Source organism: Astatotilapia calliptera, chromosome 23 (assembly GCF_900246225.1).
Source record: "Astatotilapia calliptera chromosome 23, fAstCal1.2, whole genome shotgun sequence".
Classification (NCBI taxonomy): Eukaryota; Metazoa; Chordata; class Actinopteri; order Cichliformes; family Cichlidae; genus Astatotilapia; species Astatotilapia calliptera.
Window position 1 is genome coordinate 40,969,382 of NC_039323.1, and position 72,089 is coordinate 41,041,470.

Consider the following 72,089-nt stretch of genomic DNA (forward strand, 5'->3'; position numbering starts at 1 on the left):
GGAGATCTTTAGACCTACTTAAACATCATTTAATCTCCTTGCATCCTGATATTATTATTATTATTTTATTTTTTATTTATTCTATTTATTCATTTATGTATTTATTGGGGGGGTGGGGGGGGGGATAAAAATTCCTCTGTTCTAACATTCGTCTGCATGTTCCAATTTAATCAACCTCTCTTCACCATGATGGGAATCAGAGCACTGGGACTGAAATACCTGCTAATTTAGTGTTAAACCTAGTTCAATAACTACACCAGCTTTAGTGTTGCCATCAGATACCAGTGTTTGGATACTGATACCAGCAGCACATATACACACTGAAACACTCAAAGTAAAGGACTGTGTTGTTATTGTTGTAAATCTTGTAGGTAGAGGCTCTTAGGTAGTTATTCCCATTCAGTCAGAGGTGTCATCATCTGTATGTGTCAGGTGTTCTGTCTGTCAGAAAACTCTTCAGTATTTGTTCTTCAAAGAGCTCCAAGCCAGCAGTAATCGGTCTAGGCCCTTTGGTCACGTCTACATCGGTATCCACACCAGATTTTGGGGTTTCATCATCTTAAAATGCAAATGAAGAAAAAGTTGTGTTTGACTCATTATTTAAGTTCATAGGATTTTGAGGTGAAATTTCTGTGTCAAAATGAAGACCCGATCAAATTTATGGGACATTAAACAGGTTTCCATACTTTTGTTGTGATACTATAATAAATGTATTTAATAAAATGCACTTTGAAATAATATCCTCTAAATGCTAAATAAAAATCCTTTTAATCTGTTTGAATCTACTCAGACAATAAAGACAGGAAGACAACAGGAACCCCTCATATTCTAGTCTCAGTGCATTTGCATATCTGATAAACATGATGTGGTTTCTGTGATTAGGTCGATTTTGCTAAAGCTTAATATCTGAAATGTCTCCATTGATTTGTGTCTAGTTTGACACAGAATTAATTCACTGTAACCATTCACCACATTCAGGGAAATTCACTGACTGAAGATATCTTTACCAGCTGGTGCTGCAGACGACCACCTTGTGCCCAAACCAGCAACCAACTCACAAGTCAAGGTGAGTCTGCTGTCAGTAAAGCAAAAACTAAGATAATTTTGAGAAGTGTGGCAAACAAAATTGTGGTTGTTTCTAATGTAACACTAACAGTCGAAAGAGTAGGGTAAGTCTATGCAGTATTATTTTCATTATTTTACACATATTTTTCTGTGAGTATTGTTTTATTGTACCTGTAATCTAAAAGCTTTTAGAAAAATAACCACAAAGTTCATTTTCCAGATTAGATTACTACAAATGGTTTTTATCTTGGTCTTAAGCTTTTTAAGTAGGTTTTATATGATTGTTGAATTACATCAACGAAACCAAAACAGTACAGAGGAGAGACTCCTTTAAATATTCTCTCTTTTCCTTCCCCAGGGAATCATGAGGGTTCAGAGTGCCTGTTTGCTGTTGCTGCTGCTCTGTGCTGCTGTGCTCTCGCAAACTTACAATGATTTCAAAAAGAAACACATCCTTCCAGAAAACGGCTCTCGTAAATGTGATGATATGATGAAAAACGTTAATGGCATTAATCAGTGCAAGCGAATTAATACGTTTATCAACCAGAAAGCAGAAAAGGTTAAGGCTTTGTGTAAAGGTAAAAAAAATGAATACATCACCCACAAATTTGATGTTATTGACTGTAAGATGAAAAGTGTGAAGCCTTGTAAATACAAGTCTCTAGCACTCAAAGGAAAGAAGAAAAAGGTAAAATGTGAAAATTACCTACCAGTACATCTTGAGCAGGGCATATATGACAATTTTGATTATGACAGTGAAAATTAAAGATTGTTGTGCTTTTTTCAGTTTTCTTTGTAATGCTGTACGATCTTTACCTCCCAGTATAAAGCGCATTGACACAACTGCTGTTGTGATCTGGCGCTGTTTAAATAAATCTGAATGGAACCGAACAAAGAATTTTACCTGTGCCACAAACCCTTTAATGTTGCCATTGCTATATTTTGATTATTTGTCTTCGATTGTTTCATTGTTTATTCATGCATTTTTCTGGACTTTTTTGTGTAACCTTTATGGGTTACACGTGTTAAAAATGTATTTGCAAGTGATGAAATTTGCTAATGAGTATTTTTGAGTTTTATCTGCATATTTCTGAAAAATAAACCACATTCACATTTTGCTTTAAAGCACAAAATGAGCGAGTACTTCTCTGAGGACCGTCTCCAGACATCGGTTCTCTCTATGCATGTCTGCAGCTACCTGAAAGGCTTCTCTGATGTTGTTTTTTGATCATTCGAAATCCGCTTGTGTGATAAATAAAGAGGCAGAAAAACCTTCTTGTGTGTGTGTGTGTGTGTGTCTTGTAACCAGTTAAAAGGTTCACATACTTTTCGTGCGATTGTGCTAAAGAACAAAAAAATATACATACTGATCAAATAATATAAAATGAGTACTTGCTACATGCTATTCTTCCTTAAAGTGCTTTCTGTATTCTGAAAAAGAGAGACGTGATTTTCATTAAGCTATCAAAACATGTCTTCACAACTGTTCAGTAAAAACTACATTTACCTTATGAAAGGCACATTTGAGATTTTATGCTGGCGCTCAATAGCACGACACGAGTGTTGAACTCAGCATTTCTGACCCATGTCAGGGGCTGCAGCGATGCATCAGGTTGTGATGAGCTACCAACAGAGATCTTGACAGAATGACTGTTTAGCATCATTGCTTCACTTTTTGTCAAGAATAAAGCCTTTAAGCTATGATTCTGGTATGACTCAGATCATGAGCAGGTAAACACAAGTATGTACAGCATACTTCCATGCTCCAAACAAAAAGGACACTCTATCATATTTAAGAGGAGCTGATTATACAGATTCCAAATTGTAAGTAATTGGAGTGGATGATAATTTAGCTCCACTCTCTAACTGAATGACTTTCCGGACTTTGAAGTCCACTGGAACACGTCAATCAGAGAAATAAACGCTGTGACAATCCTGCTACATAATGAAATAGAATTTATCATTAAATTACAGGATATTTGGAAATAAAAAGGGTTTTCCACTCTCTTTTATTGTTTCCTATATCCCCATTTTTATTTAATTAATATAATTTACTGTATTATTGCATGTGGTGATCAATTTTACCCATATTTACCATAGTAAGGCCTTACTTGAGGGTTGTTGGAAGTGCCCAAATTTTGTGGAAGTAGTTTAGCAGATGAAGTCATAGTGTGTAATAGTGTGTGGTGTCAGTGCAAACATGCAGTCTTTAGGAGTGAGTCAGCACATTTTCTCACACCATGCATCACCTGTGACCATCATTCTGATTTGATTAGCATTTTCTGTCATTGCATGTACCGTCACCATATTATTATATTATTACAGTATATTCTTTAATTGCCATGTAGTGTTTCTGACATTGTTTTCTTATTTGCTCTGAATCAGGTCTGTTTTGCCTCTGGGGTCTCTGAAATGTAAAACCTGCTGGTAAATATATTTGTCTTCACACCTACACAACACTTTTTTTAAAGTGTTAAATGGAACACGTGAATGTGTATATTTTTTTTATTTTTTCCGATCAGCTCTCGTAAACCTTCCTGCTAACCAAGCAGTCATTCTCATGCACCGATCACAAAATCCTAACTCAAATCAAAACGGCTCAGTCAGAACAGAACAAACACGTAAAGACGTGAATGACATGAGCTGCCTGTGTGAGATTTAAAATGAATGATGGCAATCATGGTTAGAAGGAACACATGGTAAACATTTTAAAAAGGCACAAAGCCTTATATCATATTAAATCAAATGCAATGCAATGACTTCTAAAATTTTCATATCAATACTAGGATCTATTTCGCTCTTAAAAAGTGTTAGTTGTACAGAGTTTTGTGTAAGGATGCATCACCCGGCTGCAGTGAGTCATTAGGTGCTTACTTGTGGTCATGAAAGGAAGAATGTGGTTAGACATGTCTTTGCTAAACTGGCGTAACGCACCACAAGTAAACCTTCTGTCCAGCCACAGTGTGATGCTGTGAGAGCACACTTCTTATGAGACATTTTGCATTCTCATGCAGTGTTTTCCACTCTAAGATTTTTACAGATGTTGATCAGAGGCCTCGAGTTAATTTACGTAAACAAGTTTCTGATGAATAAATCAAAGTCATCCGAACACGCGTCTTTGTGTCAGGAATCATTTTTAACTAAAAATGACATTTTATATAAACAGTGGATTAAAAATTTGATAAATATTTACCAGAAATTTTTTCTATCCCTGTTGGACGTCAGTTTCTGTGCAGAATGTAAGATCATATTACCTAAAACTACAAGGTGTCTCGAGATGGAAATGTTTGCACTGAAGCAGTTTATTTTTGTTCTACATTTTCAAAATCTAATGGTTAATTAATAAATTCCTACTCGGTGTTTTTGCATTTATTTGTCAGTTTTGTCCATTTTAGGTGTAATTTTGATGTATTTGGACTTTATTTGAGAGTTTGTTTCAGTTTCTATATTTGTCATCTGTTTTGGGTTCAGCTATTCATTTTCACAATTAAAGAGTTTCGTTCATTTGAATAAAATATATTTATTTTTTGATTTTGAGAACCTGTTTATATATATGGCCTACATTCTTCCCTGCAGCTTCCTGAGCAGCGGCGACCTCTGCAGCTTGTAAAGAGAAGTGAAAAAACAGGCCTAGCACAATTTCACTTGTGTAGGCAGGCGTATTCAGGGTGGGACATATACCATAGTTTACCTTAACAAATGTAACTTTTAGATGATGCAGACCCCTGTCACTGTAACACTGATGCACATCTCTGTAAAAGAATTCACCTCTGAATATTGAAGTTGCAGTTAATAACTTTACTAGTTTGCTGTATCATATCACAATAGAAAGAATCTCAAGAACTGTAATGTTTGTCATCTATAATGACTGTCAAATAAAGTCTATCAGAATCAAGGTGACAGTTTCTTTTCCATTTGTTGTGACTGTGTGTCAGTCATACTGACCTAAAAATAGATCAGCAACAAAACATTTCTAAACCACTGACACTGGATTGACTGGAAGACACAGCAGGTGCTCTGATTTGACCTTTTTGTAGTCAAGTAACACGAATCATGTAGGAATCTGACTTTGATTTTCACCTTTTGGCCGTAATAAACTGTAGAAAAATAAACATTAGATTATCATAGTTTTGTAAATTTAGGGTCTGTGTGATATTACATTGACCAACAGAGGGAGACAGATCACAGTCTGAGCTCATCCAAACACCACAAGGCAGGAAAGATTTTGTTGACGTCATACATCTGTTTGGAATATCAGCAGCATACCATGTAAGTAAATAATGAAAGGTAAATGCAAAAGTAAAAAAAAATAGATTTAGATTTTAATGGTGTTTGGCTGTACCAACATGCCTTTTCCTTTTAAGGGGAGTCCAGTCATCCTTTCATTACTATATATAAAGTAATGGAAAGAAAACCCCAGACCCTGCTCTCCTGTACAGGCTGGAAGGACAAGGAAGGACATCCAGGACATGGTGCTGCCAGGGGAATCACTCAAGGTCAGAGCAAATGTTATTTATTTTTTCAAGGATCGTGCACACAGTAAGTTAACCTCACAGTAGTAAAAGATGGCTTGTCCCAGATTTAAAGATTAGTTAATTTCCGCCTGCAAGTCCTTGGCAGAGAAAAATGCTATTGAAATACAGTTGAAATCTGGGACAGACACCCTCTTTTTCCTTGATATATTAGGGAGTTGAGTTGTAGGTTTGAAAGTGTTTTTTTTGTAATTTAGTTAGTTTAATGGGATTTTGTTTAGACTGGGGCCATTTTGTTTATGTTAGCTTTGGCTCTCCTTGAAGTTAATGTATGCTTTCAGTAAAACAGCTTTGCATTTAACCAGTTCAAACTAACTAAACTGTCTGTCACAGTTTACTAACCTGGTTAGTAATGGTGAAAAGCTGCCTGGAAAAGTCAGCTAGCAGGTTGTTAATGCATCAAGTCTAAAAACAGCACATTAATACATTTAGATCCCGAAGGCTGCTCCAAAAACGATCAGATTGTATTTTACATTTTTGTTCAGTTCAAATCATCTTGGTTTTTCTCAAAGAAATCTACTACATCATGTATATTATTTTTATGTCATGTGTAATTTCCATTGCAGGAAATTAATTTCCTAATTAATAAATTTTAATCAGAGTTAAATATAAGAAGGGACAGCAGTAAAAACTCCAAAGCAGCGATGTCATCAATACACTGCACTTCCAATTGTAGAACGATTGCACTGGGTTCTTGGGAAGTCTGGACTGCTGTGTGAATTTATGAAGTCTGGACTAGCGAGAACTTGCGTACATGAGTATTTAGAAACGGCCTAACAGTCTGCAGTCTATGAACTCACCTCGTGTAATGCCAGCTAACAATGTAAGCTCCTTAATTAACAGTAACAAAAATCACACAGCATAGTACATTGAAGGTACTGACTTTTCATCCCATCCCATTTTTCTTATGAAGTGGTGTTGTAAATGCATTCCTGCCCGTGCACTGCTGGCTCTGGGTCCATTGTGTAACTGACCTCACCCCCATTAACAGGACGCTTACATTACAGCCTCTTTTTGCATGTTTTGTTTGGGTTTCCAGAAATCAGAATCAGAGAAACTCTATTCATCCCAGATGGAAATTGAGTAAATAAAAAACTATAATTAAAAAAAGGGCTCCAGGTTGTACTCAAACCCGGGCTGGCAGCTAAACCTGCACCCAACGGTGCCAAATCATCAAAATTGGATAAGGATAGAGAGGGGATAGCATAATATTTGAAACTTGAAATGACTGCCGTGAAATCTATTTATTTCAACAGAGTAACTGTATTGTGATTACCACTTATTTAAACAGTAACTGTAACAGAATACAGTCATATTTTGTATTGTAAATACAAAACGCCGGTACATGTATTCCGTTACTCCCCAGTGAAGGTCAAAATTTGACAGCTTTCATGCTTTGTGCAAAAATGAACATTGCTGCGATTTCTTTTTTCCAGTGGAAATTTAGTGAGGTTTATTTTTTTTGTGTTTCATGAGGATAAATATGCACTCCAGAACTGTTCGTAGGTGTGCCTGCAATAAGAATAGTCATGCATGCTGTTTTGCTATTGAAATTCTGTTGTCACTCCCTTTTAATACAGATAGAGTTGTGGTCAGAAGTTTACATACACTTACTATAGGCATTTACCAAATATTGGTGGAGGTGCATGTATATATTTGAGGCTGTATGTAGACTTTTGAACCTGTGTGGATGAGTCCAAAATAAATTCCAACTTGTTCCCCCAAGTCTTGCTTTCTTAAAGTCATTAAAGGTGTATGCTGCACAATCATTCCACCCTGGAAAAAGAATCGTTCCAAGAAATCATCAAAAGCCCAAAATTACCATGGCATTCATGCCCATGACGAGAGGATAAAAACTTCTAACCAGAACTGTACATGTCAGTGAACTGCAGCATTGGAGAATTCTGGTAAGTTAATCTCAACATTTCTGAAATTCTTCAATATAAAATTATGAATATTATTTTTTAAAAGCCCCCCAAAATAGCACAGACAAGAGGGACAGAGCATTTTTTTCTTTAGATTTTAACATCATATAAGAATTTGTGAACCCCGAGATTGAGAAATAAAGAGACAACTTTTCTGCAACAAATCTTCTGCAGCATTAAATTGGATGAAAGAAGTTTATTCTGGTTTCTTACATGTGATCAACTCAAATCCTTACAATTCCTCTTCATGTTTGTCAGAAGACAGTCACGTGATTATCAACACATTTTAAGAAATTCTTTGAACAAGTAGTTAAGACAACACAACAGTTTCAAACTGGAATCAACTGCTGAGTCTTCTCCTAAGCGCTACCAGCTTTAAGGTGTACAGGTAGAAATTTATTCTTGGATTTGTCTTTTTCACATAGTATACTCTTCTTCTCATTAGGTTTTTCTTCTGTGTATGAACAAGGTTCCATTATATCTTTTGTCACACAGTCAAACCAATTATATGGTAAGTTAACAAATTGCTTTTTAGATACAGCTTTACACATGTCCTGAAATATTTTCTCGTCACTTTTGTCGATGAAAGTATTTTTTTCCTTGCACTTTCCTGGAGTTTTCTTTTCCAGTGCATTGACATCTTTCATCAAAGTGTCACAATCTTTTTTACCATTTGCCTTCACAAGCGTGTGTTTCACTATGAATTTGTCATAATTTTGTGAGAACACAGCAGTGGAGAGCAGCAGCAGCAGTAAACAGGTGCACTGAACCATCATGATTCCCTGGTGAAGAAAAGCAGCAAAAACATTTACATTAGTCTGTTTCATTTTAGTTTTAGTGGAGCAGTTGACAGTAGTTTATTTGATTTTACTTAATTCAATAATCATTAAAAACATGCAGCACATTGCTCTGAAAAATCTACTTTGTGGATCTTTGTCAACCAACAAGATTTTAAACAGAACAATATGTGACTTTTAAATACTTTTATATTCAAATATTATTTGTATTTGGTTAATGCTCTGTAATTACTCTGAATAAACATCCTGCTCTGGCTTTCATAGCTTTCCAAGTAATCCAAACTTTTCCACGTTAGGACACCTACCTTAATCTTTTGATTGACTGATGAGTGGTGGGTTAACTGGCAGTCAGTCGTCTGAAACACCAGTAGACGAAGATGTCTTCAGGAAGAGAAATTCTCTGAAGCTGGTAAATGGATACTGTGGATTCATTATATAGTGTCTGCATGAAAGGTCATCATCTGATAGCCTCTACATTTTGCATGAAAAATAAAGTTTATCTCAACAGAAATCATTAGAGGCAGCCCTGCATGTATGATATGTAGGTTATACAAAATTTGCCTACTCACATAATCTAGATCGGGATAGCATGGGACTAAGTCCATATCTGGACAGTGGAAGTCAGTTATATTCACAGACAGCTCTGCATTTAATGTACGAAGCTAATTTATTTGATACAAAAGGCAACTGAGCTATAACATTATGAATTACTCTTGCGATCCCAGTATATCTGTATTGTCCTGTCATTGTTTTAAACCTTTACGCATTTAGGGGATATTATTTAATCATTATGTACATTTTGGTGCTTGAATTTAATACAGTAACAGAAAACTGAATCCTATATTGGCCATGTGATCTGATATTCATTTGACAAAAATGTCAAAACATATAATTTGCTAAAGCAAACTAACTCATAAATGTCATGTGATCCAGGAATTTAAAGCATTTTTCTTTTATAGTCAGATCACATGGAGGTACAGTACAAAAGTTATGCTGTTCCTTACTCAGTGAACTGTTATGTAAATTAGACCTCACAAAACGGGCTAACTGCAACATCTTTGTTCATACACAAATTTCTCCACAGTACTTTTCTTTATTCAAATCAGAAGCAGACATCCGTATTATTAGCATATTCTGAGAACCATTTCCCTGTTGTAATCTCATATTAAACTTTACCTCTATGTTGTAGTGGGATCTCTGTGTCTTTTGCTGAAGTGTTTAGCAAGAATACAGCTCAACCATATCCAGGTGGGATTTAAAAAAGTTTATTTCAACAGAAATCAATAGAGGGTGTAAACTTTCTGTAAACTATATCACACTTCTTCACCTTGAAGTTGCACAGTTGCTTATACCCTGCAGAAATCTGTTTCGATGTCAGCAAAAGACAGCACACACACTGGACCTGGAGGATACTTTTACCTGGAGAAAGCAAAAACACAATTTTTAACAGGTGATATTTGATCCTATCTCCATATATATAATAAGTTATCTCCAGTTATTTTTCACAACTTAAGACTTGTAGAGCTCGGTGTAACAGCTGTATAATGACCAGTGTTGTTTAAGTTAGTTGAAAAAAGTAATTAGTTACTTATTACTGATTACTTCTCAAAAAAAGTAATCCCGTTACATCACTGATCACTTATTCTCAAAAGTAATTAGTTACTTATTACTTAGTTTCTATTTAAAAACATGATACACAACCTGAACACTTAAAAGCAATAGATCTTTCAGCCCAATTTTTTTCTGCAATATCCATCATATAAAATTGAATTGAATGAAAAAGTCTCTTTTTAAAAATTGTTATGTTAGTTTTAATCTTTTAACTTTATGGACATTGCATTAAGCATAAATTAAATTACATGCAGCAGTCTTTGACTTGAAGATATTTGTTTAACATTTAAACCTATTTTCTGCATATTCCAGCATTTTTTTTTTATACTCGCTCTTTCAGATAGATGCAAGTAAAACACAGCAAAAAATAAATAAAATCAAAGACTCGGTGGCACTGTCACTGTAAGTTCTGTCGCTCTTAAATCTATTCTCACCTGTTTAGGCAGGAGTGGCGCCAGTGGAGGTTTACCCGGTGCTGCAGCAGTCATGTCAGTGGAAAGATCCAGGGGTTTCTCTTTGAATTTCACATTACCGTGGCAGTGTGCTAGGTGCTTGCTCAGATTTGAAGTTTCATTTTTTGCCATGGAAAGAAGTTTTGAGTGTACAGCAGATGCTGTTTTTTTTTATGGAATAAAACTTGAAGTAATATAAGTACTTCCATGCTTTTAACGCTACATGGTCATACTCTCTCCCGCACTCCATATTATCCATTGTTGATCTGTTGCTGCCACGGGCATCGCACGTGTTTATGTCATTATCATGAGACACACTCAAAAACAAAATTATGACAGTTTAGTAAAGCAGTAATGCAGCATGCTTACGGGAAAGTAACAGTAATTCAATTACTTTTTTGCAAAAGTAATCCCTTACATTACTCGTTGTTTGAAAAAAGTAATCGGAACACGTTACTCTGATAATAACATCTGGAATGTAGAAATGGTCTACTATAACAGTTTTTTTTCACTCAGTATCAATAACAAATATGTTACACAACCATACAGCAGAACCTGTGATGTTTCTTATTTCAGTAACCCACATCAAGTATAATGCAACAGGACCAGTGGCAGACATCATGTCTTATCCAGCCTGTTTGTAATCTGCTTTAAAGAGGGAGGAGCTGACTACCGAGGCCTGGTAAGTTCAGTCCTCATAACTCCACAGACAATTTTTAATTTTCACATTTTTCATTTTAGCATTAAAAACTCAAGTGACATCAGTTCACAGTCAGTTTTTCAGATCATTTTGAAAAACAAAAAAGCTTTCTACAACTTTTTACACATGCTATTATAGTTCCTGTTATTGACACATTTACACGTATCCAAGAGGGATTAAATGTAAATGGCCTGTATTTGTATAGCGCTATTTCTAGTCCCTAAGGACCCAAAGCGCTTTACACAACCAGTCATCCACCCATTCACACACTGGTGATGGCAGCTACACTGTAGCCACAGCCACCCTGGGGCGCACTGACAGAGGCGAGGCTGCCAGACACTGGCGCCACCGGGCCCTCTGACCACCACCAGTAGGTAACGGGTGAAGTGTCTTGCCCAAGGTCACAACGACCGAGACTGTCCAAGCCGGGGCTCGAACCGGCAACCTTCCGATTACAAGGCGACCACCGAACTCTTGAGCCACGATCACAAACAACCGTCTCCTTTGATAATTTTGTGATTAGACTAGTTAGGAGGACTGATCTTGGGTGACTCTAGTGAATACACGTTTAGCTCACGAGGCATGCGTGGGTGCGAGGGCAAATTATCAGTTGTAACACTACAGACCCAAAAATGTTCATAGTTCAGACACTGAAACTAAAGATGTAGATGTAGATGGAGTATTAACAGGAAAACTGAGTCAAATGTGAAACATGGTGACTTTAAGAGTTTATGATTTCTCCACTAATATTAAAGAACTACTGTTGGGGTTCTGGGGGTGCTCTGCCTCTGGGCGGGGGCTCTGGCTGAGCCTTGGGGGCTTGGTTTCTGGTTGGTGTATCGCCGGGTTTTGGGTGGGTGCATGCACAGCCTTGGCACAGGGGTCTCTGGTGCATCGGCAGAACTAGGGGCCTCTTCAGCTGGTGGGGAGGTTTTTACATCCTTGCAGGGGTCTCTGCTCTCTAGGAGTTCACTCTGCAGGTGGGGGAGAGATATAGGAGAGTTGGAGAGTGACTCAGTTTACTCTGGACTGGGCAGAAGATTAAGCCAATCAGGACATCAAATTCACATTTCCAATCACCTTCAGAGAACTTAATATGCTGAAAGAAGAACATTTCAGCTTGGTGGGATTTGTTAATCATTTCTTCACTGAAACCAAAAAAGCAGGAATCTGCAGATTTGAAGACTTTAAGGTTATATTAATCTTTGATGGCCTGGATGAGTGTCAGCTTCCTCTGGACTTCCACAATACTGAGATCTTAACTGACCCTAGAAAGTCCACCTCAGTAGATGTGCTGCAGACGAACCTCAACAGGGGGAACTTACTTCCCTCTGCTCGCCTCTGGATAACCACACGACCTGCAGCAGCCAATGAGATACCTCAGTTGAATTCTGAGAAGTCAGGAACATTAATTATTGCCCTCGACAACCAGATATCTCTAATCAAACAGCATCTTGGTTCTCTCGGCTCATCTGTTCACCTGAGCCTCAGGTACCTTTGGTGTGATGTTTGATTCTGCCATGTCCCTAGAACAACACTGTCGCCAGTTAATTAGGAACTGCATTTTTCAGCTAAGAAACATCTCCAAACTGCAAACTTTGCTGTCTAAATCTGAGTTAGAAATGGTTATTCATGCTTTTATTTCATCTCGCTTAGATTATTATAACAGCCTTTTTCTTTGTTTGAGCAAAAGGAATCTTGACCGTCTCCAGTTAGTCCAGAATGCTGCTGCAAGGCTTTTAACTTAGACACGAAAAAGAGAGCACATTACACCAGTGTTACGTTCATCACTGGCTAGAATTCATTTTAAAATCTTGTTAATGACTTTTAAAGCTTTGAATTGTGATGCCCCTGCATACATTTCTGATCTTTTAGAACCCCACGCTCCCTCTCGCAGCCTGAGATCTTCTAATCAAAGGCTGTTGGTAGTCCCTCAAACATATTTTAAAACCAGAGGTGATAGATCTTTTAGAGCTGTGTTCATCCAATCTGTTGTTGGATGAACACAATTTAATCATGGCACCTTTTTCCACGTGATTTAACCAAGTACAATAAACCATTTTTGACCATGTCAAACCAACACAGTTTGTATTTGGTGGTTTAATGTAATCAGATTATGTTGGATCAACGTAGTATACTTGCATTGACTTGAAGTGATTTATTTAAGTATTTAGAGTGAAATTTGTTTTAATTAGTTCTACACAAGTTAAAAACTTCAGGAAAGCACAATGAAATCTTGATGTTTGAACAACTACTTTGCTACTCAAGGCGATTACTGCTAGTCGTGCTTAACCTAACACACATATTTATATATATATATATATATATATATATCCATCATCCTATTCATGTAGCCCCTTCCACCGGGGTTACTTGCATAGTAGCATTCCAACAACGCCCTGTTTTCATCTCTTGCCCACCGATGCCTTCTTATTCCAGTAGCCCACTTTTCGTCAGGGTGCCCTGGTTCCTCAACACCTGACGAGGACCTTGTTGATCTGGGCGATGTCCGAGCCGGCATGCCTTCATATTTATCTGTCTCGCTCATGTCTGCGGTAGGCTTGCTTAGCATAGGGGGTCTAGCCTTAGGACCCTTACTGGATACAGACGCCCCAGGCAGGAATCGAACTTGCGATCCTGTGTTCCAAAGGCGTGTAGTCTAAACACTACGCTATCCAGCTGCAAATGCCAAGGGCTCAGAGAAGAGCTCGAGAGGATGTGGAGGGTGAAGGTAACGGTGGTCCCCGTGGTAATCGGAGCACTAGGTGCGGTGACTCCCAAGCTAGGCGAGTGGCTCCAGCAGATCCCGGGAACAACATCGGAGATCTCTGTCCAGAAGAGCGCGGTCCTGGGAACAGCTAAGATACTGCGCAGGACCCTCAAGCTCCCAGGCCTCTGGTAGAGGACCCGAGCTTGAAGGATAAACCGCCTGCAGGGGCGTGCTGGGTGTTTTTGTTTTTATATATATATATATATATATATATATATATATATATATATATATATATATATATATATATATATATATATATATGTATAGAGAGAGAGAGAGAGAGAGAGAGAGAGAGAGAGAGAGAGAGAGAGAGAGAGAGAGAGAGAGAGAGAGAGAGAGAGATCCTAATTGGCCAACTGGACCAAAGATGCAAATGTGGTGGTGCCTGTCCAGGGGAGTGCCTCACCACTTGCCTTATGGTACCTTGAATAGGTTCCGCCACCCCACCTTGAATAATACGATGGAAGGATCCTAAACACGCCCGATCTCGTCTGATCTCGGAAGCTAAGCAGGGTCGGGCCTGGTCAGTACTTTGGATGGGAGACCGCCTGGGAATACCAGGTGCTGTAAGCTTTTGCACTTCCACACACAAACTGCAGAGGGCGCCGCTGCTCACTCAGTGGAGGCAGCTTCAGGAAAAGCTTCATGACAACGCTCCTCATTGCATTTCGCTTTTGTGCAAAACAAAAAAACAACAACAACAAAATATTTAGGAAATACACAAACTTATTTATTCTGTAAATGTACAAAATCTCTGTGGCTAGTCCGTCTGGCCTCAGTCCAGAGGAACTTGTTAACCTTGTAGTTTGCAGCGGGCGCAGTGTCAACCTGACACCCATGTGCAACCAGTTTGAACTCTTATTGGCTGCCGACTGCGGTCCCGAAGAGTACTGAATAAATGCGCATCAGTGTGCTACCCTGAGCAGGGAACACGATAGCATGGAGTTTCTAACACGGAGCAAGGTGAAGGTGACGCTACTATGCAGGACCGCCCCTGCTCAGCTTCAGAGATCAGATGAGAACAGGCTGGTATGGCCATAAGTGAGAGGCTTCCTCGACAACGGGGTTCATGTAGATACTGTAACCCATTTATTGGGATTTAAAAAACAATTCAGAGTGAAGGATATTGATTAGTTTCTACTTTTTTTTAATAGCTGCACATGACAGCACAGTTATAATGCATACTTAATGCTGTAATATTCACGTCATAAACAATTGTGAGTCTTTGCACAAAAACATCTACAGGTGCTCTGTGCATGTAGAGAGATATTGATGTAACGCTTGAAGAATTTGACATTACTACATGAGCGGAAGAGCTCTTTGCGCAAGACTCACTAACCATCCTATTGGAAAATGAGCTTAGAGAGTGCCTCACATCCGTTTCAACATTTAAACTGTCATTTGTGTGTTGAAGTGCAAAAGCTTACGGCACCTGGTATTCCCAGGCGGTCTCCCATCCAAGTACTGACCAGGCCCGACCCAGCTTGGCTTCCGAGATCAGACGAGATCGGGCGTGTTCAGGGTGGCGTGGCCGTAAGCGAGAGACTGCTTCACAAACAGCCTCTTTATACATGCTGTGATGACACAGTCATGCTTACGTTTTTTTAATGTCCTGTATATAAGTTGAATTGTCCAAAGCACAAAAATGTTGCACTTCCAAATGGTCCTAACACACTGTGTGCTCTGTGTCACTTTAACACTGTGCTGTGAGAAACGAACATGTGTTATTATGGTGACGTTACCGCGGGAAAAGCATTTTTGCAGCTCAGCGTTGAAGCTGCAGTTCGCAAAAAAGGTTTGCATGTTTTCCCTGTAACATGTGAAGCTTAGCACAATACTATATTTTAAAGTGCGTGACATTTGCCAAGTATAAAAGGTCTTTTATAGCCGGCTTCTCTCGCTTACGGCCATACCACCCTGAACACGCCCGATCTCGTCTGATCTCGGAAGCTAAGCAGGGTCGGGCCTGGTCAGTACTTGGATGGGAGACCGCCTGGGAATACCAGGTGCTGTAAGCTTTTGCACTTCCACACACAAACTGCAGAGGGCGCCGCTGCTCACTCAGTGGAGGCAGCTTCAGGAAAAGCTTCATGACAACGCTCCTCATTGCATTTCGCTTTTGTGCAAAACAAAAAAAACAACAACAACAAAATATTTAGGAAATACACAAACTTATTTATTCTGTAAATGTACAAAATCTCTGTGGCTAGTCCGTCTGGCCTCAGTCCAGAGGAACTTGTTAACCTTGTAGTGTGCAGCGGGCGCAGTGTCAGCCTGACACCCATGTGCAACCAGTTTGAACTCTTATTGGCTGCCGACTGCGGTCCCGAAGAGTACTGAATAAATGCGCATCAGTGTGCTACCCTGAGCAGGGAACACGATATCATGGAGTTTCTAACACGGAGCAAGGTGAAGGTGACGCGACTATGCAGGACCGCCCCTGCTCAGCTTCAGAGATCAGATGAGAACAGGCTGGTATGGCCATAAGTGAGAGGCTTCCTCGACAACGGGGGTCATGTAGATACTGTAACCCATTTATTGGGATTTAAAAAACAATTTAGAGTGAAGGATATTGATTAGTTTCTACTTTTTTTAATAGCTGCACATGACAACACAGTTATAATGCATACTTAATGCTGCAATATTCACGTCATAAACAATTGTGAGTCTTTGCACAAAAACATCTACAGGTGCTCTGTGCATGTACAGTGATATTGATGTAACGCTTGAAGAATTTGACATTACTACATGAGCGGAAGAGCTCTTTGCGCAAGACTCACTAACCATCCTATTGGAAAATGAGCTTAAAGAGTGCCTCACATCCGTTTCAACATTTAAACTGTCATTTGTGTGTTGAAGTGCAAAAGCTCACGGCACCTGGTATTCCCATCCAAGTACTGACCAGGCCCGACCCAGCTTGGCTTCCGAGATCAGACGAGATCGGGCGTGTTCAGGGTGGTGTGGTGGTTTACTCATTTGTGCCAGTGGGTGGCTGTAGCTCAGGAGGAAGAGCTCGGGACCACCAGTGTGTCTGCAACTGGCCTTGTGCTGGCGCATGTTTGGATTACCTCTGGCAAACCTGATCGGGGCCACCATAGGGCCGTCATTCTTTGCAGTATGTGGGCCATGTGTAAGCACATTGTGTGGGCGGGATCGGGGCCATACCAATTTTGCTATGTCGGTAGCAACAAAAACATGAAGTGAATGTTTTCTATGTGACTATCAGTCTCTCACATTGTTATAGAGGATTTTTCCTCCAGTTTTCTTTACCACTTTGGTCAGTTCCTTGAAGTTTGTGAGCACTGGTTTATGCACAGCTCTCTTAAGGTCTCATCACAGCGTTTCAGTCAGGTTGAGGTGTGGACTGACTGGGCTATTGAAACACTTTTCTTGCAGCCATTCTGTAATAGATTTGCTGCTGTGTTTGGGATCATTGTCCTCTTGTGTGAACTGTTTTAAACAAGCTTTGGGTGTCTGCCAGATGGCTTCACATTTGACACTAGAATAATTTGCTATAGAGTGGAGCTCATGGTCGAATCAATACTGCAAAGTGTTTAAACAATTCTGACATTTAAAATTAATTACTTACCATTTGGTCAGAAGTATCAAATGGTAGACATGTACAAGTTCAGAAACAAAGTGTTACATAACACATTTAATAACACTTTTATGTAGAGTGATAACATCTAGAATTATTGCAATAATACAAGGATTTCTTCTGCTCTCAGAACAGTTTCCATTGTTCACAGCTTTGGAACGAGGTGCATCAGCACTCTGCAGCACTCATAAGGTGTTAAGTTGTGGTTATCAAGAATTCTCTGGTAAACACATCATTGTTAATCCTTGAGTATCTCACAGAGAGCACACCTCTGGGTGAGAAATAATTTAAACTGTAACTCAGCAATATGTTTTTATGCTATTTATATTATATTATTAGATTTATATTATATTATATTAATTTATTTTACCTCAGCTGTGTGAATCAAATCCAGCTGAATATTCTCAGAACATATTCCACAATGAAAGAAGAACGTTTTTAAAGTAAATGTTGCCTTTTGTGTTAATAAGTCAAAGATGAGGATTTAGAGTAACACTGACATAAACGTTTTCTGTCGCTGAAGGTCAGTTTCTGTGTTAGATTGTAAACTAGCTTCTCTTGTCTCCCTATTGCTTATCCATTATTATCTACTTGATTTTTAAGTTTTAAAAGTTGTATATAATCATTTTCACACAGTCATACTCATCCAGTACACTCACAATGGACCAACCCAACATAGCACCCTAACACTGAGTTGGGGAGGGCATCTTTCTATGCCCCTATTTCACAACGTGCGTGGGAAGGGGTCTATAGGTGGTTTGTGGTGAGATGGATTCATCCTGGTTTTCTGCTTGTCTTCCTGTGTGTCACTAGTGGGTGGGTCACAGTGAGTGAAAAAATGGTGTGTGTGTGTGTGTGTGTGTGTGTGTGTGTTGGCTTAGGACTTTGGGATTGACGTAATGGCACAATGTATTGTGGGAGCGCAGCGCCATAAATCTGGGCCACTAATCAAAACAAACATACGGTTGCTAGAAACATGCTTAAAAGCAGCTCAAAAACAGCTGGACACTACTGCCCCCTACCTGATGTTGTCATTGGCCCGCTCCCTTGGTGGCTCAGGGTGGTCTGGACCTCCTCCTTGTAAGGGGGGCTCCTGGGTGCCTGTTCTCGACTTGTACCATGGGGCTCTAGGCCTCTGTCGACTCCCTAGCAGGGTTGACTACCTGTTGCCTCTGGTCCTCTGGGATTCCGTGGGTACTCCATCTAGGGCCTCGCTCCTTCTCCTGCTGGGATGGATGCGCAGATGTCACCAGGATGTGTGGCCTTGGACCTTTGATACTCTTGTGGACTGTGGATGGCACAGTTGTCCTGCTTCCATCTCTGTCTGCCTCCAGGCTTCTTGGGGGCATTGCTGCAGCTTCTTACCCTCATTATCAAGTGCGTTTGTAACAAACACACAGCCATTCTCACACTCACTCACTCTCTCTCTGTCGATATCTCTCTCTACTACTCACACACACACACACACACACACACACACACACACACACACACACACACACACACACACACTATAGGAAGACTGATTTATCATTTTGTCAATGGAGTGAAGACTAGGAGTAGCAGGGCAGCTGAACTCCTGCTGCCTCAGATCATTTTTTGAGCTCAGTCCCTATTTATATTCATAATTAACCAGTTTACTTAATTGATTTATTTTTGTTCATAATATTGGTTTCTGGATTTAAAAAAAAAAAAAAAACACATTTTGCCTTCATATATAAATGCATTCTTCCCTGTGTCATCAGCGCCCTCTGCAGTTTGTACAGGGAAGTGAAAAAACTTACAGCACCTGGTACTCTCATCAAAGTAATAACGAGGCTCAACCCTATGTGATGTGTTCAGTCATGTTTAGGTTGGTAGGGAGTTGTAAACAGGTTTATGGGAATTAATTTGATAATTTGTTAAATTGTTTAGCAAGGCAGTCAGAAGTGAAAAAGCTTACAGCAATATATTCCCAGGCAGTCTCCTATCCAAGTACTGGCCAAGCCTGCTTAGCTTCTGAGAACAGACATGTTCAGGGTGGTATGGCCATAAGCAACAGTCTACCACAAACACGGGTTATTTATACATGCTGTAACAACATTTACCACAACAGACTTATACTGTTCTCTGCAACTGTAACACCGTTCATCAGTTACGGTTTCATCAGCCTGATATGTTACAGATAATACACATTATCCTTTGGAGGCCACATTGGAAGGCCAATTATGTCACAGCCAGCCAATGGAGGCTGTCCCAATTCGAAGGCTTCTCCAAATGCGGCGGACAAATTCGTTATTCATTTCCGCGGATTTGAAAGATGGGTCGGGTGTATCCGTCGTGGCCCAACCTATCCCAGAATTCATACCGTGGCCCAGCCAATTCCAGCTTTCAACAATGGCAGCTATTTAGTTTTAATATTATTCTTTCTGGGTCACAAAATAAACTTTTAAGATATTTTCAGGCGAGAATGTTGCTGTGTAAATTTCAAATATCTGCTCGATTTATCAAGACATTAGCCTGTTTTGACAGACATTTCTGTCAGTGAAGTCTTTAAACAACAAATATTTCGCTGAAATAACAATCGTCTTAATAGATACTGTGCTCTTTGTCACTAAAATACTGTTCTGTAATGAATAAGTGGTTTTATTACTGACATTTGCTACTAAAGTTCAGCGTTAGACTGATAGAAAACAGTCTACTAAAAAGACTTTATCTAATAAAAGTTGTAAATATATAAACTAAATATTTTCCATATAATAAATAGTTTGGGGATGCAACATTCGTGGTCATTAGAGTATTGGACATCAAAGATCAGCAACAAAACTGATTCGACCGCATTATTATTATTTACATATGCCAGATGCTCCCTCTCGACACCTTTGTGGACAAAAATGCCTTTTTCCAATTCCACTGAAACCGTATTTTTTAATCTCTCTTCAATTGCAGTATAAAACCATACATTCTGTAATAAGATACGATAAGATAACCTTTATTAGTCCCACAAGTGGGAAATTTGTTTTGTCACAGCAGGAAGTGGACAGTGCAAAAGTTATACAGCAAAAATTAGAATACAATACGAATAATATACTGTACACAACTGTACAGAATAGAATAAAATAAAATACTATATACAGTAGAATTAAATAGAATAAAATATACAACAGGATAAAAATAGAATGCAAATTCTATATACACAACAGAGTAAAAATACAACTTTGTCAGAAAAGAGTATTGCACTTAGTCTTATTGCACATGTGTGGGTTTGTGTATGTTTGATCAGTTGGAGTCTTTGTTGTGGAGTCTGACAGCAGTGGGGAGGAAAGACCTGCGAAATCTCTCCGTCCCACACCGTGGGTGCCACAGCCTGCCACTGAAGGAGCTGCTCAGTGCTGTCAGAGTCTCCTGCGTGGGGTGGGAGATGTTGTCCAACAGGGATGAAAGCTTAGCCACCATTCTCCTGTCACTCACCACCTCCACTGGGTCCAGAGGGCATCCTAGAACAGAGCTGGCCCTTCTGATCAGCCTGTTCAGTCTCTTCCTGCCCCCGGCAGAGATGTTGACACCCCAGCAGACCACACGGTAACACAGAGTCATAGAAGGTCTTCAGGAGTAGGCTCATCACTCCAAAAGTCAGCATGTCAGCATTTCATTTTTAAGAAAAGTAGTGACATTTGACATTTTTACTGTATTCCAGCAGATTCCACCATTTTGCCATTGTAGGCCAATGCATGGGATTCCTGTATGATCTTCTTATGGCCTCTGACAGTGGACTCATCTCTGTGCTTGTCCTGCTAGACCTTAGTGCAGCGTTCAATACTGTTGACCATAATATCCTATTACAGCGATTAGAACATGCTGTAGGTATTACAGGTACTGCACTGCAGTGGTTTGTATCATATCTATCTAATAGACTCCAGTTTGTGCATGTAAATGGAGAGTCCTCTTCACACACTGAGGTTAATCATGGAGTTCCACAGGGTTCAGTGCTAGGACCAATTCTGTTTACATTATACATGCTTCCCTTAGGCAGTATCATTAGAAGACATAGCATACATTTACACTGCTATGCTGATGACACCCAGCTCCATCTGTCCATGAAGCCAGATAACACACACCAATGAGTTAAACTGCAGGAATGTCTTAAAGACATAAAGACCTGGATGGCCGCTAACTTTCTGCTTCTTAATTCAGATCAAACTGAGGTTATTGTACTCGGCCCTGAAAAGCTTAGAAATATGGTATCTAAGCAGATTCTTACTCTGGATGGCATTACCTTGGCCTCCAGTAACGCTGTGAGGAACCTTGGAGTCATTTTTGACCAGGACACGTCCTTCAACGCACATATTAAACAAATATGTAAGACTGCTTTCTTCCATTTGTGCAACATCTCTAAAGTTAGAAATATCCTGTCTCAGAGTGACGCTGAAAAACTAGTTCATGCATTTATTACTTCCAGGCTGGACGACTGTAATTCATTATTATCAGGATGTCCAAAAAAACTCCCTGAAAAGCCTTCAGCTAATCCAAAATGCTGCAGCAAGAGTCCTGACAGGGACTAGAAAGAGAGAGCATATTTCTCCTGTTTTGGCTTCCCTTCATTGGCTTCCTGTTAAATCCAGAATTGAATTCAAAATCCTGCTCCTCACATACAAGGTCTTAAATAATCAGGCCCCATCTTATCTTAATGACCTTGTAGTACCATATCACCCTATTAGAGCACTTCGCTCTCGCTCTGCAGGCCTACTTGTTGTTCCTAGAGTATTTAAAAGTAGAATGGGAGGCAGAGCCTTCAGTTTTCAGGCCCCTCTTCTGTGGAACCAGCTTGGATTCAGGAGACAGACACTATCTCTACTTTTAAGATTCAAACTTTCCTTTTTGCTAAAGCATATAGTTAGGGCTGGACCAGGTGACCCTGAATCCTCCCTTAGTTATGCTGCAATAGACGTAGGCTGCCGGGGGATTCCCATGATGCATTGAGTTTTTCCTTTCCAGTCACCTTTCTCGCTCACTATGTGTTAACAGACCTCTCTGCATTGAATCATATCTGTTATTAATCTCTGTCTCTCTTCCACAGCATGTCTTTTATCCTGTCTTCCTTCTCTCACCCCAACCAATCACAGCAGATGGCCCCGCCCCTCCCTGAGCCTGGTTCTGCCGGAGGTTTCTTCCTGTTAAAAGGGAGTTTTTACTTCCCACTGTTGCCAAAGTGCTTGCTCATAGGGGGTCATATGATTGTTGGGTTTTTCTCTGTATCTATGAAGCGCCTTGAGGCGACTTATGTTGTGATTTGGCGCTATATAAATAAAATTGAATTGAATTGAATTGAACTGTATTGTGGGGAGAATTAAAGAAAATGTCAATGCTAGAAGATCATTAAATCTCAGTCTGTGTAACATATGAAATAAAATGGTTTTGAAAGGGCTGAAAATTCATCAAATTTTAATTTCTTTTAGATTCCTACAACTGAAATAAGTTGATTGATAAAAGCCAATCAAGCACACCTTAACCACTCCCTCAGTGCCATCATTTGTTGTTTGCAAATACATAGGATTTAGAACAAGTGATGTTAAACAAGAACATATCATTTGCAAGGAGTCAAATGATGCGTAAAATGAACTTGATTAGTAATTGAAAGGAGCTTGTCTATTTTCACGTGAACATGCACATGCATAGTTCTTAAAATGTTTATTTAATAGTTTCAAGTCTTTTCACCTGTCCAATCAATTTTTGTCTCTTCTCTGTGTTTATTCAGCCTTTGTCTCAGTTTGTTGACCTTTGGTCTGTGTATAGTTTATTGATTCATATAGTCCTTCTGTCCGCATTTACTTTTTCTGTTTTATTTGGGATATTGTATTCCTGATTTGTTGTCTTGAGGTTTGCTTCCTCTTCTCATTAGTTGGATTCAGTTCAGCTGTGTGTTTTTCCCCATGTGTCTCCACTTCCTCTAATCACCCTCCTCTGTATATATTGTCTCAGTCTCATTCACACTTTGTCAGAGCAACCTGTTTAGTTCCCCAGTGTTAGTAGGGTCCCTGGTAGCTGCTCTGCCAAGCACATGCGTTTTACTACTGTTTGAGCTTGTGCCCCCCCCGTTAGTTTTTCCTCAGCTCATTAAAGGGCTTGCCTTCTGTTAACCACCATGTGCCACAATATTCTGGGTTCTCATGCAGAACTTATTGCATTTTAAGGCATGTTTAAATAATCTTTCAGTAAATCCAGTCCCAGTACTGAAACATGCTGTGCTGCCATTCTGTTATCAGGTCTCTGAGCTCTGCCATGGCTGACACACAGTCACTAGGAGACCTAGTGGGAGACTCTTCTTTGAGAACTAACTAAAATGGTAGACTCAACATCAGTTCAAATCTGCGCTCACTTGTGCTGAAAAAAGAAATGGGACAAAGGTGTCAACTTCGGCATGGAAAGAAATAAGATTTGTGGCATGATTCATGAGGTCTTAAGCTTAAAAGCTCCTGCAAGTCTTTTCCTGTATGTTTGTCTCACCCCACAATCTTGCTTCTGAATCACTGCCTGGTCTTGGATGAGAGACTAGACATTTTTTTGCCATTGGAGATGCTAACAGGGGCAAAAGCCCCCTGACAACACAGCTTCAGAGACACACAAACCCTCCACCACAAGACGGCGATTCTTGTGTATAAATTTCTGATCACAACTGTACATTGCTCGGAAAATAAAAGGGAACATTTATCAGTTTTACACAAAGCTACCATGGGGTTTTCAGTACAGCAATGTAATTCAGTTAAGAAGCATAACCCACTGTACCAATTTAACCTGCTATAATCCAACTCGAAGGTGGCAACGGCAAAAAGACTTCTCTTCAAAAGAATCAGGCAGACCTTCAATTTAATCCTAATTTTACTTTTGAAGCTCGCCCTAGCTAATTGGGCTAGGGCTAAATTTGGGTATTCCAGAGTGTCATCACAATTCTGCATAGCAGGATGCTCACTGTTTTTGAGTGCATTTTCAGACTCATCAGAGCTATTTGAGTTTATCGCAGCTAGAGCAAAGTTTATTGCTTAAAGTGAATCATAATTTGGCTGGCTGATATCCTCTCCCTCATTTTCCATGTTCAAATAATTATAAAAAGATAATGGTGAACTGGACTGACTGGGCCAGCCAGGGGAGGCACTGGCCTAAATGGTGGCTGAGCTCACGGCCACACAGGGGGAGTAAGCGGTGGTGTTTCCCCGATGAACGAATGAATAAAATGAACTTGAATGTTGAATTAATCAGTTCTGATCAGGTCTGAATCAGATGTTGTTGTACCTGAAAAGATTTTCAAAGGCCGCTGCAGCCCCTCATCAAAAGGACATAAATCTGGCCACGCCTCGCTCTGATACAACTGCCTTGCACTGAACTGGAGCATGTTTAAGCTGAAAAATAATTATAGCTACAAAAAAAATAAAGTTTTGAAAACTGATTCAAACCAGAAAGTTAAAACAAAACAAATTTAAATTTAAAAAAAAAAAAAAAAAAAAAAAACCTGCTATGGCCGGGTCTTGAAAAACAAAACTGATTCAAAAGCCTTAGTGATAATCAATCAATAGCAGTCAACAGATATTTAAACGTGTTGATATGATAAGTCAGCTTGAAACTGATTTTGGAGGAAAACCGCTCTGCATCACCACGCTAGATTATGCTTTCAGAGAACCAAAGTAAGCATCTTGCCCAGATCAGTAGTCTTTAGCCATTTACAAAATGACACTGGCACCGAGACCAACTTGTGAACTTCTTATTGAAGTAAAACATGTCAATACTTTCAGAGGAATATAACTGGCACCTTTTGTGGGGGGAGGCACTGAATGAGTATGTGCAGGAGATATGTTATGGATGCCAATCCGGTCACCCCAGCCAGTTACAGCACAGTTGCTTGTTTGAATTGCCTGTGTTTTTTCTTCAAGACTTACTATGAGGTGATGGAAAAGCTCCGGACGCCCCGATTCATCCCAGCCATCAGTCTGTTTGTGTGCTCATACAGCATCAGTGAGGCTGAAGCACAAATCAACAGCACTGCAGAGTGTCTTCTGTGTGACCTGAGATCAGTGCCGCACATTGTATGCACCATTGATGAGAATGTCGGATACCTGCTAAATACCAATCATCACACCCGCGGTGTTAAATCAGCGCTGCTCCACATGATTGGAAACTACTGGTCTGGGAGACGAGATTTAATGTACATGTGTTATAAAAACCTTACTGTGCACTACACAAAATTAAATTTAAAAACGTATGTTAACACTTTTTGTCATTTGTGTTTGGTCAAAGTGATTATGGAATACACGCTGAGAAAAATATATCACAACCCTGCACACCCAGGGGGTTTAGGAAGTGTAAAGAAACTCGATATTGCTGTCAGTGAGGCAACAGGCTCTTCATAAACCTGCAAGGATACATTTCCCCAGAAATGGAGTTTTGGTTAACGGGATTGACAAACAGTTTCAAGCTGATTTGGTTGACATGTGTGAATATTCTATGGATAATGATAATGTTAGGTATTTATTGACATGCATAGATGTGTTTTCGAAGTATGCATGGGTTAGGTGCCTGGAAAAACTCCAAACAGATTTAGGAAAGGAATTTTATAATAAACATTAAAAAAAACAAAAAAAAAAAACCTCACCTTAAAGGGGAAAATGTGGAAATACTTTAACATCAGAGAGCGGCCATTTGGCTTTTCTACCAAAAAAAACCCCCCGCCTTCCAGCCTTTTAGCGAATATCCTTAATCACCTGTGAACTGCTGATTTTGTTATGTAAATAAGGTGGGGCCATGCTGAGCCACAAGGAAACTTGTGTTTCAGTTTGCCATCTTAGGGAGAAATCAACACACATGGGTGTATTTCCTTTGTTGCTGAGATTCATTGATAAAAACAGTACAAAAAAAACAAAACAAAAGGGTTGTCTGAAGCAACTGTTCTTTTCTTGCCTTCTTCCCAGCCATATGAGAGTTAGCCAACTCTCTTGCAAGCTCCACCAGGAAGTCCACCCGTCTTTCCTTCGTCCCGGTGCATACTTGATACAGCACATGTGCATTCAGTGCTGCCATGTCAATCATGTTATAGAACACGGCAACTGGCCAGTGCTGTGTTCCTCTGCGGACAGTGTAATCCCGCACCATCTGGTCCATCACATCCACGCCACACTTTGTGGTGTTGTAAAGGGTGACAGTGTTTGGCTTCCTCTTTTGTGGTGTTATCAGTCTGAACCACGCTGTGCATGCTGCTAAGAATATAGACTGTCTTCTTCCGTTTGGCCACATACGCCATCAGCGTGGCAGCAGTGGTGGAAAACACCTAAGAAATAAGAAATTATTTCCATAACACTTTTACACAAAATGAAACACAAACATCCATCCATCTTCATCCGCTTTGTCCGAGGCCGGGTCGCGGGGGCAGCAGCCTAAGCAAAGAGGCCCAGACCTCCCTCTCCCCAGCCACCTCCTCCAGCTTATCCGGGGGAACACCAAGGCGTTCCCAGGCCAGCCGAGATATAATCTCTCCAGCGTGTCCTGGGTCTGCCCCGGGGCCTCCTCCCGGTGGGACATGCCTGGAACACCTCACCCAGGAGGCATCCTTGTCAGATGCCCGAACCACCTCAGCTGGCTCCTTTCGATGTGGAGCAGCAGCTGCTCTACTCTGAGCCCCTCCCGGATGGCCGAACTTCTCACCCTATCTCTAAGGGAGAGGCCAGCCACCCTTCGGAGGAAGCTCATTTCTGCCGCTTGTATCCGTGATCTCGTTCTTTCGGTCACTACCCACAGCTCGTGGCCATAGGTGAGGGTAGGGACGTAGATCGACCAGTAAATTGAGAGCTTAGCTTTTACACTAAGCTCCCTCTTCACCACGACGGACCGGTGCAGCGTCTGCATTACTGCAGCTGCAGCCCCAATCCATCTGTCGATCTCCGGCTCCCTTCTCCCATCACTCGCGAACAAGACCCCAAGATACTTGAGTTCCTCCACTTGGGGCAGGAACTCATCCCCGACCCGGAGTGGGCACTCCACCCTTTTCCAGCTGAGAACCATGGCCTCAGATTTGGAGGTGCTGATCCTCATTCCCGCTGCGTCACACTCGGCTGCGAACTGTTCCAGTGCAAGCTGGAGGCCCTCACCCGATGAAGCCAACAGAACCACATCATCCGCAAAAATCAGATGAGATTCTGAGGCCACCAAAGCGAAAGCCCTCCGCCACTTGGCTGTGCCTAGAAATCCTGTCCATAAAAATTATGAACAGAATTGGTGACAAAGGGCAGCCCTGGCGGAGCCCATCACCCACCAGGAACGAGTCCGACTTATTGCCGGCAACGTGAACCAAGCTCTTGCAACGGTTGTATAGGGATCGAATGGCCCGTAGCAATGGGCCAGACATCCCAAACTCCTGCAACACCTCCCACAGGACACCCCGAGGGACACGGTCGAATGCCTTCTCCAAGTCCACAAAACACATGTAGACTGGTTGGGCAAACTCCCATGCACCCTCAAGTATCCTTGAGAGGATAAAGAGCTGGTCCAGTGTTCCACAACCAGGACGAAAACCGCATTGTTCCTCCTGTATCCGAGGTTCAACTAGTGGACGGACTCTCCTTTCCAGCACCCTGGCATAGACTTTCCCAGGGAGGCTGAGGAGTGATTTTTTTTTTTTTTTTTTTTTTTTTTTTTCCCCCTGTAGTTGGAACACACCCTCCGGTCCTCCTCCTTAAAGATGGGGACCACCACCCCGGTCTGCCAGTCCACAGGTACTGCCCCTGATCTACACGCAACATTGCACAGGCGTGTCAACCAGGACAGCCCTACAACGTCCAGAGCCTTCAGGAACTCGGGGCGGACCTCATCAACACCAGGGGCTCTGCCACCAAGGAGTTGTTTAACTGCCTCAGTGAACTCGCCCCTGGAAATTGGTGGGTCATTCCCCTCATCCCCAGACTCTCCTTCCTCCTCGGAAGACGTGTCAGTGGGATTACGGAGGTCATCGAAGTATTCCTTCCACCGCCTGACAATTTTCTCAGTCGACGTCAGCAGCGCTCCGCCAGCACTATACACAGTGCAGGTAGAGCACCGCTTTCCCCTCCTGAGGCGCCTGACGGTTTGCCAGAATCTCTTCGAGGCGGTCCGAAAGTCTTTTTCCATGGCCTCTCCGAACTCCTCCCACACCCGAGTTTTTGCTTCAGCCACTGCCCGAGCCGCATTCCGCTTGGCCTGTCGATACCTGTCGGCTGCCTCCGGAGTCCCACAGGCTAACAAAGCCCGATAGGACTCCTTCTTCAGCCTGGTGGCTCCCTTCACCTCTGGTGTCCACCATTTGGTTCAGGGATTACCACCACGGCAGGCACCAACCACCTTGCGGCCGCAGCTCAATGCAGCAGCTTCGGCAATGGAGATGCTGAACATGGTCCATTCGGACTCAATGTCCCCAGTCTCCCTCAGAATGCTGTTGAAGCTCTGCCGGAGGTGTGCGTTGAAGATCTCGCGGACTGGGGCCTCTGCTAGACGTTCCCAGCACACCCTCACTACGCGTTTAGGTGCACCAGGTCTGTCCAGCGTCCTCCCCCGCCACCTGACCCAACTCACCACCAGGTGGTGATTAGTTGACAGCTCAGCCCCTCTCTTTACCAGAGTGTCCAGAACATATGGTCGCAGGTCTGGTGATACGATTACAAAAGGGATCATCGACCTACGGCCTAGAGCGTCCTGGTGCCACGTAAAGTAAAGTGTGCATGTTAGTCCCCATAGGGAAATAGTTCCTCTGCATTTAACCCATTCACCCAGTGAAGCAGTGGGCAGCCACCAGTGTAGCGCCCGGGGAGCAGTGTGTAGGGACGGTACCTTTGATTATTTTGATTTTATTGATTAGCATTCAAATTCAAATCTCAGTGAAAACAGTCGAAAAAAAAAACAAACAGTGAAAACAGAACAAAAATCTACCATAAAGAAAGAAAGCATGAGACAAGGCTAATCAAAAGGTATTGGCTGAAGCATTTGCTTATTACGCCAACCCTTTTCACAAAATATCTTTTTGTATGCAGCTCCTGTACACAGGGCTTGAAGAAAATAATAAAACAAAGCAAGAACCAAACAAACCAACAAAAAAAAAAAAAAAACAAAGAAAAAAAAACTTTCCACCTTAGATAAGTAACTACATCAAAGCAAAAGAATCAAGAGGTTGTTTTTTTTTTTTCTCCTTTTTGCTCTTTTCATTCTTGATTTATATATTTTTTCTAATACTCTATTTTTAAACATGTTTTTAAACAAGGAAAATGAACTACACCTTTTTAAATCACTGTCATAACTATTCCACAGGTTAACTCCTCTAACAGAAACACATCTCTGCTTTATGTTCGTCCTTATCGTTTTTTTTTTTTTTTTTTTTTTTTTTTTTTTTTTTTAAAGAAATCTGTTCCCCTTAAGTCATATTGACTCTCTCTGACTTTGAACAGCTTCTGAGTAGTGGGGCAAAGCAAGTTATTTTGTGCTTTATACATTATCTGTGCCATTTTATATTCAACTAAATCATAAAATTTCAGGGTATTCAGATTAACAAACAAAATGTTAGTTGGTTCTATATAGTTTAATTGGTTTATAATTCTTATAGCTCTTTTTTGTAACTTGAAAATATGAAGAGTGTTCGTTTTATATGCATTACCCCATATCTCCAGACAGTAAGTCGTATATGGAAGCAACAGAGTACAATAAAGTGTGTATAATGATTTTTTTGTTCAGGACATGCTTTGTTTTATAGAGAATAGCAATGGTTTTTGACATTTTTTGTTTTCACGTGGTTTATATGAGACTTCCAACTCAGCTTATCATCAATTATCACTCCAAGAAATTTATTTTCGTACACTCTTTCAATTTCAATTCCATTAACCCTGATTTTAGATACATTTTTCATTTGTCTAGTGCCAAAAATAATCAATTTTGTTTTCTTTATATTTAATGATAACTTATTTACATCAAACCAGTTTTTTAATATATTTAACTCCTTTTCCGCTGTAGTCAGAAGCTGTTCTAAGTTTTTACCTGAGCAGTACAGAGTGGTATCATCAGCAAACAATACACATTTTAACAGCTTGGAAACACTACATATGTCATTTATATATAATATAAATAATTTAGGGCCCAGCACAGAGCCCTGAGGAACACCACAAGTTACCTTCAACTGCTTAGATTTTACATTATTGAATTCGACATATTGATATCTTTCATCCAGATAACTTTTCATCCACTTGTATGCTATCCCTCTTATGCCATATCTCTCTAGTTTATTCATTAATATAGAATGATCAATTGTATCAAACGCCTTTAAGTCTATAAAAACACCAACAGTATATTCCTTATTATCTATTGCATTAGATATCCCTTCAACAAGTTCCATCACTGCCATTGAAGTGGACCTTTTCACTCTAAAGCCATATTGTTTATCACTTAGGAGATTATGCTTCTCAATATATTTATCAAGTCTATTAACAAATAACTTTTCTAAAATTTTTGAGAACTGTGGGAGTAGTGATATTGGCCTGTAATTGGTAAACTGACATCTCTCTCCGTTTTTATGGATTGGAATAACTTTTGCTATTTTCATTTGTGAGGGAAACACACCAGTTTGAAAGGACAGATTACAAATGTATGCGAAAGGTTGCACTATATATTCTATAATACTTTTAACTAATATCATGTCAATACCAAAACAGTCAGTGGACTTTTTATTTTTAAATGCCTTCACAATGTTAATTATTTCTCTATGAGTTGCAGCACCAATAAACATGGAGGACACATTCTGAGTAATATGTTTATTTAGGTCGTTATTATTTCTTGACTCTGGAATTTCTTTTGCTAAATTAAAGCCAATATTTACAAAGAAATCATTAAATTCATTTGCAATGTCTTTAGTTTTATCAAGCACAATATCTTTATCTTTTTTAAAATAATCTGGATAATTCTTATTTTTTGAGCCCTATTTGATTATACTGTTTAATATCCTCCATGTTTCTTGTGTGTTACTACTTTGCTCCAATAATTTGTGGTAATATTCTTTCTTACTTGTTCTTATAATATTTACTAATCTATTTTTATATAACTTGTACTTTATTTCAGCATCTTTTGTCCTCTGTTTTATGAATCTCTTATATAGATTATTTTTCTTTTTACATGCATCTTCTATCCCCTTTGTGATCCATGGCTTATTTGATCTGTGATGCTTTCTAGTGATTTTCATTAAAGGACAATGTTTTTCATATAGTGAAATTACAGTTGATAAGAATGCATCATATGCACTATTTGAATCTTCATTTGCAAAAACCTCATTCCAATTGTGTTCCTTTAAGTCCACCTGGAGGGCAGCAATGGCTCTTGTTGTTCTATGTCGTATCATATCAAATATTTGATTCTTTTGTGTAGTTTTAATCCCAAAATAATTTTGAAAAATTGCAAAAACAGGAAGATGATCGCTTATATCAGTTATAAGAAGTCCACCTACTATTTCATGGTCAATTTTATTTGTGAATATATTATCTATCAATGTAGCTGTATCAATTGTTATTCTACTTGGTTTTATAATTACAGGGAAAAGGGAGTTACTATACATTGTATTTATGAAATCCGTTGTTTTCTGATGTCCATTTGGGTTTAGCAAATCTATATTAAAATCACCACAAATTATTTGCACTTTTTTTATCATTTAGGTTGCTAAACATAGCAGCAAGTTTTTCATTGAATATCTCAAGGCATGAACCTGGTGTCCTATAGATGCAACTTATAATTATATTGTTAGCTTTTTCAACATGAATTTCAATAGTGACACATTCCAATATGTTATCTATGGTGCTTGACATACATTCAATCAGACTACATTTCAAAACTTTATCTACATATAAAGCAAAACCGCCTCCTTTTTTTATTCACCCTGTTCATTGTAAATAATTCGTATCCTTCCAGTCCCATTTCACTAACTTTCTCATTATCGAGCCATGTTTCTGATATTGCAATTATATTAAACTTTTTTAACTTACTTAAACATTCTGTAATTTTAGAAAATTTTTTATACAGGCTTCTACTATTGAAATGTATGACCGACAATGCATTTGCCATTTTAATATTCACATTGAATTGGTCATCTGTATAGTACTCACAAGTATTATTGGTGTTATTGTAGAAGTGGGTATCTGGGTCAATGTTACTTTCAGGGTCATGCATGTTGTGCTCTGCATAGTTAAACGTTTTGAAGTTCGTTTTCTCAGCGTGTGTGGCAAAATAACCACCTTGACAGTCCTTTTCATAATCAAAGTCTTCCTCTTCAATATCTCCGAATGGAAACCTATAATCTGTGTCCAAACTTGTCATTTATGTGTTTTTGTTGTTGTTGTTGTTTCCATTGTTTTTGAGCCATAAGGCCAGAAACACTTTCCATACCCATTGTTCATTATCCAATCGTCACTTTTCCAATAGATTCCATAGCAGATTCCTGATTATTTATATTGCTCTAAGTCTTTGAGTTCTCTTATCATCACAACTTTAGCTTCTTCGGGATTGCCATTTAGTCTTATCATTACTTTGCAGTTCCTCGTCCATGTCGCTTGTATCTTATTTTGTTTTCTCAGGCCTGTCTTGCAATTTCAGCAGTCTTTTTCGTTAAATGTTCATTTAAATACACACCAGTCCCTTTTAGCTTCTTACCCTGTTTCAGTAACTCAATCTTTGTTTTGCGACTCACAAACCGAAGAATGATTGCTGGCTTTGTTTTACTGTCTTTTCTGGGGAGCGTGTGGCATGCTGCAATATGATGGCTCTGAATACTTAAATTCTTCGTTTGAAGGAATTTTATCACTTGCTGTTCAAGCGTTTGCAGCTCCTCTACCGGGGTATCTTCACCGTCTTTACCTCCGCCAGCTGTTACTCTGGCGTAGGTTCGGTGTTGCGTCTCCAGACCACTTATGACTAAATCATCCATTCTTGTGTATTGTTCAAGGTCCTCGATTCGCCGTTCCAAGTCGTCTATTTTCTTGTCCTTGTCCTTTATGAGGTTTTTTAGTTGTTTTATTTCATCCATTCGGTCATGTAGCATACCTTGTTGTTTAGCCACTTTGCTCAGTTCATCAGACATGAAATTAAGCGATTTCCTAATCTCCTCCAACTCTTCAACTCCTGGGTTTGCTTTTTTAGGTGGCATTTTGAAAATGATGAGATTGGTATTTCCTTGTGATGGCCCGTTGAAGTCACTGTTGATTTACTTGTTGGTGCCTTGCTAGAGGAGCCTGGGCCCAGTGGCTGCTGGAGGATCCTACCTTGCTCAGGGGTACCTCAGGGTAGCCGTTCAGTGGAGTCGAACCCCCGACCTTCCGATCATGGGGCCACCACTCTACCTACTGAGCTATCCCTGCACTTATGGACACTCTTATACTCGAACAGGGTGTTCGTTATGGCCAAACTGATTAGCACAGAAGTCCAATAACAAAACACTGCTCGGGTTCAGATCAGGGAGTACCCGTTCCTCCCAATCACGCCCCTCCAGGTCTCGCTGTCGTTACCCACGTGAGCATTGAAGTCTCCCAGCAGGACAACAGTCTCCAGGTGGAGCACCTTCCAGCACCCCCCAAGGGACTCTAAGAAGGCTGGGTACTCCGAACTGCCACTCGGCGCATAAGCGCAGATGACAGTCAGGACCTGTTCCCCGACCGCAAGTCGCAGGGAACAAACCCCAACGTACCGGCAGCAAGCCAAGGGGATATTAGAATACCCACCCAAGCCCGCCGCCTCTCACCAGGGGCAACTCCAGACTGAGACAGAGTCCAGCCCCTCTCCAGGAGACTGGTTCCAGAGCCCAAGCCATGCGTAGAGGTGAGCCTGACTATATCTAGCCGGTACCTCTCAACCTCACACACCAAGTCAGGCTCCTTCCCCACCAGAGAGGTGACATTCCATGTCCCTATTGCCAGTCTTGGCAGCCGGGGGTCAGTCCGCCAGGGCTTCCGCTCCTGGCTGCCACCTGGCACACAATGCACCCGACCCCTATGGTGCCTCCTGCGGGTGGTGGGCCTGCGGGAGGATGGGCCCATGTCTCCTCTTCGGGCTGTGCCCGGCCGGGCCCCATGGAGTAAGGCCCGGCCACCAGACGCTCTCCCTCGGGCACCCTCCCCGGGCCTGGCTCCAGGGCGGGGCCCCAGTAACCCTATCCCGGACAGGGTAAACTGTTCCCTCAATGTTCTTTTCATAAGGGTCTTCTGAATTGCTCTTTGTCTGGTCCCTCACCCAGGACCAATTTGCCATGGGAGACCCTACCAGGGGACAAAAGCCCCCAGACAACATAGCCCCTGGGATCCCTGGGACACACAAACCCCTCCACCACGATAAGGTAGCGATTCAAGGAGGAGAACCACAAAAGACCTGCAACATACCTGAGTGGTGAATTCATTGCGATCTGTGTGTCCAGCGGATTGAGGAATTTCCCGGCGAATCTTGTTGACTGTGCCAAGGATGGTGGTTTTCCGTCAAAGATGTTTTTGCGCAAGTGAAAGCGATGTGAAGAAATTGTCCGTGGTAACATTTCTGCCCTTGTCTAGGATCAATCAGCCTCATCACTACATTTTCAGACAGTCTCTCCCCACTGGATTGGGGTCCTTGCCAAGATATGGGAGGACATTGCAAATGTACTTGGATTTTAGGTCACAAGCCACCCAGAACTTGATCCCAAACTTGTCAGGTTTACTTGCAATATACTGCAGGAAACGGCACAGAGTCTTTGATGGGAAAAGCTGTTCATCAACAGTGATATGATCTCACTCACTATGTATTAATAGACCTCTCTGCATTGAATCATATCTGTTATTAACCTCTGTCTCTCTTCCACAGCATGTCTTTTATCCTGTCTTCCTTCTCTCACCCCAACCGGTCGCAGCAGATGGCCCCGCCCCTCCCTGAGCCTGGTTCTGCCAGAGGTTTCTTCCTGTTAAAAGGGAGTTTTTTCCTTCCCACTGTCGCCAAAGTGCTTGCTCATAGAGGGTCATATGATTGGTGGGTTTTTCTCTGTATCTATGAAGCGCCTTGAGGCGACCTTTGTTGTGATTTGGCGCTATATAAATAAAATTGAATTGAATATGTAGACCAGGGTTGTAGCACGTGATGCAGTTGGTGACAAATGATCCCCACACACTGGAAATTGCAGCGAACTTATCAGTCTTTGCTCAATCACCGCAGGTGGACCTGTCATCAAAAGCGTAGGTGTCGCATGATGTCTTGGAAGTGGTTTCGTGCCATAGTTCCAATTATCTGTGGGTTTCCCAGGTTTAGGGTTGCCAACTCCCAGAAAAATAAATAAGGGACACCTCGTGGCCAGGGCCGGGCAACCCAGTTGTCCTCACCCTTCCCAGCAAGGCTGGACTGGGACAAAAAATCGGCCCGGGCATTTTGACTAGAGACCGGCCCACCAGGATAAAGATTGAAATGTGACGTCATTCAGGGATAAAACCGCAAAGGATTCTGGGAACTTGTGGCAAGAGGTACTAGCGCACGCAGGCTTTCAATTGAACTCAGTTACACAGCGATAAAAAGAAACCCAAAAAATGGCAAGAAGCTGTTGTATTATTAACTGCAATAGCCGGTCGCATGACAGCCACGGGAAGCCGACGGGTAAAGAGATCGTTTTTTGTTTTTTGTTTTTTTTTTATCGGATTACGTCGTTGAAGTGAAAAATTTTAAGCCATGTTTCCGAAGTAAGAGCCGACGGATGGTCTGGATATACCAAATATAACATCTCAGAACACTCCAGCTCAGATGTTAGTCTGATCCAAGCATTCCCACAAAGGTCAGAGTTTTGTAGTAGTTAATGCGTCATTTTTCTTAACATAATTGGTGATATAGATTACAAGCAAGTCTGGCGCTGAACAGAAATTGTCGCGCTATGCTCCTTTGTTTATTGTGCATAAATAGTGAATTGTCCTGACACAATATTGCGTTTCGCTTCTGTTATAACCATGGTACACTGACAAAACCATATACTTTTATTCACAAGATAAAACAGTTGTTTTGTATCACTAATTGTCCATTGCGATTACAACATACAATATTATTGTCACTGCTACATTTCTGTAATGCTACTGTAACCGGTTTCTGCTTCATCCCGCTGCAACAGTTCGGCCCAAACAGACTCCTCGACTCTGCGTTGTGTAGTGTTTTTAAAAAGACAAGGAGTCTCTGATCGATCGTTGCCACTTTATTTCCTGAATGGAAACAACGGTGTATTATCAGTGCACAGGCTCGCCATACACCACTCCGCACAGCACACTCTCGTATGGCTACGGCAGACTGGCAGCGATTACTGCAGCAATATTACAATTTCTAATATACAATAAAATAACAGCAACAACAAATGATGTACCTGAATGGAAACAACGGTGTATTATCAGTGCACAGGCTCGCCACACACCACTCCGCACAGCACACTACGGCAGAACATCTCATTAGCATTCCGCTTTAGCATACAGTTTCACACATTAATAAACAAATGAAAAGTACATAAAACTGGTGTTGGACATGTGTCCACTAAGCACTTATTACACTCGGTGCTCTTCAGCTAATCAAACATGTTTTATGTGTCTGTACTACTTAGCTATATTGTGTGCGGAACAATACAACTCACCTCTCGTATGGCTACGGCAGACTGGCAGCGATTACTGCAGCCAGCCACACCGAGAGGGGGGGCGCTGTTTCCCCATTACACTGATATTTGTGGCAAGTGGAATAATACCACAAACACTGTTACACTACCAGAAATTATTTCCACTACTAATTAATTACCGTTGAGCTCAAAGGTCCTATTAATAAACTGTTAATGAATGTGTATTTATGAAGACGATTTGTGAGACTGGTAAACTTATGATACGTACAATAGTCTTTCGTTCTACACGGTGCGTTTCAAGGTCCTGTACCCATCCGTCGGTAAACTGTACCTGGGCTTGTTGCAGTGACCTGAAGTTACTAAACTTCATGAGTGTATGCACTCACTCCAAGAAGCGTATAATTATAAATCTGAGCGTGGTGAAAGTTGGGCAGCACGCTGACGTCTTTTGTCCACTCTTTCACTCCTTTGATTTTTTTCCTCGTATCTTTTCTTTGTCTTTTCGTCGAGTCTGTCTTTGTACGGACCGGCATTGTTCTCCTTTTGTTTTGTACATTCCTTTTTTGTGCGGCAAAGAAAAAAAAGAAGGTATTGGAACCGGAGAATGAACGTTTTGCGGTGCTGCAAATGTTTGCATTTGATGCGGTACTTGGATTGTTTTGCCACGAGTTCCCGGCATGCCATGCGCGAAAATCACGTGATTGCTAAACAAGGGGGAGGGTGCATCCAGCCTCCTCGGCTGTAATTGGTCCAGCCCAGAGTCGATCATGACCAATTGGCCAATCCAACACCTTTCATTATATATACCCTTCCTATTAAAAAAAAAAAAAAAAAAAATATCCATCGGCCCACCGGGCAAATGCCCGGTATGCCCGATGGCCAGTCCAGCTATGCTTCCCAGTGTGGTGAATTTTCTAGCTCTTTTTTTTGTGTGTGAAATTATTTTTTTAACCATTTGACTTGAAGTTGATTTAAGCAGATGCATATTCTTTGTGATATGAACACATGGGAAACAAATGATCATTTAGCCATTTATTTTTAGCTCAAAATGACAACATTAACACAGTAAAACAGGTCTCCTTCTTAAACAGAAGCCTGTCATGCTTAACTTTTGAGAATATAAGGAAATCTTTCTTTAAAAGAACTCTGTCCTGCTTAACTTAAAATTATATAAATTAATAGAAAACAATAGAAAGAAAAATATTCTTGTAACTGTGCACATATAGTGCATTTAGTACAATTGGCTTCAGTTGAGGTATTATTTCAGCTTTTCTAATGCTAATCAGCTGCTCCTGTTTGTAAACCCGCTTGTTCCCATGATTACGCATCTTAACTCATCATCATTATTCATCTATGTATTACTTTTATGTATTAGTGATCTATTTGTTGTAATCATCTATCCTTGCAGTTGTTTATTACACAAAATAAGTTATATTATCACACTTCTGGCCACATAGCGCTGATATTCACTGCACATGCCCATATTAACTTTTTCCAGCCAGGTGTTTTCCTTTTCCCATTCCTCCCTGTACTTTTGCAGCCTTTTTTTTTCTTTCTCTGAGGGGAACAAACATTGCTGCTCTAACGCTGGGCTCACACTGTGCGATTTTTGGCCCATTTTGAGACGATTTCTGAGTCGTGCGACGGATTTGGTGATTGGCCCGATTTTGGCCTTCATCGTGCGTCGTGTAGTATACGTGGGGTAACGAGAAGCGATTAACACCTCACGACCAGCTCCCGATCATCAATCGCTCGTGAGGGTGTCACCGCAGCCGCTCACACTGCGCACGCGCAAACACGTAAACGTCGGTGAAAAAGACGGAGCAGCACAGCAGTGCAGCGTGTGATCTGGACACGAGTGATGGAGGCACAACTTGTAGAACTTTAGAAAGCTCATCCGAGCCTTTTCGATGTGGCATCACAAAATTATCACGACCACAACAACCGTGAAAACAGTTGGATTTACACTGCTGCTTAATCACAGCTGCCTGATCAATGTTTTTCATTAGCAATTTAGCAAAGTTGATGGTGGTGGTGTGTCTGTGTGAGTGAAAGACAGAGAGCGAGCGACAGATTTTCTGTTATAACCTTCATTTTATGGAGGCACAGTGTGAGCACTCAGGTCGCATCAGAGCATCGGGCGGTATAGTGTGAGACCCTGCATCGTGACCTACCAACTTCTAACCCCTGCGAGTCAATCGTGCAGTTTGAAAATCGCACAGTGTCTGCCCAGCTTTAGGTGTACTGTCATCCGAGACTTGCACCGCAGTGTCGGCGTTTGTTTCCCTGTTGGCCATGCTTGTTGTTGTGGTCATCTGTTGTCTTCCGGTATTTTCTCTGTAAGCGACCTTTCATCGACCAATGAGATAATCTGAATTGTCATACTCGAATTGTCATAAGTGTGCTGTCAGCTCATTGGTCACAAAGCAGGAGAGGGGCTGGGAATTATGTTTTCAAACAAAGCGTTAATTCCATTAACATTTATAGACTACTTTTGATTCTCACTATATTACGGGACAAAGTGCGTCCCTTATTAGCTCAATATGGGACGTGTACTTTTGTTTTGAAATACGGGACGATTCCGTATTTTAAGGGACGGTTGGCAACCCTACCCAGGTTTGCTGACCAGCAGTCACGTAGCGATGGAACCCTAGTAACCCCCCGCAAGATGACAATTGCAATAAATGCCATTAGTTCAGGGAGGTCCATGAACCAATGAACATGCTCCGTTTGCTGTGCATGTTGAATACTCCATTCTTGAATGCTATGAAGCATGTCAAGAGTGATGAAACACAGGAAGCTCTGAAGGCGACTCGAGATACTTTTCTTGGCCTTAGCCATTGGCTCTCCATCTGCAGAGTACGCTTCTATTGGGGTGAAAGGGAGACAGGGCCCCACCTGTTCTTCACGCCACACTGTGCCATCTTTCGCTGTCTCAGTCACCAAACAAGCTCTCTTTTTAGGTTGAGAAGCAGTCTCCTCATCTGCAGTGTGAACAAATTCAAATTGTGAGCAGTGGGAAGGTCAAACGAAATCACAAATGCATGCATAGAAACTAATTATAATTCCAGTATCTCCTCCTCTGTATCGGAATAATGTCTGAAATATCTTACTTACTATATCCACTTACTTGTTTGAAATGAAATGGGGTTAGCTAGTAACCTTAACACCTAACCCAGCACACACAAAAAGTGGAAACTATAAAAAAAAGGTAGAGTAGATATTTCTGTCACTCTGCTCTGCTTTTTTTTTTTTTTTTAGTATTTTTCACTTGTTTGAAATGAAATAGGTTTCATTTCATATTATTTCCTAACCTGAAGACTGATCAGACAGCTCTGAAATTCTAGGTCTTCTCCATCCGAGTCACAAGGGTTGACTTCACTCAGGATCATTTCCAAGGCCTGCTGAGTGGTGAGTCTTCTCTGCATTTTCTGTCCTTGGAGAGGAGGGTCGTGTGTTGTCTTCGTAGCGCTTGTTAAAAATAACACAGCATCCACTTATGCCTTGCGAGCTACTGCTCCAAACATTTTATTGACACCATTCATCCTCTCACACCACAGACCAGTCTTCTTTTATGTGCTCCCCTGGAGGCATTTATGAGCTTTCTTAAATACAGCGCCCCCCCTGCTGGTAAACCTTATCATTACATGAACACCTACATATCAACACATCCCCTTTCCTCTGAATTATATATATAACATAGGTCTTATAAACTAACATATACACATAATTGTTCTACATTAATATCTGTGTGTGTGTATAGAGAGAGAGAGAGAGAGAGATCGAGAGAGATCTATATCTAATTTTTATTTATTTATTTTTTTAAAAGAAAAAAGAACATTCAGAAAAACAAAACTTTATTTACTATGTAAAATCTGTTAAAGTAAATGAAGATACACCACAGAATTCGTCAGGGCAATGAAGGATTCGGCTAGGTGCAGTGAGATTGTATCCACTGTTCTGACAAAACGTCCTACCGTAGCGTAAATTTATGGTCTTGTCTATCAATCCGTGCTACCTTATCAGAATATGCTACCTTACGTAGTTAATGGCTCCGTCGTATGGGTAGGACGTTCAGATGGCCAAATCACACTATTAAAACGTGCCTCCAGCACACAATCATCTAATGTTGACAAAGAATGCAAAGAGACATAGAGGGGAAAAGACAGCTGTTTTTATTAGAAGTTGTTATGTGTTTTCCTTACATATTTTTGCATTTATGTTCTTGGTTGCTCTTTATATTTTGCACATGCAAAATGTGCCCATCTTTGGCAAGATTCACACTGCACCTGGAAAGGAAAAATAAATAGCTCATATGTTTGGTGAATACTATTAGTCAACATTTTAAACATGATTAGCAAGTAATGATACTAAGACTTACGTGTTTCTTTTGTTTGGTTTTGTTTTACCATTTCAATCATGCTGCGGTCAGCGTCCGTATCTAACATAGAGCAAACAATGCAGTAATCCTCAGCGTTCCCTGAAACACATTCATGGTTAGGTTTTACTCAAACATTATTTATTGATTAATTAAAAAATAGTAGTAAATTTGTTCCACAAATACTTCATGGCAAATTAGTCCCCTGAATTTTTTTTAATTAGACTTATTTGAAAGTGTTTGAAAAGCACTATTTGTACTGTGCTGTTTAAAAAGCACTATTTAAAATGGAAGTACACACTCTAACGTGATAAGGACTTTACTGGACTTACCTCGATGTTCAAGTAGGGTGCAAGCTATCTGCATTCGCTCCAGCACAACTGCTTCTGTAGTGGTTAATACTTCACTGACCTCTCTCCAAAAGCAAGGTAGTGTTCTGCAAACTGAGATTTCTCATTATTGTAATATAAAGTCCTAATTGTAGCTAACAATAAATGGAATCATTTGAATAAGGGTTACCTTTAACAGCAAAACTCCGCAACTGCTGGAATCCTGTTGGTTGTTGTGTTGCATAGTCTGTAACTGCCACTCCATGGTGTCTTCATGCCCTCTCATCCTCAGAAAATTCCTAGTTGAACAAAAATGTTTGTAATGAAACAAGAAATATTTTATCTAAGAATAATACCTCAGTATCATACATACCTCCAGTTGTGCAGAATTTTCCTGTCATAAACACCTTCATTCCCCATGGGGTCTATGAGCAGTATTTTCTGTGCAGAAATGTTGACAATCTAAAGGAAAAAGTTAATAAATTAAAAATCACTATAGTTTTTGCCACTGAAAACCTATTTAAGAATAACACTGAGCAAGAAACTGCTTCACAACAAATTACACAAATTAATAACTATATGAACACATACCACAAGAATCCAGTGCGTACCAAAGTTCACAGGGCACAACCACATGTCTTCAACTGGGAACTTCATCTGTGGGATTGGAAGTGCAGAGTAATTTCGATTTACTTGGGTACCATGCATCTCAGGGTGTTTTCAAATAGTGTTGTTTAAAGGAACTGAACTCTGTCCTCAGAAATAGAAATGAGTCAACTTTTTGGACCACTTCTTAACTTTCAACTTACCTTGGTGAGGCATCTGAACTGCCCAGAAAACAACGAGCTTGCAACTACTGAACAGAGCAGGTGTACAGCATTCTGTAGAAGTATACAAAAATGTTACAGAACAGTAAATACATTTTTATTTATTTATTTATTTATTTCTTGTATTTCAATATAAGTGGGCAAAGGACATTTCTTACTTACCTTTCGTCTCTCAATGACACGGTGCAGGTATGCATCAATGACCTGTTTTGAAAAGTCAGAGTTTATAAACCAGCAGCAACAAATTCTGAAGTAACTGCTTGAGTGCTGTACACAAAAACTTGGAAAGGAATATAATTTCTGATAAAGGTTCTTTCTGCATAAACTGGGTATTATGATGTCACAGATGTCACAACATCTGTGTTGTTGTTGATAACAATCGTTCCTATTGAAGTGAGTGGGTGAAACTTTATCAGAGTTTTGCTATATACCCCCCCCCCCCACACACACACACCTACCTGCACATTTTAAACTATTAATGGTGCTTCAGATGCTTCAGAAGGAGCAGCACTTCAAAATCAGAATCAATAATAAGTTCTCTTACCTCATCAGAAAGCCACCGTGACCCCTGCAGTGTTCGTAAAGAGGAATCAAATAACTTGTATGGTCCAACAACTGACTCCAAGCGCCCAGTATCCTTTGCACGCCACAGCCTCTTTACTAAAAGAAAAATATGATAAGTTAGCTCAGGCATGCATGAGATTTTTAGTGGAAAAGCCGGGTAAAGGCCAACGGGCCACAAATGGAAAAAAGTCAACACAATAAACATGCATTTTCACGCAGAGAAATAGGAAAGGTACAGCGGGTGGGCAAAAGAGAAAATTACTGACAGGCAGATCCATTTCCAGACTTCCACAAGCTCAGTGCATGTTGCATGTTTCTTTACATCCAATATGAGTTGAAGACTGCAAAATGCAAACAAAGTCATGCAATGATCAATCATGTTGCAACGCCAAACTGGCAACAAATGACCAACGGGCCAAAAAGAGTTGTTCACTATGCCACCTTCATTTTCTGAGCTTCGTGTCTGGGAGGGAAGTTCTTGTTCACGCGTTTCCGGTCCAGGAACAGAATTAAACTCCTTGTGGGAGAAACAACTTTTGTCAGCTGTTTTGGGTGCATAATGAATAATAGAGGGTCTGGTATCCTCTGGACTTTGCTGGCACTGAGGGTTAGCAGTAGGATGGCAGGGGGGCATCTTCAGGTCTGTGTTGCTGTTCACTGTCTGACTGTGAGTTGGGTATTTTTCATTGTCACTGACATTTACATGGTGGCTTCTTCTGTACGGCTTGATATGGTCAATGCTGTAGTGATTTTTTAAAGTTGCTCCTTCCGTGTTTTTTAATCTCACACATTTGCCAGCGATGTCTTGAATGGTGTAGGGTCCTGAAAAATCTGGATCAAACCTTCCTCCCTTCCTTCCACGTTTCCTCATGTTCAGGAGAAGAACTTCATCTCCAACGCTGTACACAAGGTTCATTCATTCATTCATTCATTCATTCATTTATTTATTCATTTTCAGGCACAACAAATACCTATATTGAACATAAAATACACAAAACAAAAAACAAAACTTGCCTGAAAAAGGAGTGGGACGAAGAGAACTTATTAAATCCCACCCCTATACTCACTCATCAACAAAAAAAAAAACAAACTTCCCGCAGCTAGGTTTCTGTATTTCTTCTGGACTCGTCTGGCATAGGCTTCCTTTTGTAAGTCTTGGGACTTTGCCATATTTTCCTCTACAGACTCATATCATTTTTTGTATAGTCATTTTTACACTTCCATAGGTGAACACATTATACTTAAAGGTCTCCTCAACATTTATTACTTTACATAAAGATGCAAATATAAAGAAGTAACTAGTCACTTTATCTTTTAAATGTATCTTGCATATAGAAGTTAAGCAGAGAAGATTAAAGCTGCAGCCAATATCAATATGCACAATTTCCAATTAAGATTACATTTAATTTATGCATTATCATAGTTGTTGCATAAATAGAATTCTAAACTCTCCCCGTTGTCCTCCAGGGTGTTAGAGATGATGGGACAGATGTTGTTAGTTATATGACAATCAATTAGTATATTTGGTAATACTGAAGCTTAAAGAAACTTTGTTCAATTCTAAACTACCATTCGCTTTAATTTTCCGCCAAAATCTCCGGCGTCTGACGTCAGTTACAACATGAGTCACTTACCACCTCCTGTAGCCAAGCCCTAATCTCAAACGAACCCCGCCGCTCCTGTTATGAGCAACTGTGGCGATAAATTCAAGTTTCTGATGATATAGACTCGTCATTACTTTGAAGCACTTGCATGATTTCCTCAAGGAATAAATCTGTATTATAATCATCATCTGATTGTAACACACACTGCACATCACTGGTTAGGGATGGTCCTCGTAACACAACATTCAACATGCTCCCTGATGGGGCATCTTCTAGGGCTTGGTCAATTAAATTAGCTAAACTCTCTCGCACCCTGCCGGGAACCTGTTGCAGATTATCTAGACCGATCTCTTTAAAATCAAGACGCTGACGCAGTTCTCTGGAATTAAAATGAGGCATGTCCCTACTCCTAACCCCACCGCTACCATCACCACAGCTACCGCCAATCTGCACAGTGTCACTTTCATTCGTGTTATCTAATACATCAACAGCTGCATCAAAATCATCGCTAGAAGGTGGATGCTCATGAGTGTCAAAATGGTCAGCAGAGGACACAACATCAAGACTACCAATTGCATCAGAATGTGCAGTAGGTGACGATAGGAGGTCGTCAAATGTCAAAATTTCAATTTGGCCAACAGAGGACCGAGCAATAAGATTCTCACCTGCATCAGAACCAAGACATCTGGCTAATACGTCGGATTCTGTGTCTGGCTCATAACTGGTAACTAGCTTTACTGTCGGGGTCAACTTTGCTAGTGACAGACAGAAGCACTTAAAGGCTTACTTTACAGTTTGTAAGTTTTGTAAGTAGAGAAATACATTTTGGGCATGTCATTTTAGAGCAGAATGCTCAGTAAACACTTGGGGGCTTAACAGGTTAATATACAAAGGATAACGGTAGGGGAAACCCAGCTAGGAATAATCGCACACGAGACAAGAAGGCAAAACTAGACACACTGAACACTAGATGAGGGATGATTAAAATAAAACAGAAGCATGAGACACTGACATGGAGACATGGGGGGAATAGTTGTGCAGTCAATGTTCCCTCTAAGCTGCGCAATTGCGCACTGCTGGCACGTCTCTGCGCAGAAAAAAAATCTGTGTTGCGCACAAAAAAAATCGAACCTGAATTAAAATTAAAACTTTAACAACTCTGTTTTGCAGTGTGAGTCAGTAAATGACTGGCTGCTCCCGTATGAGATTAGAACGATGCCACCTTATCCCATAGTCCAGCCAATGATGCGATTCACATTCGTATATACGCAGCTAATCAACGTCGCTGACAGGCTGTGACAGCGTCCTTATGTGCCGACACCGGTGTTTTAGCGAGCAAAGCGGCTGATGTGGAGTGAAGCCACGTTAATGACAATGTGTACAACCATTGGAGATGTGAGCAGGACAGACGGAACAATTGATGGAAAAAGTGTGGACTTTATACCAGTTTTTAAATTGTGTTGATCGGCCACGTAAAACCAGAGTTATGATAAAATATCTGCAATGTTTGTTTTCCTTCCTGAATACTGTCGTTGTTCATATTTACTGCAGGAAGAAACAGTAAAAACTGCGTTTTATAAGGAAAACGCTCAAAAGCCTGTGAGCAAAAACAAAACCAATACACCCATGCAATTGACAACCTCTTCTAAACAAGAAGCCTAGGCTCTGAAGAGCCCGAGTGTCCAGGAGGGACGTTCCATGCCGGATACACTATGGACAGGTGGAGGAATTGGAGGGTCATGTGCCAGGCGGGACTGTTGAACGAGGACATTGAACACATCTACCTTTTCGGAGCCATGATAACAGGGTTCTTGCTGCTCAGAGCTGGCTTGGCTCTGGCTTTTAAAAGATTAAAAAAGTGTAAACGGCTGTTCAAAACCCCACAAGGCTGCTCGCTGTGATTGAAATGATTGGACGGCTCGTGGCTTCTCAAAATGTGCTCATTGAACGCAGCACAGAAATCTTTGAGAAGTTCACAGCAGTTGTGAGTACTCGGGCTAAGCACTTTGAGCGCAAAAATGATAACTAGTGATGGGTCGTTCGCGAACGAAATGGCTCTTAGACCCGACTCTTTGACATGAACGACGCGAGCCGGCACATGGTTTTTTGTTGTTGTTTGTTTGTTTGTTTGTTTGTTTGTTTTTTTTCCTTTCTCTCAACCTCTCTCTCGCACTTTTTTCCCGCTTCACTCCGCAGGCGAGCGGTGTGCTTTACGCTAGGAAGAGGGGGAAGGGGCGGTAGGTACACTCAGCACAGGAACAGAGCGGGAGGGAGAGAAAGAGAGCCAGGGACAACGACGTCACATTAGAAAGGTATAGTAATCATCCACAACTATTTTCAGTTGCAGATGATAGAGGATGATAAAGGATTCAGAAAGTTTATTCATGCAGGTCCATATGACGAGGAATGTGCATCTTCTTGTCGAGGAGCGTGTCAGGTTACATTTCACTGTGTGTTATACTTGTATAACTATGCATGTGACAAATAATAAAGAACCTTGAACCTTTTTGTTTTCATATTTTAATTTATATTTAATTGTGTTGTGGTTTGCAGTGTTTTGTGTTGTTTCACTTTAAATTTGTAAAAGGAAAAAGCTGAAAATTTAAACAGTTAAAAATTGAAATGTGAATAGTTGATTTTTGTATTATATGATTTATTTATTACATTTTGTGTGGAGTGAATAAATAAAAGTATATTTACGGTGGCCCCTAGAGACAAATCACGTACGAACTCTGAAGCACGTACAAACTCCAAAACACGTACAAACTCCGAAGCACATAAAAAATCAAAACACGTACAAAACACAACACAAGTGCTCTAGGATGCTAGGTGCAGTGTTGAGCTTTTGTTGCCTACTGGCTACACAAGCCAGCAAGTACCAACGACCGGATTTGGTGTGTGGTAGTAACAGGTAAATGAACATTGTTTTTAAATTATTTTAATATATATGAGTGCCTGTGTATAAATACACAAGCAATACACATATGCTTTCATGCTTTCAAGTGTGTAATTTAAGTGATCTAGTAGCTCTGTTTTGGAAGTTCAGTTCATGCTAGAAATGTGTTTTGGAGTTTGTACGTGTTTTGTCTCTAGGGGCCACCGCATATATTTATATATAAACATATATAAATAAAACCACTTTTTTTTTACGTTAGTAATTCCTTTTGTGCATAATTTTGTATTATTGTTAATAATAAATTAATTAAAGCAACAAAACAACCTGAAGAGCTGGTTCGGAGCCGAAAGAGCCGGCTCTTTTTAGTGAGCCAAACCGAAAGAGCCGGATCTCTAAAAAGAGCCGGAAATCCCATCACTAATGATGGCCAACAAGCGAGCAGTAGCAGCATTCTTAAAAAAAAAAAAGATAATAATAATTTCTTGGCGGTTAACCCCTTAGCAGTCCTACAAATTTTGCCTAAAATTTGTGAAAAAGGCATATCCAAAATAAATTGCATGCTGCTCTTGAACCATTTGGAGTATATGCATGGTTTTGGTCTCTTTTGAAAGGAGACAATCTGTAGTTTGTTCCTGAGGTGTCAGAATCACTTTATGTCATACTGCTATTGAGTAATAGAACTTTGAACACACTAAAAAAGAGAGAAAAAAAAATCCGCCCAAGTTTTTTTTTGTAAGGAATGCATGCAGATGCCTACCTTGTGAGGTATTAGCTGGAAAACACAACAGGATCAAAGCATGAAGCCTTACCAAGCCACAATTCAAATTTGATAACAATATCTTAGAAAATGAGTGTTCTATGCAAGTTTATTTAGGTCTATGTATAGGCGCTACCCAAAAAAGGCCATTTGGAGTCTCCAAGTGGCCCTTTGTAACAATCAACACATAAAAGGCTGTAATTCTTGAATGCTTTTATGTACAGTCCTAATTTTGGTCTCTAATTAAAGGTTACACTCAGAGCTATTCTTACATCCAGATTTATTGTCAATACTTTACAAAATTACAGGAGCATAAACATTATACAGTGTTTTTTTTTTCAATTTCGAAACAAATGTAAAGGGAAAAAAAAGTATTATGGCATTAAAACTCACTATATATACACATTATGTATATGCATCTGTGGGTGTATAAATATATATATAGTTTTTCACACAAATGTATTTTTACAATTATATTTTTTAGAGATCATTGGCATCATGCCAGTCTTTATAACAATCTCGACTTGGCAAAAAGCACAAAGGCACATCACAGGAGGAGCACTTTACTGGTGTCTTTGCCTGGCAGTGTCTGCACCTCAGACGACCTGTGGTGCTGTGTCCACTGATATGCACAGGCTTGTGATGTGCTCTGTTTGGAGAGGGTGATGGTGCGGGCGATGGAGCAAGGCTGCCAGCTGCCGCTGCCAGCTCCTCAATAAGTGTCTCCCGAAAAGCCTTTTGGTGCATGGGTACCTCTCCTTTACCCTTTGTGATGCTCTTGTGAAGCAGGAAGGCATTCACAACAGCAATGTCCAGAAAATGATAAAAAAATGTCTTATACCACCTCTGAGTCTTGTGGATGACTTTATAGTAGTTTATCAAGGCATCGGAGTGGTCCACCCCACCCATGCACCTGCATTGACAGAAAAAACAAGAACAAATAGAATTGGATTTCCAAAAAACAAAATAAATAACATAATAGTTATATAGATTGTTGAATATAAAATACATACCGATTATACTCCTTCACTGCTGGTGGAACAGAGATGTCTTTCAGCACCCAGTGTCCATCTGCATCTCTAACTCTCCTTTGAACAGTGTCCCCAGCATGGGCTGTGTGGAGGGTTGAGCACAGGAACACATCCCTTGTGTCTCGCCACTGAACGAAGAGAAGGGAGTCCTTTCGGATCCATCTTATGCTGCCACGGGGAGATTTAGAGTCCAGGCAATTTTTTTTGGTTTTTGGAAATCCAATTCTATTTGTTCGTATTGTTCCACATGCCCAGATCCTCTTCTGAAGGAGGTCACAGAAAAGGGAGGGACTACTATAAAAATTATCTACAAAAAGTTTGTATCCTGTGCCAAGCAACCGTGTATCGATAAGCTCCATCACGGATTCATAACTTAGTCCCTTGCCACTGTTTCCCTGCAGCTTCCCTTCATACACGAAAAAGTCCCATGTATATCCGTTGCTCGAATCTGCCAAAACAAAAAGTTTGTATCCCCAGCGAACAGGCTTATTTTTCATGTATTGCTTTATTCCAATACGTGCTTTGGAGGCAACCATTCGCTCGTCAATGGAAATTTCTTGGCCAGGGTTATAGTTTATTTTACAGACCTCCCTCATCTCCGTGTATAATGGTTTTATTTTGCAGAGACGGTCAAAATCTGCCGTACCTCTTCTCTGCTCATTAGCAGCATTGTCCTCCAAACTGCTTAGGTGAAGGGAGCGGCAGATCCTTTGAAACTTCTTACCAGACATTATTTTTTTAGGGAATGGAAGGCTGTACAGTTTACTACCTCGCCAGTAATCAGTGATTGCAGGGAGTTTGACCAGACCCATATAAATCACCATGGCCATAAAAGCATACATGTCCTGTAAAGTCAAGTCAATCCATGGGTTAGAGGGCTTGTGGCATGTTGATCCAAAGTCATTTGTGTTTTTAATTATTGTCAGCAACATGGAGTTTGTGAAATAAAGTTGAAAAAGCTGTAAAAGTGTGTATGAAGCTGTAGGTATGATCTGAGGTCCTGGTGATTTGATGGGCCTGAAGGTGGGCTGTGGTGGTATTATGTCTGGAGCATCTGTATCATTCCATCCCTCTTCAGATGTACTGGCTGGCATCTCAGCTTGACTGCTGCCAGTTCTCCCTCTTCCTCTTCCTCTCCCCCTCCCTCTTGGCCTTCTGCTTCCAGAAACTCTTTGGAAAGTGGAAGGATGTGGCTCCTCTTCTGACGAAATGCTGTCATCGTGTTCCTCTGTACTTGTCTTTTTACTGGCTGGCTCCCATAGTTCATCTGATTCTGATGATTGTCTGTGATATACAAAAAAACAACAACGATATAAGTTAGCAGGAACACCTCAAAACACACACAATATATATATATATATATATATATATATATATATATATATATATATATATATATATATATATATATATATATATATATATATACACACATTATATAAAGACACACGACGTGAGTTAGTAAGAACACAATCAAAACACAAAGATGCACACACACAAACAAACAATATAAACACAGCAGGAGTTAGTAAAAACGCATCAAACACACAGAGGAGCAGGCGCGCACACACACAAAGGCGCACACACACACAAAGGCACACATACAAACAGTAATATCATTGTATGATATAATAAACACTTACATGTCGAGAGTAGCGTCTCCTCCATCCAAAAAAATATCCTCTGCTACCGAGTCAACAAAGGAAACATCACTGTCTTCTTCGGAAATATCTTCCTCCGACTGATCACTGTCACGCCGAGTGCATTGTTCGAGGACTTCTTCCAGTGAGAAGTAAGTTTTCCTCTTTGCCATTTTGTACTTACAAAGCTCCTTTGGTCGCAAGTTCTCTCAAAATGCTGTATGAACACAGACGCTGTCGTCGCTATGAAAGTTTACGCAAAAGCGCACGAGTGACAAAAACCTTTTGCGCATGCAAATAAAAGGGGAAAAACAAGTGTCCTCCCCCTTAAGCTGCATATCAATCTTCTTTAAATCCTGTGTCACAATGTTAAAAGCCATCTTTTACTACCCAATCTAACAATGATAATTCCGGTCTCTATTTATCTTCAAGAAATGACAACTCTGTCCAACTTGTTGTGCCATAGAACAATTTAAATGTTCTGCTGCTTTTATTACCGTGTTGTTTCAGGAGTTAGCATGGATACATGTATGCACAGAAACTTGCAACAACAAAAAATGCACAACATCTCTACCACTGAGTGCTTGCTACGAGCAAACTTTAAAGTAAGAACTTTGCTTCCAAATGTGTTCAATGTGAAGCGGATGATGTGAAGACGTCCCTGGCCCCCTGTCTTTATCCTGATCAGTCTCATTCCCTTGTTTCTGTTGCCTCCATACCTGAATAAGGAGACTCACTCTCATCCCTTGAGGAATCTGAAACTTGCAGATCAAACTTTTCTAAAAGTTAAAAGAAAACAAAACACAGCCAGAGAATTTATAATTAAAAAAAATCTTAAATTCTAATCTTTTAATTATGTTTCAGAGCATCTTAATAAAATTTACACTCGGCGCTAATTTCAATTTTTGGTGTTTAAAGTGTTTGGCCTTTATAATGTGAAAGAGTTCCATTCTCCACTGCCAAAAGCAAGCTGAAGGGTTTCCTGAAGCAAGCGGTAATACTGCCTGTGCAAACGAATGTCATGACCCAGAAGGCCTGATAGTTGGTCTGCTTTATTTTCTTGAAGATGTAAAACCTGCAAAATTGTTGCTATACATTTTTGGAGCCTTGCTGAAGTTAAGGTGTTTTAGTTGAAAGACTTGTTACCAGTCTTTTGGCTACCTGCTGCAGATCGAATGCTTTGCTGGTCCTCAATTGCATTATATAGCAGACAAATATTAACAATACGTAAACCATCTTTGAGTGCCATTACATCCTAAATTATACCGTACTTGTGCCATTGATCAAACATTATCTGGATATCCTTTTCTAAGCTGCAAATTGTAAGTGCACCGTAATGTCAGGTTGAGAATTCATGTCAGGGGTATTTTCTGGCTGGGATTTTAGCTGTGAACAAGAGTGGTAAAAGGGATGTTGGTTTGTAAAAGAGAAAATAAAATGAGCAGGAACTAGAAAATCTTAATCTTCCCACCACCATATATGGCCACAGTGTTGCATATCCAATAGAGGTAATACAACATTATGATCTAATATTATCATCAAATAAATTTGGACACAAGTCACTTGCACTTGCTAAATACTCAAGTACATCACTCACAAGAGTTCTGCCAGTCCCCGTGTCACCTTTGCATGTTTCATTAAAATCATGGTGTAATGTTTCTCTTTAGCATTTAGCTCGTCCTCCCCTGTGTCCGTAGTAGAATGTCCAACATAGGCTGATACCGACGCATTTTCCCACTCTGGGTCTCACACTTTCAAAAGCTAATTAAAAAGGCTTTTGCTTCTGACTCAGTCCATTTGCCAGGTGGCAGGTGTGACTGAACACATCTTCAAGAGAACTGAAATACAAAACAACACTTCCATGTCCACTGGCCATAGCCACAGAACTGCATGCATGAGAGTCGAGTAGTAATGTCAGAATGGACAGTATCCATTCTGAGAAATGACTGCACATGTGCTGCTACACAATGTCACAATACATGGCACACATCTTTTGTGCCATGTATAATACATGTCTGTAGGCTAGTGTCGATATGGTTGATGGTGAACTTATCAAGAATGGTGTGTACAGCTGACAAAACTTCTGCCCATCTACACAGGAACTTATAGGTAAATGAGGCACACACAACAGACTGGATGAGTTGCTGATCATGTTGCGGTCTCTCAAATCGCCGTATAAATGGTCACCTAAAACTACAGCTCTATCCAGATCGTTTTGTCTCCCTTGAAAAGACGCTATCAAATGTATGTTTTGAGAGGCTAGCCAAACCTACAGCCATACACTGAACTCCTCCATATTTAAATCCATCATCAGCCTGGTGAAATGATCCTTTCACACTCTTACTAATGGAACTGCTATCCTCTGCTCCAACTCCTATGCCAGCATTATCACTTCCAAGGTTGACAGATCTCTTATCAAGTGTAGCTGTAACATTCATGCCAACATCCACAAACACTGTACCACTCTGTCAACATCAGCGTGTCCTACCCTCACAGAAATATTGCTAACAGGATACTGCTGCATCTATAAAGTTTTTTTTTGTTTTTTTGTTTTTTTTTTAAGTTTCCTGAAGTATCAGGTCATCAAGGCATGCACTGAAAACGGCCACTGGCATGCCAATCTCAAACACGAGGCCAGCTGCATCACATGTGTCACAGTCAACAGCATCTTTGTGATGAATGATGAGACTAATAGGAATTTCTGTTGTAACCTTTTGTGGGTATAAAAGTAAGGCCTCTATTTAATAGGGTCCTCTGAGCGATGGAAGGTTGAAACACTTTAGATAAGTTCATCACACCATCAATCACATTCTTATCACTAATCCCCTCCTGTTGTACAGGGCTTATGGGGATTCCCCATTTACATACATTTCCCAATGCTATAACATTGTTTCTGCAGTTCCATGTGACCAATGAAGGTCATCACCTTCTGTGGTGAACACATCTGGAGTGAGGGCCGGAATGTGGTCCTTTAAACCTGCAATAAAAGTGTTCAGGTGCAATAATGTGTCCTGTTCTACCTGAGGAAGGGCAGAAGAAAAGTTAATTTCAGGCACATAAATGTCAGCCTCAGGGAACTTTTCACGAGCTGCTCTCAGTGCCCTTTTCAGCTCCATTACTGGCACATTCTTCTCTTTGGGACCTGTTGTCAATCCCAAAGGATAGGACTAATTTTGTCACCGATGTGTCAGCGGTCGCTCTCTCCAGTAGGTTCTCCGCATGCCACCATTTGGCTCCTGGGAAGCTGCCAATTTGTAGGCTGTCAGCTGCAAAAGGAGGAAGCCTGCTGACATTGGAATCGTCGATGATGATGATCCAGGGCTCCTTAACATGTAGGTGCCAGTCCTTCAGCTTTCTGCGAGTGTTAGGATGTCTCGTCGGGGTCCGCACCTGCTGTTCTGATGAGGCTGGTGAAGGAGGAGAAGACAATGAAGAAGACTATTCCTCTGCTGCTCTTATTTGGAGTTTAGTCTGTCTAAGCTGCTGCGAGGCGGGCCCAGATAAGTCGCTGGTTGTGGTTTAGCCACTGTTACTGTGTTAACCCGCTTTGTCTTTTTGGGGGTGGATTCCCCCTGTGTGAGGTCAAGCCCCTCAGTGTTCATCTCCTCCACAGATTGTGGTGGGTGGATGGAGGGAGAAGGTGGTATCTCCTGGATTGGAGTCTCTTGGAGTGCGATGAGGATTCTCTTCACCCTCTGGTCCCTCGGTGCTGCCGGATTGGGTTCTGCCGTTTGTGTAGTCTCCAGAGGGGAGGTAAGTCTCGAGTCGCTCTCTTTTTCCTGCTCCCTCTCAGAAAAGGGTGACCAATCTCCAATGATGTGATCTGTCATTGTTGCAGTTGTTGTTTTAGATGTGGTGCTCGTTGCAGGTGGGTCATGGACCTGTGCAGAAACTGTTATCCTCCGGCTGGCCTCGGTCTGAGGTGGGGCGGGTTGTGTGTGTAGAACAGTTTGTTGTATTACCTCAGTAAGGGGTTCAATAGCGTCCAGTTGCCTCATCTCCCCGTTCCCCTGTGGCTGTCGCGCAGGTTCGCTGGCAGTATTCTCCTCCACTGTTCCAGTGGCTGCCCTGAGATCAGCCAGCTTCACCACAATCTCCGCTCGGGCCTGCTCCAGGGATTCGGGTTGCAGGCGACGGCCCAGGTTCCTCTTGGCCCAGGACGTTGCTATTTCGAATGGGCCCCCCCCCCCCCAGTCCTGTTTAGGGAACTCAGAAAGTGCTTTTATTTCCTTCTCTATGCTCTCAGTATAGTGATCCCGAAGGATCAAAATGGCTGTATGAGCCCAGTTTCTCGCGTTTCCCTCAATCATAGTCTGTGTCTTTCTGTTGGGGATGGCTGGTTTAATAACAGTCATTAGATTGTGGGCTATCTTATTTAGAGAAGGAGGATAAATGTCACTTGCCACATTTTTCAGATGATGCACCGCTTTAATTAGTCTGTGAATAATGCGAACGTTCGCAGAAAAGTTTAATAGACTAATAGTGATGGGATTTCCGGCTCTTTTTAGAGAGCCGGCTCTTTCGGCTCCGAACCAGCTCTTCAGGTTGTTTTGTTGCTTTAATTAATTTATTATTAACAATAATATAAAATTATACACAAAAGGAATTACTAATGTAAAAAAAAATGTGGTTTTATTTATGTTTATATATAAATATATGCGGTGGCCCCTAGAGACAAAGCATGTACAAATTCCAAAACACGAACAAACTCCAAAACATATTTCTAGCGTTAACTGAACTTCAAAACAGAGCTACCTAGATCACTTAAATTACACAATTGAAAGCATATGTGTATTGTTTGTGTATTTATACACAAGCACTCATATATATTCAAATAATTTAAAAACAATATTCATTTACCTGTTACTACCACACACCAAATCCAGTCATTGGTACCTACTGGCTTGTGTAGCCCCACGGCTTGCGATAAGGAGCTGGCTCGCGTCGTTCACGTCAAAGATCCGGCTCTAAGAGCCATTTCGTTCGTGACCGACACATCACTAGCGACTAACTGCAATATGAAGATCCAACAGACACATTCCATCCCTCAACAGATGTTCCTGCAGCTTTTCATACAACATAGCCTCATATTTTTATTTCTTTTTTTTTTCTTTTTTTTTTCCCCTGCCTGTCCCGTTAGGTTTTTTTTGCCACCAGAATCATTTTTTAAACGCAAAGATGCCCAACGGATTTACTTTACCAAATGGACCATCCTGGCCTTGCTGTATTGAGTCTATTTGATTCACCTTTGCTTTTATTGTTTATTTTTCACTGGGGGAAAGAAAAGGGAGAAAGAAAGAGGTAGGGAAAGAAAAACAACGGGGAACAGTGATAAAGGGCAAAAAACACAAAACAAACAGACAAAAAATACATATATCAATCACCTGTTGAGAAAGAAAAAAGAGAAAACAAGCAAGAAAAAAAGAGAAAACAAGCAAAAAAAGAGAGAGCAATATAAGTGTGAATATACCAGTAAATACTAAATATTGAATATTATTGCGCAGCACGTAAGATCGACAGCGTACAGAGTGCTTCGAGATAGGAGCCAAAAAAGGTGCAGTTTGTGTCTGTGAGCACACGTGTATATACCTGTGAATCTCCAAAAGTTGATTCTGTTCACCTGGACGTGGCGTTTTGTGGGAGAAACGATTCAGAGATGGCATTTTCCTTTTCACGTAAATGGCGTCCTTGACTCAGAGCTCAAACCAGCGTACCTCCCTGTCCAAGATGTTACATCCTCATCCTTGAAAGAGTGTCCACTGGCCTGTAGGTGTAAATAGACTGCAGAGTCCTGGCCTGACGAGGTAGCTCTTCTGTGTTGTATACAGTAGAATAAAATATACAACAGGATAAAAATAGAATACAAATGCTGTATACAACTTTGTCAGAAAAGTCTTATTGCACATGTGTGGATGTGTGTGTTTGATCAGTTGGAGTCTTTGTTGTGGAGTCTGACAGCAGTGGGGAGGAAAGACCTGCGAAATCTCTCCGTCCCACACTGTGGGTGCCACAGCCTGCCACTGAAGAAGCTGCTCAGTGCTGTCAGAGTCTCCTGCATGGGGTGGGAGATGTTGTCCATCAGAGATGACAGCTTAGCCACCATTCTCCTGTCACTCACCACCTCCACTGGGTCCAGAGGGCATCCTAGAACAGAGCTGGCCCTTCTGATCAGCCTGTTCAGTCTCTTCCTGTCCCCAGCAGAGATGTTGCCACCCCAGCAGACCACACCATAAAAGATAGCTGAGGCCACCACAGAGTCATAGAAGGTCTTCAGGAGTGGGCCCTCCACTCCAAACGACCTGAGTCTCCGCAGCAGGTACAGCTCTGCCCTTTCCTGTAGAGGGCGTCTGAGTTATGAGTCCAGTCCAGTTTGTTGTTCAGATGAACACCAAGGTACCTGTAGCTATCCACAGCTTCAATGTCCATACCTTGGATGTTCAGTGGTTGCAGTGATGGATGTTTGTGCCTGCGGAAGTCTACCACCAGCTACTTGGTTTTACTGGTGTTGATCTGGACGGAGTTCAGCTGGCACCAGTCCACAAAGTCTTGGGTCAGACCTCTGTACTCCTTGTCGTCCCCGTCAGTGATGAGGCCGACTATTGCAGAGTCATCAGAGAACTTCTGCAGGAAGCACTGGGTGGAGTTGTGGGAGAAGTCTGCAGTGTAGTTGGTGAAGAACGAAGCCAGAACCGTTGCCTGTGGGGCCCCCGTACTGCAGACGACCCTGTCCGACACACAGCCCTGAGTCCTCACATACTGTGGTCGGTCGGTGAGGTAGTCCAAAATCAGGTAGTGAGGCGACGTTCCACTCCAGAGTTCTCCAGCTTGTCCTTCAGGACCGTGGGAAGAATAGTGTTGAAGGCACTGGAGAAATCAAAGAACATGATTCTCATAGTGCTTCCAGCGGTCTCCAGGTGAGCGAGGGAACGATGTAGGAGGTGAATGACGGCATCATCCACTCCAATGCCAGGCAAACTGAAATGGGTCCAGTGATGAGCTCACCAGGTGCCGAAGCTGAGCCAGGACCAACCACTCCAGGGTCTTCATTAGGTGGGATGTCAGAGCCACCGGCCTGTAGCTGTTGAGGTCCTTGGGGCGTGAAGTCTTTGGCACTGGTACAACACAGGAGGTTTTCCAGAGCTATGGGACTCTCCCTAGCCTCATTCTCAGGTTGAAGAGGTGCTCCATCACCCCACACAGTTGGTCCGCACAGGACCTGACGACTAGGGATGGGTATCGTTTAGGTTTTATCCGATACCGGTGCCAAACCGGTACTTTTAAAACTGTGCCGGTGCTTAAACTGTGCTCAAACCGGTGCTTAAAGAATGGAGAACACAAACTTGGTCCAAAAACCTCTCGTGTTCAGCTGTTTTTTTTGTAAACAGATAACAATGTTAGCCTTTTCTGCAGCTATAAGGGATTTATGGCATAACTCTTGGCTGGAAGCAGTGCTTAAACAATGGAAAAAAACACAAACCTTGTCCAAAAACCTCTCATGTTTACCTGTTTTCCACTTTTTCTTTGGTCATTTTAGCCTTTTTGGCCAGGGTGAAAGGAGTATCTGCCATCAAACAAGAAGACAGCCGCATGTAACTACGACGGTGTTTGCTAGTTCACCTTACATGCATTAATGTAATAACGTGGTTAGCCTACTCAACGTAAATCACACACAAACAACATTAAGCTACTCACGCAGAGAAGAACGGCTGCTGCTGCATCATCATCCTCATCATTTCTGCTACACTGGCAGGGCTAGGGGCCAGGACTCTCCTCTTCGGGTTTTTGGGGGATGTTGCTAACTCCGGTCCGATAACAGGCACCACACCCGCAGTAGATGTGCTCCGTGTGAGGTCTCGCAGAAAGCTATCAAATACGGCGCATTTCTCGGCTTTTAAAAAAAAAATCAGATAAACACATCACAGAGCAATGTGGCACACTTAGTAAGCTGTTACCAGGGGATGTAGTTTTGGCTGACAGAGGCTTTGACATCAGAGATGCAGTGGGAATAATGTGTGCAGAGGTTAAGATCCCAGCATTTACAAGGGGCTTCTGTCAACTAGATGCCAAGGACATTGAAAAAACACGAGCCATTGCACATCTAAGAATCCATGTTGAGCGAGTAATTGGTAGTTTGTGCAACAAGTTCAAAATGCTACATACCACCATGCCAGTCCGTTCTCTTCTTCCATGTGAGGGTGAAGACGTTACCTTTCTTGATAAAATTGTGGTGTTTGTTGCGTTTTTGTGAACATGTGCCCCAGTGTGGTAGTAAAACAGTAGTAAAGACATTTGTTCTTGTGTAATTGTATATACACATGGTCATTACGTTATGTAACCATTTCTGTATCTGTATACTATAATTGACAGTTTGTCATCGCTTTGAAGTCTTTGTTTCACTAAAATGATGTTAAAATAAAAGCAAGATAACAACAACTTCATTTAAGTTTTTATTTTACACTTTCACATTTGTTACATGGTAAGTACTGCAGCTGTGAATTCAAGTTATGTACATTACAGTGCACTTCAGACAAAAAATTACACCCCAGAAAGAAAACCTTTGTGAGCACTCAGGGCGGCATTTCGCATAGAGAAATGTTTTAGTTCAGGATGGCAAACCTTCTGAAAGAACTCCTGTGCTTTCTTTAAACATGGTTCCCAGAAGTGCACATCAGGGAAGATGCGTACAACTGCCATATCTTTTGGTGTCCATACCACGAGGTCACAGTGCTTTGCGTTGGCCACAAAGATTTGTGTTTGCACTTGTGAGTGAAAGGGGTGTGTCCTCTTTAGGTTAAGTCCACTTGCTGTCATCTCGAGGCAAAAGTCTTTGTCGTGCGCATCCAATGCTTGCTGAATGCTGTCAGATCTGTATTTAAATGGACATTTAATTTCCAGGCACCCCTTCCCACAACATGCACACATGGTTAGTCCCACAGGAGATGCTCCTACCTCAGGAAAAGCCGTGTTAACAAGAAAACCACATACGAACCTGTAGGTTTTGGTGACGTGCTGACATTATTTGGGTGTAGGCGTGTCGAGCATCCTGTTCATGCTCCAGTCCCCAAGTTGTTTGCACATTATAGACAGAGTTATCAGGGTAGCAAACACAATTAATGACACTTACGGCGGGTTTTTCTACACTGGTGGCAAACACAGCGTGCATCATTGAAGCTGTGATTCTCCCAGCACGCCAAACATACCATTCTGGGCTCTTGTGTTGTAGTCTTGTGCTTACCTCAATAGCTTCTGCCTGTTCTTGAGTAACTGTGGCTGCGTTTACGTACTTTTCACAATGCAGTTGTAGCTCGTTAAGGCCTAGGGACTGTGCACTTGTGTTGCGCAAACACACCAGAGACAGTGGTAATTTGGATGACTGTACAGTGTGTGCTGTGTAATGTGTCTCCAATCCAGACAAACCCACTGCTTTACTGTGTTTTTTCTAACAGTGGTGACAACTCCTCAAGCGTAGCAGTGGGAATCTTTCTTTTTGAAGGATGGCTTCTTCTGCCTTTCACCACAGATGGTCTGTTTATATTTTCATCAAGAGTCTTTTTTTTGTGCTGCTGAAGATGTAAAGTCAATGTTATGGCCACCCTCTGGCTGTATCTTGGTCGTCTTCCCAGGCAAAACCCAGTAGGCTGGTTCATCTGTGACAGTCTTTGCGCCTCGGATCCGCGCTGTTGCCTCCACTTTAAACAGAAGCGCAGCGACATGGGTGCAGGTCTCCGCTACTCTGGCCATACAGGTGCAGTGTGCGGCTTCGACCTTCCCCGTGGTGCTTACAATAACCTATGGCCGTAATGCAGGTTCATTCAGTCTTTGGGAGTACAGACTGGACACAAATTAGTATTAAGTAATATCTTGCCCGATTATCAAAGTGGTAGTTTGCATCTACTTTACAATTATGGACACATAATATGACAACAAGATTTTAGCAGTTCATTGATTAATGTATAACATTAATTGTGGTGGTGGGGTAAACAATGGCTATTACACTCGATGCACTCCAGCTGACTTAACTTGGTTTGAATGACGATGTACTCACATTTTGGCGGCTTGAAAATAGCCAAATCTTGCACCCAGCCGTTTGTAAATTGGATGTGCGCCTCCAGCAACTTGTAATTACGAAACTGGTTCGCAGTGTAAGCGCTTACTCCACAAACAAGATACGTGAAGATATCGGGGTAGGACAGTGGGGGTAAGTCGTCGGGGTCTTTACTCCACTGCCGTATTTCATATCGGTCCAGATTTGCGATGCACTCTATTTTCTGCAAGTACCGCCGCTTCGCCTCTGGATGCAATTGGTCTCTATACAGACCATTCTCTTTTGCGCTGCTTTTAAGCATCTTTCTTGTAGTCGTCGTTCCAACACAGTGTGTTGCGGTGTGACATCAACTCCAAAGCCCTAGCTTAGTGGAAGTTCCCCAAGGGATACCTGAGTGGGGGTGTCAGTGTTTGTAGCCTGATAACTATGTTTTGTAGGGGAGTTTGGTGTAGCTTGGGTGAGGGGAGATGACTTTATGACTGGCAGGAAGTCATGTCCACAGAGACACGTACGCGCACATGCAGGCACTCACGTGCTCGAACACACATACGGTGTTTTAGTTTTATGGCACATCATATAGGGTTTACAGCGGAGGTCGCTTCTATAATACTGCAGGTAATGGACAAAGGGTTGAGATTTGCAGAGGAATTGCCGGGGCCATGCACATCTCCCTTCTAGAAGCTGCATAAGTGATTGTGGATGAATAAAGTTTTGTGAAGTGACTATTGTCGTCTCTGGAGGCCTGAGAAATCCAAGAACTGGGGTTAAACTGTTTTGAGGTGACACTGATTTGGTAATGTGTACACAGCTTTTGCAGCCTAACAGTATTGCTGGTACAGAGAAATGGATGTCTGCAGATTCTTCATTAGAAACTATAAAACTTAGTGGATATAGGTTTCAATGTAATCCATGAAGTGGATCTTGCACTAGTAGTAATCCAGCATTAATTGAAATACAAAGCCAACAGCATGGTGGCATTGGCATGTACACTACAGTTTGGCATCAGAAAATATAATTATTCAGATACTAGATGCTAATGAAATTTTTTTTGGCTACATAAAAAAAACAAAAAACAGTTGTAACAGGAGATTTCAAAGATAATGTTCTAAAATCTTAAAGCATTTGCAATTTTGTTACAGATAAGGGATTTGTTCAACATGTCACACAGCCGACCATAGAGAAAGGCACGTTAATTGATCATGATTATGTTTTGACAAAGTAGAGAAATCCAATTGCTAAAACTGATGAAGCATTGGACATGTCTAAAACATATGTAGAAGGGTGGCTGGAGCCTGCTTACATTTATCACAGGTAGGATCCAGATCTGATCTAAATCTGGACAGTTTAGTCTTTGACCAGTTTAGTCAAAGTACAATTTTAAACTGAATAACAGTATGATGTTGGCAAATTGAAGATGAATAGATCCTTCTTATCATTTTCAGCCAATCTTCTCCTGAAATTTCAACATTTAAATCTTTTTCCCACTTTAATTTTAGATAATTGAGAGTGGTTGAGCTGTGATGGATTAGTTTATTATAGATGTTACGAATAATTTGTTTCTGATCAAATGCAACTTTAAAAATATCATCTAGCAGAGAAACCGGTGGACGAGAGGGGAAGCAATCAGTATGTGAGGATACAAAGTTTCGTAGTTGTAAGTCTCTAAAAAAAAGTTAGATTTGGTGTTACATCCCCCAGGAGGATGTCTCTTCTCCCTACTAACTCTTTGTTTTGTCTAGGCTCCACCTCCTCTATCCTGATTGGATGCTGCTCAGAGTCCAGATAATTGTTAATCAGCGGAGCACTACTTAAGGCCTGTGGAGCTGTGTTTCTGTGCCCTCTGGCCATTTTGATTGCCATACCTGTGCAGGATTGCATACCTTTGACTTGTATGTGCATTTTTGTTTTCATGTTCAGACTGCTTGTAGGGGAGAGCTGCCTTTTGTTTTGACATCCCGTTTTCTCCTGTTTGTGTTGTTAGGTAGGTTATGGTTATAGGTTGTATATTTTGTTTTCTTTGGAGTTAGGTAAGTTTTTTTTATTTTTTACATCAGGGATGTTTTGTTTGTTATGTTGGCCTTGGCTCTCCCTGAAGTTATACCTCAGTCTGAACCCAAATCTCATCACCAGCATTAAATAAACCTTTTAAAGTTACCATCTTGGCGCCTCCTTCACTATCCACCTTTATGTTCGTCCCTTCAACCCCCCTAGACTAGCCAGGGGACGTAACATTTGGGTATGACGGTCTGGTGTAAAAATGGTATCCTGTCAATTCAAGACATTTACAGTGGGGCAAAAAAGTATTTAGTCAGCCACCGATGGTCAATAACAAAAATACAACTCAATACTTTGTAACATAACCTTTGTTGGCAATAACAGAGGTCAAACGTTTACTATAGGTCTTTACCAGGTTTGCACACACAGTAGCTGGTATTTTGGCCCATTCCTCCATGCAGATCTTCTCGAGAGCAGTGATGTTTTGGGGCTGTCGCCGAGCAACACGGACTTTCAACTCCCGCCACAGATTTTCTATGGGGTTGAGGTCTGGAGACTGGCTAGGCCACTCCAGGACTTTCAAATGCTTCTTACGGAGCCACTCCTTTGTTGCCCGGGCGGTGTGTTTTGGATCATTGTCATGTTGGAAGACCCAGCCTCATTTCATCTTCAAAGTTCTCACTGATGGAAGGAGGTTTTGGCTCAAAATCTCACGATACATGGCCCCATTCATTCTGTCCTTAACACGGATCAGTCGTCCTGTCCCCTTGGCAGAAAAACAGCCCCATAGCATGATGTTTCCACCCCCATGCTTCACAGTAGGTATGGTGTTCTTGGGATGCAACTCAGTATTCTTCTTCCTCCAAACACGACGAGTTGAGTTTATACCAAAAAGTTCTACTTTGGTTTCATCTGACCACATGACATTCTCCCAATCCTCTGCTGTATCATTCATGTGCTCTCTGGCAAACTTCAGACGGGCCTGGACATGCACTGGCTTCAGCAGCGGAACACGTCTGGCACTGCGGGATTTGATTCCCTGCCGTTGTAGTGTGTTACTGATGGTGACCTTTGTTACTTTGGTCCCAGCTCTCTGCAGGTCATTCACCAGGTCCCCCCGTGTGGTTCTGGGATCTTTGCTCACCGTTCTCATGATCATTTTGACCCCACGGGATGAGATCTTGCGTGGAGCCCCAGATCGAGGGAGATTATCAGTGGTCTTGTATGTCTTCCATTTTCTGATGATTGCTCCCACAGTTGATTTTTTTCACACCAAGCTGCTTGCCTATTGTAGATTCACTCTTCCCAGTCTGGTGCAGGTCTACAATACTTTTCCTGGTGTCCTTCGAAAGCTCTTTGGTCTTGGCCATGGCGGAGTTTGGAGTCTGACTGTTTGCGGCTGTGGACAGGTGTCTTTTATACAGATGATGAGTTAAAACAGGTGCCATTCATACAGGTAACGAGTGGGGGACAGAAAAGCTTCTTACAGAAGACGTTACAGGTCTGTGAGAGCCAGAGATGTTCCTTGTTTGAGGTGACCAAATACTTATTTTCCACCCTGATTTACGAATAAATTCTTTACAAATCCTACCATGTGGATTCATGGATTTTTTTTTTCACATTCTGTCTCTCACAGTTGAAGTGTACCTCTGGTGCAAATTACTGACCTCTGTCATCATTTTAAGTGGGGGAACTTGCACAATCGGTGGCTGACTAAATACTTTTTTGCCCCACTGTACATAAGCAACAATTTGCCTCTTTTGAGCAGCTGGTAAACAGGTTCTCCATACCCTCTCTCATTTTGCTGGTAGAGACATACCCGAAAAGTCTGGCAGCTGGAACTGCAGCAAAAAGTGGTTCTACAAAGTATTGACTCAGGGGGCTGAATAATTACGCACACCCCACTTTTCAGTTATTTATTTGTAAAAACTATTTTGGAATCATGAATGATTTTTGTTCCACTTCTCACATGTACACCACTTTGTGTTGGTCTTTCACGTGGAATTCCAATAAAATTGATTCATGTTTGTGGCTGTAATGTGACAAAATGTGGGAAAGTTCAAGGGGGCCGAATACTTCTGCAAGCCACTGTATTATTTTCCTTTCCCACATAAACAAGTGCTTGGTTCTTTGAAGTATTAAGAATTACTGCTGCAGCTCTTCTGCATGATCACTGCGTATATTTGTGTATGTGCATACACCTATCAAAACTCCCTCTGGTGAACATGACAGGAGAGATGAGGAGAAAGAACGAGCTGTTCAGTCCTTCATTAATCTTGTCCCACCTGTTACTACCTAAAATCTCGGTTCTGAAACAGAAAAAAAATGTGTTTGTGTGTTTGCATGCGAGACGTTGTCAACAGAATTAATTCTGTTGATTACTGTCTTGGTTGCAATTCTTTGTATAGCTGAGTGTTTGATAAGGTAGCACTTTGTCTGACAGAGGGCAAGCATGCATTTTTCTTTACCATTTGAAGCAGATTTGATGTCTCGGCACATTGCGGGTATATGATATTACTAGTGTGTGTTTTCATTTAAAGGTGTTATTACAGTGTTTGTAGCTCTTATTTTTATCTTTGTTGGGAATGATCTTGCTGAATGATGAAAAAAATATTGTTTCCTTGTTTACCACATGTTTTGTTAGTCATGAAGCTCTCCTCAGCCAACACCTGTGTCTCATCTCTTCTGCTGATTGAGACAGAAAGCTGGGAATGCCTGGCAGCAGGATATGAAATATGCTAATGAACTTATATAATAATAACCTGTCATCACACATGCAGTGGAAAGAAAATGAAAAATTTTGCAAAGGATTGTCTCATTGTAACCTTAATTCAAGACAAAACTGAAATTATCCCCTCCCAGGGCAATATTTGCTTGTTGTGAGAAATTGCATTTATGTGAGGCTAGTCTAGGCTGTGTAAAGACATCAATCATAAAGAAAACAGGTTTTTTTTGTTTTTTTTATGGGATGCTCTCCAAGTTTTCATATACATTAATAACATTTCTGGCTTATATCCAGACAAAGAAGTAGTGATGCATGAATCATGAACGAATCGTTCAATACTCGAGAATCACTTTACTGACTCAGAATTGGGACCTTCAACACTGTGGACATCGTGTTGTATATAGTTGCAACGTTTTTCACGTTTTCACTCAAAAATAAATTTGATGTTTTGTTTTAAGGGTCTTTCTGTAAGTCCTGTGGCACAACAACATGAGATAGGAGTTTCTCTCTGTTAATTTAGGACTGTATTCATCACCTTTGTCCCCACTTAGTTGTGGTGTACCTCAGGGTTCTATATTGGGGCCCATTCTCTTTATTTCTGCTTCCCATGGGGTCCATTTTTAAAAAGCATAACATCACATTTCATTACTTTGTATATGACCTACAGAAACTAGATTCAACCAGGGCCCATAATCTTTGGAAGGATCATCATGCTTCTGTTCAGGCAACAGTAAACTGCCAGATATGTACAATCATGTTTGGAAATAAACTCTCTCAATCAATGAACAAAAACAAAACAGTAATTATTTTCTTTGGGAAACCATCCCATTAGTTGGTTATGACAGTGTCATTTGTCCCTTAGCCTCTTACTGAGTTTTCAAAAAATAAAAGACAGTGTTTGTCTATATTTGAATTAAAAAGAGATCATGTTGCAATGAATGTTCATGTAAAATGTGCTCAAAACAAACGTAATTGAAGCAGGATAAATAAACTGAATTATATCCATATGTGATTAAATGTTTAAATGTAATGTCTAATTTTCCTTTGTTAAAAAATAACAAAGAATGTAATTCAGTGATTTTCAAGTTTAAATGTTTAAACCTTGTGTTAAATCTTGTAAGTGAGATAGGGAGAGAGAGTGGATGATTAAATGTCAACTACTAAATTGGATGGCCAAAATGTGAAGATGTGGCATCGAGTAGGAGAAGTGGGAGAAATGTGTAAAAGTGAGGTGAAGAAAAGAGTCGAGGTTCCTCCCTCTTGTCTTCTGCGAGATGAGCAGTACAGGAGATTGGATCTGAGAGGTTGACAGCTGAAACTTCCAGCAGAGATACTGGGGGAACCGCAGTCCAACCTGTGAATTGATTTTTGGCTTTTCATCTGCTCCTTTTGAAAGATTTTGATCTACACCACTGAATGTCCAACTGATTTCCTGTTGGGTAATTATCATCATCCCGGAAGAAGTGCATCTTTGGATCCATTTGTGCTCATCCTTCCTCCAACCTCTCTTCACCAAAGATAAGAACAAAATCACCATGAGCTCAGAGTAGGTTAGTTAGATAAGTATAGTTTAAATGATTTGACTATTGTTTTGTGACTTTTTTAAAAATCTCCTTCAATCAAAGTCTAAATTGTGGACATTCACTTTTTAACCTTTTGTGAAACAGTAACGGTAAAAGTATTTATTAGTGCCAATCGCTCTTACAGGTTACCCTACCCATAATAATAAAAATAATCTTCCTGAACGCTTCCTGTAGGTTCCAATGAGAGTCTGGATTGTGGTTGAAGGTATTTTGGACCATTCCTCTTTACAAAACATCTCTAGTTCATTCAGGTTTGATGGCTTCCGAGCATGAAGAGCTCACACCACAGATTTTCAATAATATTCAGGTCTGGGGACTGAGATGGCCGTTCCAGAACGTTGTACTTGTTCCTCTGCATGAATGCCTTAGTGGATTTTGAGCAGTGTTTCGGGTCGTTGTCTTGTTGAAAGATCCAGCGCAGCTTCAGCTTTGTCACTGATTCCTGGACATTAGTCTCCAGAATCTGTTGATACTGAGTGGAATCCATGTGTCCCACAACTTTGACAAGATTCCCAGTCCCTGCACTGGCCACACAGCCCCACAGCATGATGGAACCACCACCATATTTACTGTAGGTAGCAGGTGTTTATCTGGGAATGCTGTGTTCTGTTTCCTCCATGCATAACGCCCCTTGTTATGCCCAAATAACTTAATTTTAGTTTCATCAGTCCACAGCACCTTTTTCCAGAATGAAGCTGGCTTGTCTAAATGGGTTTTAGCAAACCTCAAGCGTCTCTGTTTGTGCTGTGGGCGGAGAAAAGGCTTCCTCTGCATCACTCTCGCATACAGCATCTCCTTGTGTAAAGTGCGCCAAATGGTTGAACGATGCACAGCGACTCCATCTGCTGCAAGATGATGTTGCAGGTCTTTGGTGCTGGTCTGTGGGTTGACTCTGACTGTTCTCACCATTCGTCGCTTCAGTCTGTCCGAGATTTTTCTTGGTCTGCCACTTCAGAATCAGAATCAGAATGGGTTTTATTGCCAAATGTTGAGCAGGTTTACAACATTAGGAAATTGCTGCGGTGCTTCAGTGCAAACATGCTGTCATAAATTGCGCTTAAATAGACATGAAAAAATAAAAGTAAGAATAAGAATTAAAAGTGCTACGTAGAAAGATATATACATGAGTGCAGGTGGTGATCAGTGCCAAAACATGGAATCATGCAGTGAACACAGCGTAGGGTCATGTGTTAGTGGTGGGGACAGTCGTACGTTTATTGTTCATGTGTCCAACAACAGAGGGGAAGAAACTGTTCTTATGGCGAGAGGTTCTGGTGCGAATGGACCGGAGCCTCCTGCCTGAGGGGAGCAGGTCAAACAGACTGTGTCCAGGGTGAGAAGGGTCAGCTGAGATCTGAGCTGCACGCCGCAATGTCCTGGAGGTGTACAGGTCCTGCAGAGATGGGAGTCTGCAGCCTTCGAGCCTTAACTTGAACTGAGTCGGTGGTCTTCCTTTTTCTCAAAATGTTCCTAACTGTGGAACCAGACAGCTTAAATCTCTGAGACAGCTTTCTGTATCCTTCCCCTAAACCATGATGGTGAACAATCTTTGTCTTCAGGTCATTTGAGAGTTGTTTTGAGATCCACATGTTGCTACTCTTCAGAAAAAATTAAAAGAGGAGGGAAACTTACAATTGACCCCCTTAAATACTCTTTTCACATTATTGGATTCACCTGTGTATGTAGGTCAGGGATCACTGAGGTTACCAAGCCAATTTGAGTTCCAGTAATTAGTTCTAAAGGTTTTTGAATTAATAAAATGACAACGGTGCCCAAATTTATGCACCTGCCTGATTTTGTTTAAACAATTATTGCACACTTTCTGTAAATCCAATAAACTTCATTTCACTTCTCAAATATCAGTGTGTGTGTCTCCTATATGATATATTTAACTGACATTTTTTATTGTAACAACCAACGATTTATACAGGAAAATAATGACTATTAACAAGGTTACCCAAACTTTTGCATCCCACTGTAGATATTGACAATAGGACATTGGTGTATGACAGCAATATAGATCCTGATTGTAATCTCTTTAAAGAAAAAAATATAAATGAATGCAATTATTATACAAATTACAAATTTAAAGAGAAAATATAGTAATATATGTAGTTAGAAATGGTATAACAATTATTCACTTTAATAGTAGAAGCCTATATGCAAACTTTCAATCCATCAAGGAATACATAACATAGTTTGAACAGCCATTCAACGTAATAGCCATATCGGAGACCTGAATAACTCCTGAAAAAGGAGAAGACTTTGAAATAAATGGATATGAATTCCTTCATTTAGACAGGATCAACAAAAAAGGAGGTGGGGTGGCACTTTACATTGATAAAAACCCTGGAACAAAGATCGAGATATTTAAGGACAGCATGGAGAACCTATTTACAAATCTCAATCAGAAAGGAATGTTTATTTGTGGGGACTTTAATGCTGACTTGAATCCAAATCATAATAAGAGTACAGAAGAATTTACTGATTCCATGTGAAGCATGGGTTTATTTCCACTGATAACAAGACTGACCAGAATAACATCTCAACTCTATTAGATAATATATTTAGAAATATAATTGTCACAGGCTGGGTCTCTGACCCAGCGCTCTGAGTTCATGTTTGTATTTGTCTCATTTTGTTATGTGATTAGTTTTGTGTCATTTCCTATCTGTCTTTAGTTTGGGCAGTTATTGTTTATTGTTCCTCTGGTTTTCTATGTTTTGGGGTTTTGTATTTATTCATCACGTATTAGGTCTGTTAAGTTGTGTTGTCATGTTTAGTTTTAGTATTTCCTGTTTTATTCTGACAGTGTCATGTGTTCTTTGTTCATTGTATTTAGCTTTCCTCTCCTGGTCCTGTCATTAGGTTTATGTCAGTCAGCTGTTCCCCCATGTGTCTCCACTTCCCCTGATCACCTCATGTATGTATTTAAGCCCTTTGTTTTCTGCATGCCATTGTCGGGTCGTCTGTTTATTTTGACCTTAGTCTTAGTTAGGTTTCCTCACCCTCACCCTCACCCTCAGTCATAGTTATGGTTTTCGTCTGTCAGTTCTACATTAGTCTTAGTCATAGTCTTTGCCTGTTATTTTCCACCACAGTTATAGTTATAGTTTTTGGTCTTAGTACCTTTTAGTGTTTTGTTTCTTAGTGTTTTGCCAGTTTGTTTTGGTAATTCATAAATATAGGGCCAAAAGTGGCAGAGGAAATAAAGGTCGATGGAATAGAAAGGGACACTGAAGAAGATATTGAAAGGAATAGAAGCTCAATGTTTTTAAGAGCAGTGGAAGAAAAAGAGATTTATGACATCGTTATTGGACTTAAAAACAAAACCAGTACAGATTGGAATGATATTGATATGGTATTAGTAAAGAGAGTTATTGATGGTATACAGGGAGTGCAGAATTATTAGCCAAGTGAGTATTTTGTCCACATCATCCTCTTCATGCATGTTGTCTTACTCCAAGCTGTATAGGCTCAAAAGCCTACTACCAATTAAGCATATTAGGTGATGTGCATCTCTGTAATGAGAAGGGGTGTGGTCTAATGACATCAACATCCTATATCAGGTGTGCATAATTATTAGGCAACTTCCTTTCCTTTGGCAAAATGGGTCAAAAGAAGGACTTGACAGGCTCAGAAAAGTCAAAAATAGTGAGATATCTTGCAGAGGGATGCAGCAGTCTCATCGAACAATCAAGCGTTTCATTCAAAATAGTCAACAGGGTCGCAAGAAGCGTGTGGAAAAACCAAGGCGCAAAATAACTGCCCATGAACTGAGAAAAGTCAAGCGTGCAGCTGCCAAGATGCCACTTGCCACCAGTTTGGCCATATTTCAGAGCTGCAACATCACTGGAGTGCCCAAAAGCACAAGGTGTGCAATACTCAGAGACATGGCCAAGGTAAGAAAGGCTGAAAGACGACCGCCACTGAACAAGACACACAAGCTGAAACGTCAAGACTGGGCCAAGAAATATCTCAAGACTGGTTTTTCTAAGGTTTTATGGACTAATGAAATGAGAGTGAGTCTTGATGGGCCAGATGGATGGGCCCGTGGCTGGATTGGTAAAGGGCAGAGAGCTCCAGTCCCACTCAGACGCCAGCAAGGTGGAGGTGGAGTACTGGTTTGGGCTGGTATCATCAAAGATGAGCTTGTGGGGCCTTTTCGGGTTGAGGATGGAGTCAAGCTCAACTCCCAGTCCTACTGCCAGTTTCTGGAAGACACCTTCTTCAAGCAGTGGTACAGGAAGAAGTCTGCATCCTTCAAGAAAAACATGATTTTCATGCAGGACAATGCTCCATCACACGCGTCCAAGCACTCCACAGCGTGGCTGGCAAGAAAGGGTATAAAAGAAGAAAAACTAATGACATGGCCTCCTTGTTCACCTGATCTGAACCCCATTGAGAACCTGTGGTCCATCATCAAATGTGAGATTTACAAGGAGGGAAAACAGTACACCTCTCTGAACAGTGTCTGGGAGGCTGTGGTTGCTGCTGCACGCAATGTTGATGGTGAACAGATCAAAACACTGACAGAATCCATGGATGGCAGGCTTTTGAGTGTCCTTGCAAAGAAAGGTGGCTATATTGGTCGCTGATTTTTTTTTGTTTTGTTTTTGAATGTCAGAAATGTATATTTGTGAATGTGGAGATGTTATA

At 41.0% G+C, this 72,089-nt stretch overlaps 2 protein-coding genes and 2 non-coding genes across 4 annotated transcripts; 1 reads left to right on the plus strand and 3 right to left on the minus strand.

The window, feature by feature from the left end:
• Positions 1 to 15,275: 15,275 nt before the first annotated feature.
• On the minus strand, positions 15,276 to 15,394 carry LOC113017049 (5S ribosomal RNA). The gene has a single exon (XR_003271380.1). It is a non-coding gene; the product is annotated as a 5S ribosomal RNA (ribosomal RNA).
• Positions 15,395 to 15,754: 360 nt separating this feature from the next.
• Positions 15,755 to 15,873, plus strand: LOC113017032 (5S ribosomal RNA). The gene has a single exon (XR_003271364.1). It is a non-coding gene; the product is annotated as a 5S ribosomal RNA (ribosomal RNA).
• A 25,071-nt stretch (positions 15,874 to 40,944) lies between these two features.
• LOC113016499 (sentrin-specific protease-like) lies at positions 40,945 to 44,106 on the minus strand. The gene is made up of 9 exons (XM_026159372.1): positions 43,135 to 44,106; positions 42,753 to 42,794; positions 42,573 to 42,644; positions 42,355 to 42,420; positions 42,137 to 42,225; positions 41,954 to 42,062; positions 41,767 to 41,877; positions 41,438 to 41,536; positions 40,945 to 41,345 (listed from the first exon to the last, which is right to left on the minus strand). The coding sequence occupies exons 1-7, from the start codon at positions 43,357 to 43,359 to the stop codon at positions 41,830 to 41,832; spliced, it is 651 nt and encodes a 216-aa protein (XP_026015157.1). The 5' UTR covers positions 43,360 to 44,106; the 3' UTR covers positions 40,945 to 41,345; positions 41,438 to 41,536; positions 41,767 to 41,829.
• A 4,734-nt stretch (positions 44,107 to 48,840) lies between these two features.
• On the minus strand, positions 48,841 to 51,859 carry LOC113016794 (piggyBac transposable element-derived protein 4-like). Its single transcript, XM_026159923.1, has 3 exons — positions 51,086 to 51,859; positions 49,425 to 50,726; positions 48,841 to 49,324 (listed from the first exon to the last, which is right to left on the minus strand). Exons 1-3 carry the CDS (start codon positions 51,253 to 51,255, stop codon positions 48,892 to 48,894), a joined length of 1,905 nt encoding a protein of 634 aa, XP_026015708.1. The 5' UTR covers positions 51,256 to 51,859; the 3' UTR covers positions 48,841 to 48,891.
• Between the last annotated feature and the right edge of the window lie 20,230 nt (positions 51,860 to 72,089).

What these genes read in the sequence shown, in the direction of transcription:
- LOC113016499 (XM_026159372.1), bottom strand. Translation starts at nt 43,359, where the DNA reads ATGTTTATTGTGTTGACTTTTTTCCATTTGTGGCCCGTTGGCCTTTAC. An exon ending in GTACGCACTGGATTCTTGTG is followed by an intron (nt 42,226 to 42,354) that starts GTATGTGTTCAT and finishes TTTTTCCTTTAG; the next exon opens with ATTGTCAACATTTCTGCACA. An exon ending in AAAATTCTGCACAACTGGAG is followed by an intron (nt 42,063 to 42,136) that starts GTATGTATGATA and finishes TTGTTCAACTAG; the next exon opens with GAATTTTCTGAGGATGAGAG.
- LOC113016794 (XM_026159923.1), bottom strand. Translation starts at nt 51,255, where the DNA reads ATGGCAAAGAGGAAAACTTACTTCTCACTGGAAGAAGTCCTCGAACAA. An exon ending in GGAGACGCTACTCTCGACAT is followed by an intron (nt 50,727 to 51,085) that starts GTAAGTGTTTAT and finishes TGTATATCACAG; the next exon opens with ACAATCATCAGAATCAGATG. An exon ending in GCAGTGAAGGAGTATAATCG is followed by an intron (nt 49,325 to 49,424) that starts GTATGTATTTTA and finishes CTGTCAATGCAG; the next exon opens with GTGCATGGGTGGGGTGGACC.